The 61,426-nt window shown below is 48.5% G+C and overlaps 2 protein-coding genes and 1 non-coding gene across 3 annotated transcripts; all 3 read left to right on the top strand.

Moving 5' to 3' along the window:
• The first annotated feature begins 6,334 nt into the window (after positions 1–6,334).
• On the top strand, positions 6,335–18,634 carry LOC132582541 (C-signal-like). The gene is made up of 6 exons (XM_060254161.1): positions 6,335–6,504; positions 10,540–10,591; positions 11,277–11,464; positions 14,386–14,544; positions 15,555–15,665; positions 18,362–18,634. Exons 1-6 carry the CDS (start codon positions 6,358–6,360, stop codon positions 18,473–18,475), a joined length of 771 nt encoding a protein of 256 aa, XP_060110144.1. The 5' UTR covers positions 6,335–6,357; the 3' UTR covers positions 18,476–18,634.
• A 12,977-nt stretch (positions 18,635–31,611) lies between these two features.
• On the top strand, positions 31,612–31,699 carry LOC132582828 (small nucleolar RNA SNORA49). The gene has a single exon (XR_009556208.1). It is a non-coding gene; the product is annotated as a small nucleolar RNA SNORA49 (small nucleolar RNA).
• A 6,981-nt stretch (positions 31,700–38,680) lies between these two features.
• On the top strand, positions 38,681–50,624 carry LOC132582542 (C-signal-like). The gene is made up of 6 exons (XM_060254162.1): positions 38,681–38,838; positions 40,594–40,645; positions 42,996–43,183; positions 44,547–44,705; positions 48,159–48,269; positions 50,084–50,624. The coding sequence occupies exons 1-6, from the start codon at positions 38,692–38,694 to the stop codon at positions 50,195–50,197; spliced, it is 771 nt and encodes a 256-aa protein (XP_060110145.1). The 5' UTR covers positions 38,681–38,691; the 3' UTR covers positions 50,198–50,624.
• Positions 50,625–61,426: the final 10,802 nt, after the last annotated feature.

Genomic DNA, 61,426 nt, shown 5'->3' with positions numbered 1-61,426 from the left:
AAATAAAACCAGGTTAGGGTTGCCAGCCTCCAGGTGGACCCTGGAGATTGCTGGCTTTTACAGCTGATCTCCAGCAGACAGGGGTCAGCTCCCCTGGAGAAAATGGCTGCATTGAAGGCTGATTGCTGGAAATCTCTATGGCATTGTGCTATGCTGAGGCCCCACCCCTCCCCAAACCTCACCCTCTCCTGGATTCAACCCCAAAGTTTCCAGGTATTTTCCAGCACAGACCTGGCAACCCTACAGACATGCTCCATTGACAGGCATAGGAATGCACAGCAGCCGAGTTGCCTTTGCAGCTTTGTGCTGAATAAAGAAACAGGAATTGCTACTTGGCCCTGTTCACACAGCATGTTGAGTCCATGTTAAATTGACCCGGTTCTGTTCCGAATATCTTTGTTCTGGATATTATCGTTCAGACTGCCATACTACAATTTGAATTACTCCGTGGTGAAACCGTCTTCTGCCGTCCACAAGACGGCACTATGCAGTTCTCTTTTTTTTTGTTTCCCCACTATTATGCACATATTTGCATAATGTGCATATGTCAGACAACATTATGTGGTTATGCGCATATTGCTAAGTAGTAAAAAAAAATGGCAGCCATAAACCAGATGTCTGAGGCTCCTTTTGCTCTGGGACAGCCTTCAGACATCCGGAAATTGGTTAATCTCACAGCAGAACTATCCAGACGGAGAAGACTACGAGGTAAAACGAAAAACACTGCAAAGGAGCAGGTAACAAAATAATCTGGTTTGGAGAAGGATTGGGAGGGGGTGACAACAATTGACTCCCAGGAGACAGATGTTGCTGTCTGTTTAGCCACTTTTAATCTGGTAGGAAACAGCAGTGACAACTGATTAAACTGTGTGTCTGAACAGGCCCAATGTATCTCAAATTACTTCAGAAGAGTCCTGGCTGCTGGATCAGATTAAAGGTCCATCTAGTCCAGCATTCCATGTCCGACCAGATACCTTTAGGGTTGCCAGGTTTGGAGATACCTGGAGATTTTGAGGTTGGAGCCTGTGGAGGGTGGGGTTTGGGAGAGGGAAAGACTTCAGTGTGGTATAATGCCATAGAGCCCTCCTTCCATTGAGGCCATTTCCTTCAGGGGAACTGATCTCTGTTGTCTGGAGATCAGTTGTAATCCCAGGAAGTCTCCAGTCATCACCTGGAAGTTGGCCGCCTGTCATGAGCCCTGAGGAGGAGGAGCTGAAAGGGTTAACAGACCTGGAAGAGTTGCCAGCCAGTTCCTCAGCTGAACAAACAGCAGCTGGCCCATCAATCACTCTCCAGGCACCAGTGTCAGCTGTTGATGATCAATCTCCTCCAAGCTCTCCTCCTCCCATCTCAAGAGTTCAAAGCAGGCTCTGGAAAGAACTTTCAGAGCGAAGACATGAGGCACGCCGATGCTTCAGATCTCTCAGCCCTGAGTTCTAGCAGAGTCACTGCCACCCAGGGAGCAGGCTGATTGAGACTCCCATATACCTCCCACCCAGGACCTGGTAACCTTGTGGAAGCAACAAGTCTATTCTCTGGCTTGCACCCATGCTCCTTCCTCATCCTGACCTGCTTGATTTCCTTGGCACCCTGACCTTTTGGCTTTTGGACATTGACTTCTGATTCCGGTTTGTGATTCTGCATTGGTGACTTGGCTCCTGCTTGACTTCCTGGACTTTGACCTTGGACTGGCTTTGGACTCCTGCCTGCCTGCACCCTGAGAATGTAACACTGCCCTAGTTGTCCTGGCGGCCCAACAACAGGACACAGAGGCCAAGGCCTTTCCCAGATGCTGCCTCCTGGCTCTGGTATTCACAGATTTACTGCCTCTGGATGTGGAGGCTCCCTTTAGTCCCATGGCTAGTAGCTAGGGTTGCCAACCTCCAGTTGGTAGCTGGAGATCTCCTGCTGTTACATCTGGTCTCCAGGGGACAGAGATCAGTGCACCTGGAGAAAATGGCCAGTTTGGAAGGTGAACTCCATAGCATTATTCCCCACTGAAGTCCCTCATCTCCTGAAACCCCATTCTCCTTAGGTTCCACACCCCTAACTCTCCAGCAGAGTTCCCTCTAAGCTGAGTTAGTGTGAGGTAGCTCACAGATTTTTAGCCTCCAGCTCACACATTTTTGTCTTAGCTCAGGAAGGATGATCCCAGAGCACACTAATTTATGCAGTAGCTCACAGCTTTAATGCCAATAGCTCACAAAGTAGAATTTTTGCTCACAAGACTCTGCAGCTTAGAGGGAACATTGCTCTCCAGGTATTTCCAAACCAGGAGTTGGTAACCTGACTAGTAGTCACTTCCTATGCCTTCCTTCCAAAGGCAGACTGTGGAGCTCTGAACTAAATGGGGTTTGCTGTGTGCAATCAGGAGGCGAGAGTTTAAACTTTAACAGAAGCTGTACGTAAGTGGTTTCTTCTAATTCATTTTACATTGAGCTATAAACATCATATCAGAAGTGGGTTAAGGAGCTAGAGAACCAGTTTTTTAAGCCAGGGCCTTTAATCTCCCTTCCAATTCTGAATGCTCTGCTTCAGAACCCCAACACATTCCATATTTCAATATTTGCACAAACTGTTGGTTGGTGATTATAATGGTGTTGCTATGGCCACAGGTGCTGTATTAGGTTTTTGGGCGCGTACAGGAGTCAACAATAGGTTTGATAAAGCACTCCTTGTTTCTAGCTGTATCTGAATAAGTGAGCAGTGATTCATGCCACAAAAGTTCCTACCCTGCCACAAATTTTGTTAGTCTTTAAGGGGCTACTGGACTCTTGCTCTTTTCTACTGCGACAAACACAGCTACCCATCGTCTTTGATAAAGGTTTAGCTTGTTGTGAGATTATTCCTAGTTCCCTACCTTTCACCACTGTATTCAGTTCTATTGTAAAGCTTGATTAAAATTCCAAAACAAAGAGCTACTCTGTGGTCCGTTTTGAAAGAACATGTTGAAATAAGAATGGTATCCCTTAAAACAGAGATCTTTAATAATAATAATAATAATTTTTAATTTATATCCTGTCCTCCCTGCCAAAGCAGGGCTCTAAAACCAAACAATTTTCTTAAGAAAAGAAAAGGTTTTAGAGAGTCATTATCAGAACAGGAATCCTCAACCTTTTTGAGCCTGTGTGTGTTATTGTAACCCATGTCATTTTCACTTTAGCATATTATTTTATTTCTATTAAAAGATTTAGAACAGGGGTGTCGAACTCATTTGTTATGAGGGCTGGATCTGACATAAATGAGACCTTGTCGGGCCGGGTCATGTGTGTACCTATTTAAGATTAGGTAACAGATATACATTTTTTAAAGGGTGCAGACAAACATGACTAATGTTGGGTTTTAAGAAAACCCAACACCTTAAAATAAAACATTAGCACTTGTTGGTTTTAAAGGTGCTTTATTTGTATTTCTCCCATGGGATCCAGGGAACTGGGCAAAGGAAGCTCTGGCTCTTTCCTTCCTTTCCCCAGGGGACCAGGAGGGGGAGGAGCCTCAGCCAATGGAGAAAACAGGTTTTGTTCCTTAGCTCCTGTTCGATTGAGCAAGCCTTGCAAAGCAAGCTGAGATGCAGAAGGAAGGAAGCAGACAAGATGCTTGGGTTTCTGATAGGAGCCCTCTGGGGGCTGATTCAGCCCCCAGGGCCACATATTTGACACCCCTGATTTAGAATATAGGGCCCAGGGAGCAAAAGGTCACAGAGCACAGGCAGTTAGTCAAGTTGTTGTAGGGCTGCAAGGACCCTCCATTCTCTGTAGACTGGAGATGAGCTGTAATTCCTGAGGATCCCCAAGTCCCACCTGGAGGTTGGCACCCCTAATTGAAGGATAAAATGGAAGAGAAGATAATGATGTTAGTTGCTTCCCCCTCTCCCTTTGGGGAGAAAGCTAGCCAGGGTAAAAATGAAGTCAATAAAGGAAAAAACAAACTCTGCTTAAAACGACACTTGTTAAAACATAAAGACCAACAATAAAAATTTCTTCAAATATATTAGAAGTAGGAAACCAGCCAGGGAGGCAGTGGGGCCCTTGGATGACCATGGGGTAAAAGGATTACTGAAGGAGGATAGGGAAATGGCTGAGAAGCTAAATGAATTTTTTGCCTCCGTCTTCACTGTGGAAGACGAGAACTTTTTGCCCGCCCCAGAACCACTAATTTTGGAAGGGGTGTTGAAAGACCTGAGTCAGATTGAGGTGACAAAAGAGGAGGTCCTACAACTGACAGACAAATTAAAAACTAATAAGTCACCAGGTCCGGATGGCATACATCCGAGAGTTCTGAAAGAACTCAAAGTTGAACTTGTGGATCTTCTAACAAAAATCTGTAATCTTTCATTGAAATCTGCCTCCGTTCCTGAGGACTGGAAGGTAGCAAATGTCACCAACATCTTTAAAAAGGATTCCAGAGGAGATCCGGGAAATTACAGGCCAGTCAGTCTGACTTCAATACTGGGAAAGTTGGTAGAAACCATTATCAAGGACAGAATGAGTAGGCACATTGATGAACACGGGTTATTGAGGAAGACTCAGCATGGGTTCTGCAAGGGAAGATCTTGCCTCACTAACCTGTTACATTTTTTTGAGGGGGTGAACAAACATGTGGACAAAGGAGACCCGATAGATGTTGTTTACCTTGACTTCCAGAAAGCTTTTGATAAAGTTCCTCATCAAAGGCTCCTTAGAAAGCTTGAGAGTCATGGAGTAAAAGGACAGGTCCTCTTGTGGATCAAAAACTGGCTGAGTAATAGGAAGCAGAGAGTGAGTATAAATGGGCAGTCTTCGCAGTGGAGGACGGTAAGCAGTGGGGTGCCGCAGGGCTCGGTACTGGGTCCCATGCTCTTTAACTTGTTCATAAATGATTTAGAGTTGGGAGTGAGCAGTGAAGTGGCCAAGTTTGCGAATGACACTAAATTGTTCAGGGTGGTGAAAACCAGAGAGGATTGTGAGGAACTCCAAAGGGATCTGTTGAGGCTGGGTGAGTGGGCGTCAACGTGGCAGATGCGGTTCAATGTGGCCAAGTGCAAAGTAATGCACATCGGGGACAAGAATCCCAGCTACAAATACAAGTTGATGGGGTGTGAACTGGCAGAGATTGACCAAGAGAGAGATCTTGGGGTCGTGGTAGATAACTCACTGAAAATGTCAAGACAGTGTGCATTTGCAATAAAAAAGGCCAACGCCATGCTGGGAATTATTAGGAAGGGAATTGAAAACAAATCAGCCAGTATCATAATGCCCCTGTATAAATCGATGGTGCGGTCTCATTTGGAGTACTGTGTGCAGTTCTGGTCGCCGCACCTCAAAAAGGATATTATAGCATTGGAGAAAGTCCAGAGAAGGGCAACTAGAATGATTAAAGGGCTGGAGCACTTTCCCTATGAAGAAAGGTTGAAACGCTTGGGACTCTTTAGCTTGGAGAAACGTCGACTGCGGGGTGACATGATAGAGGTTTACAAGATAATGCATGGGATGGAGAAAGTAGAGAAAGAAGTACTTTTCTCCCTTTCTCACAATACAAGAACTCGTGGGCATTCGATGAAATTGCTGAGCAGACAGGTTAAAACGGATAAAAGGAAGTACTTCTTCACCCAAAGGGTGATTAATATGTGGAATTCACTGCCACAGGAGGTGGTGGCGGCCACAAGTATAGCCACCTTCAAGAGGGGTTTAGATAAAAATATGGAGAACAGGTCCATCAGTTGCTATTAGCCACAGTGTGTGTGTATATATAAAAGTTTTTTGCCACTGTGTGACACAGAGTGTTGGACTGGATGGGCTGTTGGCCTGATCCAACATGGCTTCTCTTATGTTCTTATGTTCTTAAAACGACACTGCTTAAGAATCACGCACTTCTTTTTTCATTCTCTTTTTAAAAATAAACTTTTTAAAAAAAACCTATATACAATTGCAGTCAAATATTCACAAAATCTTAACCCTTTAAACTCCCCCTCCCCCCAGACAATGCCATTATCCACGTTCAGATTCAGACAAATAGGTACAATATGATCAAAATAAAAAACTGCAAGATAAACTCCCTACATAGAGAATATTTACAGACATTCAAAAGAGCCTCAGCTTAAAGAATGCATGGAATGCAAAGGGTGAACAAGCTTTCCAGAAAAGGAGGGTGAAGGGGAAACGGGGGGAAACAAAGAAACAAACAAAAATATACACAATAAAGGCAAAATGCATTGAAGGAGTGTCACAGCTTTTAGAAAAATATCAGAGTACTTCTCACTTGCTCCTGGGCTTCGGAGCGCTGTCGGATTGCCGCGTGTGACCACCGGGGGGCGCCCTTTGGGTCTTCCCCGGGCAGTCCGGGTTGTCGCAGATCATTGCAGCGCCGGCAGCGGAGCGAATGGCTGTGCTGGGAGCGTGCAGCGTCCTGGTGACAGGAGCCAACCGCGGCATTGGCCTGGAGCTGGTCCGGCAACTCCTCAGCAAGCCCGACGCGCCGCGATGGATCTTCGCCTGCAGCCGGGAACCAGACGGGGAGCGCGGACAGGTGCGGGGGAGCTCGGGGGTGGGTGGCCGAGGGATTGACGACCTCTGCGTGTTTACACGGAAGGAAGCGCCCTGGGATTTGTGGGGCTTCTTCGCGCTTTCAGCACTGAAAGTTCTGACTGTGCAACCCGTGCCCTGGCCGCTATCGCGTTTGCGTTGAAATCAGTGCTCCTGGGATTTGTGCACTACAGCTGCGCACTGCGATTCTGGGCATGTTTCCTTTCAAATATAAGGCCCGCTGCTGCCTCTGGACAGATCCAGTTGGTAGCTAGCGGGACTGAAAGGAAGCAATTGAACAAAGTTTGAGCCCAGGCAGCAGCACCTTTAAGACCGCCAAAAGTTCAGTTCTGAGTATAAGCTTTCGTCTGCCTAAACACTTCTGCATCTGAAGAAGTGTGCATGCACACAAAAGTTTATACCCAGAATCAATGCCGGATTAAACCCTGCGGAGGCCCCCTAGCGACGCCAGCAACAGCCTTCCCGTGCAAGTCGGGTAAAGAGTGGCTCAGTTGCTGGCTGCAGGTGCAGGCTGGGAGGGCTGCAAGCAGCAAGGAAACGGGGCGGGGGGGGGGGGTAGCTGGTCAGGAGCCCCTAAAGGTGTAATCATGATGATGATAACGGATTTATATCCCACCCTATACTCTGAATCCCAGAGAAGTCACAATCTCCTTTATCTCCCCCCCCCCCCACAACAGACACCCTGTGAAGTAGATGGGTCTGAGAGATCTCTTACAGCAGCTGCCCTTTCAAGGACAACTCCTACAAGAGCTATGGCTGACCCAAGGCCATTCAGTCAGCCACAGGGGGAGGAGTGGGGAATCAAACCCGGCTCTCCTAGATAAGAGTCCGCACACACCAAACTGGCTCTCGGAGTGGGAGGGGGCATAGGCTAGTGCCTAGTTGGCCTAATTGTTAATCCAGCCCTGGCTCCACTGCTGTCACTGGATAGATCCAGGTGGGTAGCGGGGCTGAAAGGAAGCAATAGGACAAAGTTTGAGTCCAGGCAGTAGCATCTTTAAGACCGCCAAAAGTTTAATTCTGGGTATAAGCTTTCGTCTGCCTAAACACTTCTGTACCTGAAGAAGTGTGCATGCACACAAAAGTTTATACCCAGAATTAAACTTGGTTGGCTTTAAAGGTGCTGCTGGACTCAAAGTTTATTTTGTTGCTCCCTCTAGAGTTTATGCCGCAGCAACTTTGAAATTGTAAAGCCATTTCTGCTTTTTAAGTAATCCTAATAATATTCCTGTGGTCAGTTTTGGGAAGCCAAGGTTGGATCCAAAGGAGCCTGAACATCAAATGCAACCACACTGTACTGCAGCTTTAACTTGGAAGCGTGATTCTGAACTCAAGACGAGCGTAAAACTCAGCTCTGGATGCAGCTGGGAAGAGAGAAGGGGTATGAATTTCAGAATCCAACCCTGTTTGGGGTCAACCACAACAAAAGAATAGTAGTATTAATTACAGAACTATTAATTATGAGTTCTCTGCTTGCAAGTATTGTCGAATGAAACTATGGGACAAATTCTCTTGGTGCTGCCCCCATCCTCCTTCTTCTTGGTTGTAAACACAGAAAGGCAGGTTAATCAAATATAATCCCAAACCCGACCGCAAAACCATAATGAACTGCGAAACGTGCTTTAGGGTTTGCTCAAAGATTGCTCTGGATGACCTCCAGATGATTCTTTGGAAATGGAATATTCTTTGGAAATGGAAACATTAAACAACAGCAGGGGTCGTTTTGTAGAAAAATAGGTTGTGGAGCTCATCCAGGGATTGTTATGCAGCTGCACCTACTATTCAATGGACAAGGAGGTGGAACTCTCAGAAGGAGGAGGTGGAACTCTCAGAAAGGTTCAGGAGCTGTGCTTCTGTGAGCTCACACTGAATCTGAGGCCTGAACAACAGTATCTGAACAGCAGATATGATTCCCTCTGGTTCAAGACCAAATCACTGATTATTTCCCAGAGAAGGCGAAAAGCAGATCCTCAAACCAGTTTATGCTAAATAGTCTTGCCTGTTTAGCCTCAGTACCTAAGACAGTTGGAAATGCATCTGTGTCAAGTACATAAAACAAATCAGTCAACTGAGGATACCAGGGGGGCATTCCCTCCCCCAAGACACTCATGCCACGGTTCTGGCCCACCAAAGCTTAATACACTTGTGAGTCTTTCTGCTGTTATACAATTCTTGGTTTGTCTTGACCGTGGGTTATAACAAAGCGAAGGTACCCTGGCAACAAAGCAGATGTACATGAGAAGATTGGTTCTGTGGTGGACTGTAGATGTCAAATACAAAATAATTAAAGACATATTTGTGAAGACACAATTATTCAAAAAGCTAATTGTCCTCTAGTAATCTGTCATGTGAATGTCCATGAAAATTCTCCTCAGGTGCCAGTTCATAAGAAGCTGCTTTAAAAAAAAAAATCTGTGGAGCATCTTCCCTCCCAAGGAGACTGTGGTGATTCTCCCTTCCCTGGAAAGTAGGCTAGGCTGAGAAAGTGTGACTGGCCCAAGGTCACTCAATTATCTGTGAGGATTTGAACCCAAGTTTCCCAGGTTTTAGTCTCCAACCCAGACACTGCATTGACTCTCAGTATGCCTCTCTTTCCCAGTAAAGACTTGATTTTTAGAAATTAAGTGGGTTAGAAACAATGTTCCCTCTAAGCTGCAGTCTTGTGAGCAAAACTTCTACTTTGTGAGCTACTGCATAAATTAGTGTGCTCTGGGGCCGTTTTTCCTGAGCTAAGACAAAAATATGTGAGCTGGAAGGTAAAAATCTGTGAGCTAGCTCACGCTAACTCAGCTTAGAGGGAACACTGGTTAGGAATAATAACAAGCCGGTAACTGAGGGAGATGAAATTGATCTGGTGTGCTCAAAGCGGATATTGAGGATTGTTCCCACTAGTTCTGTGACTCAAAAGGCCCTCCCAAATGGCTGAGGGCTTTGGCTGAAATTGGAGGCAAATACAACAGATACCTTTAGAGCAAACATGAGATTAGAAATATGTTTCATCATATTAATCATTCCACTTTAACCTGCTGAAACCACCTTTGGACAGCAGAAAAATAGCTTTAAAAACCCAACCATTCTCAGTCATTTTTTTTAACTCTGCTTGGCAGTCATCAGGATTAAATTAAGAAAACGTGTTGGGGAACAGCCAAAGGAATTTTTTAAATGTGTTACCTTCTGGAGCCAGATTTCTCCTTTTTTCTCTGGGAAATAAGAGTTCTCCTACAGACCGTTTCAGCTGCTTGCCTTTCCCCATATCTTGATTTTTATGTCAGTATCCCAAAAGATACAAATATGTTTTCAATTGAATGTACACTCTAGATATATATTTAAGAAGCTTCTAACCGGGTTTGGTGGACCTCCTGATGGCAGCTGGGTTTTGGCCACTGTGTGACACAGAGTGTTGGACTGGATGAGCCACTGGCCTGATCCAACAGCTTCTCTTATGTTCTTATCCCTGGCAATAGGCTGATGAGGGGAAAGGACTTAGTGGAAGCTTAATAAAGTAATTAAAACTTGGATCTAGAAGTCCTGATTTGGAAGAAATGAATAGTCATATAGAAAAGCTCCATAACATTTTCTGTTTCCAAGGGAGGTCTGAGAAAATAACCTTATGCTCTTTTTACATTTTCGGTACTTCAAGGTTGAGAGGTTAATAGTGTAGGTTCTCTTTACAAACTGAAGATGGAGGGCTGAGATAAAGCAGAGCCAGAAGGAACAGGGGCTGAGAGAAGAAGACATAAAGCCTGTGGTTTTAAAAGTTGCAAACCACTTTGAGACTCTAATGGCCAACCAGCAGTATATAAATTTAAGCAAATATATAATTACTAGCAGGCAGGTGTTAGTTTCACAGACCTTACTGGATGGGGGTGGGGGGAAATCTTTTAGCGGAAGGGTTCTCTGTGATCTAAAAGCTTGCATATTCCACCACCAGCCCGACTTGGTCTAAACAAGGTGCAATTTTACCTTGTCATTTATCATTCTGTTATTTTTTCCTTACCTGCTGCCTCTGTCTTTTCAGGAACTCAGGAATCTGGTTTCCAAACACCCAAACCTGGTGATGGTGAAATTAGGTATGTCCTTTCTTGTTCTTTATCCTTGGACCTGAGGACTCTTCTGCCTTCACTCCTTGTTTTCTGAAAAAAAGAAATGCCGGAACTCTCAAAAGAGGAATGGAGGAGAAACACACGGGTGCGCTTCATGAACATTTAAACTTTTGTTTTTTTAGAATTTTGTTTCCACAACAAGGTTCCAAGGTTAGACGCATCAGGGCTTTTATTTCTTTACACCGACCTTTACTGTTTCTATATTCACTGTTGCACTAAATGTTTTACTACCCACTTATATAGGGCACTTATATTAAACTTCTCGTTAAACTGCCTGGATCCTCACATTTCTTTGGTCACGGTTAAAAGATTTTGCTAATAGGGAAGACGGGTTGGGTGGATGCTCTGGGCCCTCCCAAATAGATCCGTACCAGGATAATGGCAGCCAGTAATAGGCCCTCCCTGGTCCCCTGTTGTGTGACAGCACTTTCCACCACCAGTTTTGCAGGTTGATTTGAAAGGCTGGCCAGCCCAGGATGGACTCAGCTTGTCAAGGGCTGAATCCTCTCAGGCAATGATGTCTCCCCAAAGACATTCTCTTGTCACTGAAGGCCCTGGCTTGAGCAAGCGAGGTTAGAACTGTTCCCGTTGCTCCCCATGCTCCAAAACTCTTCCCCACTGTTACCCGTTGTTTCCACTTCTGTCTTTGCAGATACTACGAGTTCCACAAGCATTAAAGAAGCTGCAGTGTGTGTGGAGAATCACCTGAAAGGGTCGGGACTGAATCTGCTGATCAACAACGCCGGCATTTTTAAAGATGTGGCATTGGACGTGGTGGATGAGGAAGACATGATAAGTGGATTCCGGACCAATGTGGTTGGGCCACTGTTAGTGAGTCAGGTAAGGCAGTGTTGGGGGCAGGAGATCAGAACAGGCACGGACTGCAGAGTCCATGCAAGGAGAAACTTTGACCAGCTGAACTGTGTCACGTTCTCAGGGTGCAGGCAGGCAGGAGTCCAAAGCCAGTCCAAGGTCAAAGTCCAGGAAGTCAAGCAGGAGCCAAGTCACCAATGCAGAATCACAAACCGGAATCAGAAGTCAGTGTCCAAAAGCCAAAAGGTCAGGGTGCCAAGGAAATCAAGCAGATCAGGAATCAGGAAGGAGCGTGGATGCAAGCCAGAGAATAGACTTGTTGCTTCCACAAGGTTACCAGGTCCTGGGTGGGAGCTATATGGGAGTCTCAATCAGCCTGCTCCCTGGGTGGCAGTGACTCTGCTAGAACTCAGGGCTGAGAGATCTGAAGCATCGGTGTGCCTCATGTCTTCGCTCTGAAAGTTCTTTCCAGAGCCTGCTTCAAACTCTTGAGATGGGAGGAGGAGAGCTTGGAGGAGATTGATCATCAACAGCTGACACTGGTGCCTGGAGAGTGATTGAAGAAGAAGAAGAAGATATTGGATTTATATCCCACCCTCCACTCCGAAGAGTCTCAGAGCGGCTCACAATCTCCTTTACCTTCCTCCCCCACAACAGACACCCTGTGAGGTGGGTGGGGCTGGAGAGGGCTCTCACAGCAGCTGCCCTTTCAAGGACAACCTCTGCCAGAGGTATGGCTAACCCAAGGCCATTCCAGCAGGTGCAAGTGGAGGAGTGGGGAATCAAACCCGGTTCTCCCAGATAAGAGTCCGCACACTTAACCACTACACCAAACTGGCTCTCCAATTGATGGGCCAGCTGCTGTTTGTTCAGCTGAGGAACTGGCTGGCAACTCTTCCAGGTCTGTTAACCCTTCCAGCTCCTCCTCCTCAGGGCTCATGACAAACTGGCAGAACATCTGTGACTTCTATTTACCTGGTCACAAGTCACATGGGAAAAGAATCCTATCACAGCTATCATATTGTCCACCTTGCCAATTAAGACCACCCCAAGTTCTGCTCTCTGTACTTGCCCACTTGCAAAGATAAGGCAAGTGGTGACCAGAGACAGGGATTTTTGGGTGGGGGCACCTTACCTTTGGAATGCCCTCCCATTTGAGACTTGCCTGGTACCTGCCTTACTTTCAGGCCATAACATTTCTCTTTAGGAAGGTTTTTAACTAAGGATCTTCTTTTTAGTTGTTTCATGGTCTGCTCCTACCCTCAGACCTGTTTTATTAATATAATCTTAGATCAGGGGTGTTGAATATGCAGTTCGGGCCCCTGGAGGGCTCCTATCAGGCCCCCGAGCAGCTGGCTGTCATCTGCTTCCTTCTCCCTGTATCTTGCTTCCTTCTGCATAACAGCTTGCTTTGCAAAATTTGCTCAATTGCTCAGGAGCTACAGAGCAAAACCTCTATTTTCTCCACTGACTGAGGCTCCTCCCTTGGGAAGAAAGGGGAGGAATAGTTTGCTTTGCCAGGCTCTCTCAATCGTATAGCAGAGCTACTGAGCCAAGCCTCTCTTCCTTCTATTGGTTGAGACTCCTTCCCCACCCAGTCCCCTGGGGAAGGAAGAAAAGAACCAGAGCTTCCTTTGCCCAGTTCCCATGGGAGAAATACAAAGAAAGTATTTTTAAAACCATAAGTGCTAATGTTTTAAGCATGTTTTAAGTTTTTTAATATATAAATTTGGGGTTGTCTGTGTCCTTTATAAAGTTTATATCCCTGCTACCTAATCTTAAATAGGTGTATACACATGGTCCGGCCCAGCATCGCTCGGCCCGGCCCAACATGGCCCGGTCCAACCTGACATGGCCCGGCCCAACAAGGTCTCATTTATGTCAGATCTGGCCCTCATAGCAAATGGGTTCGACACCCCTGTCTTAGATGGCTCTGTTTGGGTTTTTTTTATTGTATGCTGTGGTCCTTTTAATTGGCTTGGCTTATTTTTGTTGGCATAGGTGTTTTATTTTTTTAATCACTACTTGTTTTCACTTTATTATCTTGGGTTGGCTGTTTGCTTGCCTTGTTTTGTTGTGTGCTTTGTTTTCCTGAAATGTTTCTGTTGTATTGACTGGTTTTAATTGTTACACATTGCCTCAGTGTTCATATTAATTCCAAACTTGGTAGCAGCTGGAAGAAGTTCAGGAAATGAGGTCTTGGACCCGTGAAAGCTGATACCCTGGGAGTTTTTCTTGTTCTTTAAGATGCTACCAGACTCTAATTCCATCAACTCACTGCAAAATAAACTCCCTACATAGAGAACACATACTGACACATTACAGAATGCATGGCATGCACAGGGTGAACTAACTTCCCAGAAAAGAAGGAGAAAGGGGGAAAACAAACAAACAAATATGCAATAAAGACAAAATGCAGTAATGGAGTGTCACTCTACTTCTTGAACTTCGCCTGTCTGAATCTGGTCCTAGGATAAGTTTAATTTAAAAAAAGACAATTTTAAAAAAACCTCGCTGCTGATGGTAACCCCCTAGGATTTTCAAGGCAAGAGAGGAACATGGGTGGTGTGTTCAGGACAACTGGAAATTGTATGGGGGTGGAAGATGCCATCAAGTTGGAGCCAGTGTACAGCAAGCCCGTAGGGTTTTCAAGGCAAGAGACACTCAGAGGTGGTTGGCCATTAGCAACCCAGGACTTCCTGGGGGCCTCCCATCCAAGGACTAACCAGGGCCAACCAACCTTGCTTAGCTTACAAGATCTGTTGTGAAGGTTGGACTGAAACATTCCGAGTTGGGTAACTTTGCCCCACTATGGAATGTCCCACTGGAAGCCATGCTGAGTTACACTGAGTTACACATTTCAGCAAACTGAAATGCCACCGGGAGCGGGTGCCCTGGCCCCTCCCCTAGCCACTCATATGATCTTTCTCTCCCCGCCCCCTTTCCAGGCTTTCCTGCCTCTGTTAAAGAGGGCAGCCCAAGGAAGCTCCGAGAAAGGGCTGAGCTGCAGACGGGCAGCCATTATCAACATTACCTCCTACTTGGGTTCCATCGAGTTAGTCCCCCTGTCATACGTTAAGCCTTCAATTCCGTACCGCTGCAACAAGGTAGGTGCCATTTTTGTCATTTCCCCACCTCCTCCCTAAGTATCATGACTTCTGTGCTACTAGTGAATAGGATTGCTAGGTCTTGGCGGGGGGGGGGTCACCTGCTCTCGAGAGCTTTGGCCCACTACTAGCCAGGTAGCTGGCAGGGGAAGCCCCACCCCCAAACAGTGACTTTATCGTGCAAAGCCCCCCCTCCCACTTCTGGGTGATGTAATCACGTTGGGGAAGTCATGCAGTGACCTTGGTTTTTGGACAAACTCATTGGTTTTGAAGCCAACCCTCCCCCCCCCCCCGCCATAGAGTTTTGCCCCCAAACCAGGACATCAGTGATGCAATGATGTCACTTCTGGATAACGTCATTGTGTTGGGGATGTCGCATGTAACATCCAGCCCTCTTATGCAACATCCAGCCCTCTTCTGGAATGCCCTTCCCCCAGTCTCCTTGCTGCTACAAAGAGAAGACCTGGCAACTCTATAAATAAACTGGCCTCCTTGGCTGTCCACACATCTAGTGGAGTAGATGGCCCTTCTCATGCAGAGGGCCTGTGGCTCAGTAGCAGAGTATCTGCTTGGCACCAGAAAGCCTTCAGCGAAAAGGGTCAAGCAGTAGGTGATGTGAAAGACCTTCACCGGGGTCCTTGGAGAGCTGCCGCTGGTCTGAGTACTGACCTTGCCGGACCAGTGGCCAGATTCGGTATCTGGCAGCTTCGTGCGTTGAATGTGGAAACTGGAAATACTCTCAGCCTGCAAGGTATGTGGCATTTTATATGATAAAAGAACACCTTGTGCCTGCAAATGTGTGTCTCATCCAGGTATAATCCTCAGGGTGGGGGGGCGGTGTTTGGATTTGCTGCTTCTCCCCCGGTGAGCACATACTGGGTTGCAAATCAAAGTTCTCCGTGTCGTGAAAAAAAACGCTTTGGACTCCATCTGCCAGGCTCGTGCAGTCCAGTGCTTTGCTCGCTTTGTGTCCCCGCTTGCTCCTTGTCGTCTCCTTTCCTTTCTTGCAGGCCGCTCTTAACATGCTGACCCGGTGCCAGGCTGTGAGTTACAAGGAGGACGGGATTCTGTGCACAGTGGTTCATCCAGGATGGGTGAAGACCGACATGGGCGGCCAAAAGGTGAGTGCTCTTTGGGGGAGAAGAAGAAGAAGAAGGCAGATTTATACCTGGCCCTTCTCTCTGAATCAGAGACTCCGAGTGGCTTACAATCTCCTATATCTTCTCCCCCCACAACAGGCACCCTGTGAGGTGGGTGGGGCTGAGAGGGCTCTCACGGCAGCTGCCCTTTCAAAGACAACCTCTGCCAGAGCTATGGCTGACCCAAGGCCATTCCAGCAGGTGCAAGTGGAGGAGTGGGGAATCAAACCCGGTTCTCCCAGATAAGAGTCCACACACTTAACCACTACACCAAACTGGAGGAGAGGGATGGATATTAATGGATAAGTTATAGAAGGGCTCCTAAATTGCTTCCCATGCAGAGGTTTGCTCCATGCTGGCTTTTTTGGGGAGGGGGGTTGTTTTTAGCACCTATGAGGCATCTTTTGTCATGCTTCTTCAGTGATTTTCCCAGGTTTCCCCCAGTGGTTTTCAAACCCGTTTTGCGCCTGTCTTTCTCAAAACATCACCATGAATGTGGGTTTCTCTCCAGTGTGGACAGAAACGTGCAGATATCCAAACCTTCTTGCCCATATCTGGCTCCGTTTTCCCTCCGTGTGGCCTTACACCTGCCATTTCCCCACTCTCCTGCTACTTGTGAGGTTTTAACTGGCTTTTTCAAAATCTGTAGTAGGTATATCGCTATAGCCCAGGGCTTTTTTTGAGCAGGAACACAGTTCCGGCTGAATTGGTGTCAGGGGGTGTGGCCTAATATGCAAATGAGTTCTGGCTAAAGCACTATAACACCATTGCAGTATACCTGCCATTGGGTTGTATCTGACTCCCAGACACCCCCCAGGACCATGGGGTTTCCAAGGCAAGAGAGAAACAGGTGCAGTTGGCCATTGCCTTCCTCTGCATAGCAGCCCTGGGCTTCCTTGGTGGTCTCCCCTCCAAGGACTAACCATGGCCAGCCCTGCTTAGCTTGCAAGCTCTGATGATGGGCTGGTTTTTTGAAAGGCAGAAAGTCTTTTGGTGGCATTAGGGGGAGGAGGGGACAGCAGGTGCAAGGACATAAGGAAAGACTGGAGAATCCCCTGGTGTGGATGCTTCATCCATGACTGTAGCAAATGCCTGGGCATCTTTTCCAGCTGCAAGAAGTCCACAGTGGGGAATTGTCTGTGTGGCAGAAGTCCTAGAAAGTTCTAGTTGACTGTGGGATTGTTGCTGCCTTCATGGAGTGAGAATTGCAACTCTGGGTGGTGGTTCTTTAGGCCAGAGGTGGACAACAGCTCTCATTCTAGAAACAAGAAGTGTTTGTTCACACAAAGTGTTTCCCTCCTGGGAAGGATTTGTGCAATAGAATTGCCATCCTCTGTCATTAAGGAGTTTCACAGTTACAAAGCACATGTTAGATATAAGCAGGACGTGAATTCAAAGAGAGATGGGCCTGGCTTGGATAGCCCCGGCAAGCCTGATCTCGTCAGATCTGAGAAGCTAAACAGGGCCAACTCTGACAAGTACCTGGATGGGAGACCTCCTTGGAATACCAGATCTGAAGGCAGGGGAAGGCTTTATTCAGTCATCTCTTTGAATATCTTCCATGCCCCCAGTAGGGTCAATCACCTGAGGTCACCACGACTTCCAGGTGCATGCACGCACACACGCATGCGCATAAAAATACAAAAATACCAAAACAAAAAAAAATCAAAGAGAGATGGAACTCTCAGTCATGGGTTGTCTTCATAAGAACATAAGAAGAGCCCTGCTGGATCGCGCCAGTGGTCCGTCTGGTCCAGCATTCTGTCTTGCATATTGGCCAACCAGGTCCTCTGGAGGGCCAGTAACAAGGTATAGAGGCTGAGGCCTTCCCCTGATGTTGCCTCCTGGCTCTGGGATTCAGTCTGCCTCTGATCATGCAAGGTGCCCATATCTTGCAACATAAAGCTGAAGTTGTCGTTCTTTTCTTAACAAATCAGGCTTTGGTTGTAGTTGTTTTGTTTTATAGTGATTTAAACTTGATAGGGTCACTGGCAGCCCATTCCTTGACTTCCAAACATTAACAATGTACCTGGTGAAGTTTCAAGACAATATCTAAATGCCTGTTCTGGCCTCCTTGGTCCTTAGGGAAGATGATTAAAGAGATTGTCCAGAGACAGACATAGTAGATCAGATTCTGTCTTTCTTGATCAGTGTGGCTACAGAAGAAGAAGACTGCAGATTTATACCCCGCTCTTCTCTCCAAATCAGAGTCTCAGAGTGGCTTATAGTCTCCTTTATCTCCTTCCCCCACAACAGACACCCTGTGAGGTGGGTTGGGCTGAGAGAGCTCTCCCAGAAGCTGCCCTTTCAAGGACAACTCCTACAAGAGCTATGGCTAACCCAAGGCCATTTCAGCAGGTGCATATGGAGCAATGGGGAATCGAACCTGGTTCTCTCAGATAAGAGTCCGCGCACATAACCACTACACCAAACTGGCTCTCTGTTGCCAGGGGTCATCAGGAAGTGTCACTCCAGTTTCACTGGGACTTGGATCTTGTAGTCCAGCCTCTGCTGAGTGCAGTTACTTGCTGGATTGGCTTTGGGCTTTATCAGAGTCCTCGGCTTCCTATCAGGATGGCACAGAGGTCAAGATAGGGGAAATGTCCCACCCAGCATGCGAATAAAGAGACGGGCATTAGCTGTGTGGCTCATACGCTGCTTCTGGTTGATTCCTGCAGGCCGACTTGACCGTGACTGAGAGCGTTCAAGGGATCCTGAATGTACTTTCCAAACTCAGTGATGAACACAGCGGCACTTTCCTTAACTGGAAGGGAAGCACGTTGCCTTGGTGACATCAGCAGGTGGAAACCGAGCTTTGTGATATCGCAGGTGGTTTCTGTGGCAGATACCTGGAATCAAGGAAGGGGCAGCGCCGTTGCTAAGATGGCCTTGCTCAGCTTGCTTGGTGGCCAGAACTTTCTGCTCTATGAATTAATAAATCCTACACTTTACAATATCTCTTGTTTATTTCTCACAACAACCCTGTGGGATAGGTGAAGTTAAGAGTGTTTGACTGACCCAAGGTCACCTCAGCCAGCTTCCATAGCAGAGAGGGGATTTGAACCTGGGTCTCCCTGGTCCGAGTCTGACACTCTAAATATTTAACTGTGCTAATTCTCTTTGCTGGAGCTTCCTGATCTAAAATTTTGTTACTACTGGAATTAATGTACAGTCACTCTTCTGGCTTTCTGCAGACTGAATTTTTCAAGAGCACTTTTTTGCACAGGTAATAGGGCTGTACTCTTAGCGAAATGGCTTGGGACTGTGGACTGCACTACTGTGAAGAGTTCATACTTTAAGTAGGATCCTGCTATGTAAATTTTGCTTCATCTCGCTATACAGGGGTGGCCAAACTGCAGCTTGGGAGCCACATGTGGCGCTTGCACACATACTGTGTGGTTCTCAAAGCCCCCACCACCCCATCGGTCAGCTTGGAGAAGGCATCTTTAAATCACTTCTCCAAGCCAAGTCAGCTGCAAGCTCCAGCAAAGTTGCGTTCTTTCCACCTCTATTTGCCTTCCTTCCCTTGATGTTCATGTCTTGTGGCTCTCAGACATCTGACGTTTAGTCTACGTGGCTCTTACATTAGGCAAGTTTGGCCACCCGTTTGCTAATGCTTATTCTGTGTCTCAACTATGTTGCTGGTCTCTGGCTGGTCCCAGATTTCTGCAATCCAAATCCTATTGCAGTTTTTATTAAATGTCCCATCCTGTTCTGTGTAATCCACCCTACATCCCAGCAAGAAAAGCAGGTTATAAATAATGTAGATAAATAAACAGCCGGTGCTAACAAAAAATACACCAATGTGGATCAGTGCCTCAGATTTCCAGGTTTTTTTTCCAGTAGCCAAAAATCCGCAGGCTGTGTTTGCATTGTGATGCACTGAATCCAAGTCCAAAACAGTGGCTTGGCAGTGGTCAGGCAGTGGGAAAATATGTATATTCATCAAGTTTCCAGTCCTTGTGGTTATGGAGACAAAACTTGAAAAAAAAACACAGTGATGACTTTTGTTGAAGGCTGACAGTAGGAGGGCATCTGCTGTAGTGGGGTCCCCAACCTTTTTGACTCTGTGGGCACCTTTGAGTGCCACCAGAAAATGGCTGCTGTGGGAGGTGGGCCACAAACAGTGCAATCCTAAAACGAGTTACTCCAGTCTAAGCCCATTCACTTCAGTGGTCTTAGACTGGAGTAACTCGCCTCTGGACTGCACTGAAAATGGCCACTGTGGGAGGAGGCACCAACCACACACACAGAGCCAAGCCCAAGGTTTGGGGGATAACGGGAGTCTTTTTAAAAAATTAATTGTGAAAGCAAATGAGGAAGAGAATAAAACCAACACTGTAGTAGCAGCTGCTGCCCAAGTAATGTTATTTGAATTGGCATAACCGGTTAGATCTCCAGCCCCTCTGGACAGGAACACCACCTGACCTCACTCACTTCCTAAAAAAGACTTGGTGGGTTTCCGGGATAGCTATCGGGTGGAATGGCACCCATGGGCACTGTGTTAAGGACCCCTGTTCCAGACACAGATTCTGAACCCTGCACCCTTCTCTCCCCCACAACAGATTCCCCCCCCCCACCAGTCCTCCCAGTCATACTTTAGAAGAAGAAGAGCACAGATTTATACCCCACCCTTCTCTCTGAATTAGAGTCTCAGAGCAGCTCACAATCTCCTTTCCCTTCCTCCCCCACAACAGACACCCTGTGAGGTGGGTGGGGCTGGAGAGGGCTCTCACAGCAGCTGCCCTTTCAAGGACAGCCTCTGCCAGAGCTATGGTTAATCCAAGGCCATGCCAGCAGGTGCAGGTGGAGGAGCGGGGAATCAAACCCGGTTCTCTCACTTAACCATTACAGCAAACTGACTCTCAAGAGGCCTACATCCTGTTTGCTCTGCTAACACTGCTAGGTGGTTTACTGAAGTTTCTGATCTCAGGCTTTACCAGTTAATTTAGGGAAGTCTGTGATAAAAAGCTTTGGATCACAGTTGAGTTCAGATGTACAGACATAACTTCAGAGCCATGCTTGTACAGAGTGAAGTACTCCATCAGCAAGCACAGCAATGCAGGGCAGGATCCCTGGGTCCTGCAACGCAATCTGCTTGTCTGCCCACAATCTTGAAATTTCAAGGTGCAATGCCAACGTTTACCACATGGTGGCACCAAAATACATGAGAGATTTATATTCCCAAAAGACAATCTGTTTTGCATGATTTGAACTGTGCGCTGGAAATAACAAAGAAATTTCTTTAGAGGGCTTTTTAAATGTTTTTTTTTGAAGAATTACAATCTTATCTGGATCCAACCACACGCACAGAGTTTCCAACGAACAAAAAGTATGTATATTACTTTCCCCAAGTACTTTGGATACAACTTTTTTTCCTTAGCCATTACAACAGTTCTGTGAAGCAGGCTAGTATCTTTTTGTGACAGGTGGGGGACAGAGTCATCCCCACTGAGAATGCCAGATCACCACCTTAACCACTATAAAGGTATGGAGCTCCATTAATTCATTCAATAAATGTCCCACCTTTTTGCAATGGAAATTCAAGATAATATGATACAGCTAGATACAAGTCCAGTAGCGCCTTACAGACAAACGGGGTGGTGGTAATAAGGTTCCAAGAGCCAAATGTCGCTGCGTCAGATACAAACTTGTATCCAGGGCTTTTTTGTAGCAGAAACTCCTTTGCATATTAGGCCACACCCCCTGATGAAGCTAATCCTCCAAGAGCTTACAGGGCTCTTAGTACAGGGCCTACTGTAAGCTCCAGGAGGATTGGCTACATCATGGGGGTGTGGCCTAATATGCAAAGGAGTCAAAGGTAACAAAGTCATTGCATTTCCTATGCCTCTTTGAATCCAGAGCAGACCTGGAAACACTGTCCTATGTAGTTAGGCTCATAGGAGAACATGCAGATGTTTTAGGGCTGCCTCTTTGAAGTTGAATGGTTTACCTTATATATTTGTGTTGTGTCTTTCTTTCACATCTGGGTAAGAAAACTGAGAAGCACACATACTGGATGAGGGATACAATTCTGGATAGCAGTGTGTGAGCAAGATCTTGTGATATGGTTGGACTACAAGCTAAGTATGAGCAGTCATTGTGATGCAGCAGCAAAAAAGGCAAATGCAGTTTTGAAGTCACAAGATGTCATAGTCCTTTGTGCAAGTCCAGAAGCCTCGCTTCACAAAGGATGTGGACAGAACAGAGCGGATGCAGACGAGAGCATTAGACTTTTTTTAGTGGGCATCAGCAAAGGTGTTGGTGGGCACTGGGGGAACCCTTGCTGCCAACTGGGGATTAGCAACCTTACTATTAACTGCCTTGCTCAGGTAATGCAAAACTGAGCGCCCTGGCTTCCTACACTGAATCAAGCCATCTCCTATTGGGGCTTCCTCTTTTCCTGCTGCCTTTGACTTTCCCAGTGTTATTGTCAGGGGTGGAATTCTAGCAGGAGCTCCTTTGCATATTAGGCCACACCCCCATGATGTAGCCAATCCTCCCAGAGCTTACAAAAAAGAGCCTTGCAAGCTCTTGGAGGATTGGCTACATCAGGGGGGTATGGCCTAATATGCAAAAGGCCTCCTGCTAGGATTCCACCCCCGGTTATTGTCTTTTCCAGGGAGTCTTGTCTTCCCATAATATGACCAAATTACAACAGCCTCAGTTTAATTATTTTGGTTTCTAGGGAGGGTTCAGACTTGATTTGTTCTAGAACCCACCCATTTGCCTTTGGCGGCAGCTCACAGTATTTGTAAAAGCCTCCTTCAGCACCACATTTCAAAGGAATAAACCTTCCTGTCAGCTTTCTTCATTGTCCATCTTTCACACCCACCCATCATAATGGGACATGCTATTGCATCAGTTATCTAGATCTTGGTCACCAATAGTGACACGTCCTAAGCAATACTCCCTCTAAGCTGTAGAGCTTTGTGAGCAAGAATTCTACTTTGTGAGCTACTGGCATTAAAGTTGTGAGCTACTGCATAAATTAGTTTGCTCTGAGCTGAGGCAAAAATGTGTGAGCTGGAGGCTAAAAACTCAGCTTAGAGGGAACACTAGTCCTAAGTGGTCTAGCTCCTTCATGGCTGCCCTTCCCAGTCTGTCTCCTTCTGGTCTCTTGCTTACAGTCTCCCTTTGCCTCCATCTTAAACAGCTTCGTAGCAGAGGGCTTCAGAATGGGTGGCCAGTTCTACTGGTTTCTTCTTCCTAGCCTGATTGGAAACTGAAGTCTAGCAACCCAGGCCTGAACTAATCCCCAAGACTGGGCCTTGAATTCAGCAGGAGCTCACAGGAGCACAGCTCCTGGACCTTTCTGATTACTTCCCCCCACCTACCTTGTCCATTGAATAGTAGGTGCAGCTGCATAACAATCCCTGGATTAGGAGAGCGGGTAGCCAGACAGCCACCAGGAGCTTTGCCACACCCCCAGCAACCCTCATTAACCCCTGGAGAAGCCCGCGCCACCCTTTCTCCACTTATTTATTTCTGTATGTGGTTTGGGGTAGCGGGTGGCTTATTGGTCTTTTGACTGTGGAGGCGGCGGTCAAGGAGAGCCCCAGGTGAGTAAAGCCTGCTTGGGCTGGCTGGATCTCTAGCCAGCTCAAGCAGGCCTCGCTCACCTGGGGCTCCTTTCTTGCGTTGGGTTGCTTTTGGCTGGGGGGGGGTATATGCTAATGAGTTATACCACCTATTTTTCTACAAAACGACCCCTGCCCAAGACACTTATTAGGAAAGAATTTTCCTGTTTGTAGACTTGGGGCAACCCCTGTCCAAATTCCACATGGTGCATCTGTAGATCACCTGACAGGGTCATGTGAGGCGTTGATCTTCTGTTGAATAAATCCCATAGTCCTCTAGGTCACTTCCCTCATGACTGCAACACAGCAGGGTTTTTGCCTAAATTTAACTGTGAAGTTATGCAAGCTGTCTTGTACTGAGTCAGGTGAATTTCACACTTGGCAATGTGCTATAGTGACCCTTTGTAGCCTCTGTGCCCGGCTGTTGGCTGCTCAGAGGAACTGGTTGGCCACTGGGCGAGACTGGATGCTGGACCCTGCTGAGGCCCCTCCCCTCTCCAAACCTTGCCTGCCCCTAAATCTCCAGGAATGAACCATGAAGCTGACGGCTTAGTTCCCCCATTAGACAGCCTGAGAGGTGCTCCCCTCCCTCATTTGTTTCACCATCCAGCCCCATTGACAAATTCAAAGGGGGTGAAACCTTGTGTAATGTGCTGGGTTATTTTGAAAGGTATGACATGTTTTTGACTTAATTTAAAAAAAATAGAATATTTTAACATTTTCCTCAGGCATACTGAAGTCTGAATCCTTTTCCATGCACTTCTGTTATTTTTCTTCTGTCAGACACTTTACTTTTAAGCTTGTCTACTGATTTTGAAGCTGCTAGCATCAACGGCATCTCTGGTACAGCATCTGCCAACAAGATGGTAGGTTTTTAAAAATATGTCTTGATTGATTGACCGATACCCCACCTTTCTCCCCAGAGAGGATCCAGAGTGGCTGACAGCATTTCCTCTCCTCTATTATAGCTTCACAATAACCCTGTGAGGTAGGATGTGACTGCATTACCAGCTCTAGGTTGTGAAATACTTGGAGATTATTTTGGGGGGGTAGGGGGTTTGGAGTCTGGAAAGGATGGAGTTTGGGGAAGGGAGGGACCTCCTCAAGTACAACGTCATAGAGTTCACCTTCCAAAGTAGCCATTTTTACCTGGAGGAGGGCAGTCCTCGTGTGACTGGCCCATGGCTACCTAGCAAGCTTCCATGGCACAAATGGGAACTGAATCCTGCTCTACCAGAAGCCAGTTCGTCACTCCAACCACTATACCACACTGCCCCCCACACCACCCAGGCCTGAGTCGGACCTTCCCTTATTAGGCCTCACTTAAGTCCCACTTTCCCCTCATTTTAAGGGGTCTTTGTCCCAACAAAGGACGTTACAAAAGAGACAATTCCAGGCAGTAAAGACCCAAGACCAAGGTGATATGGTTAAATTATGACATTTATTAGATTGCCCACAGTTTAGCTCATTTGTCAGATGCCATCAAGACAGGCCATCTGTCAAATGAAGGCAGTGCAGAGAAGGCGAAAAGCCTGGGACTACCAGGGAAAAATTCCTTCTCAGCTCCAAATAGCAGCAACTGGCAAAGCAAGCCTGCACTGTCTGGTTGGTTAAAATGGTGGGCACTGCAGTGACAACAAGGAACTTCTTGTGATGAACAGACATCATCTTCGGGATCCTGAGGGAGCATTCAGTGAGTGGAATCTTCGGCAAGGTTGCCTCTGCAGAGAGAAGCCCACGGCATCTTCTGTCTTCAGCCGCTCTCTCAGAGGTTCATAAAGTAAGGGCTCCCGTATCGGGGAGGATCGTCCCATATCTGGGAGGATCGTATTGTGCTGGAAGAGAAATTTACCTACCTTGCTTACCTTTGGCAGGTGGCCTCTCCAAATTAGAGGGTGCACCTGGATCCTGTAAGGGAATGTTACACATTTTGCCATCTTCTACCTTTGGCAGGTAACCTCTGCTAACAAGAGGGGAAAGAGAGAGGACTGAGATCAGTCCAGCAGGCCACAGGGGAAGGTAGCCTCTGAGGATAGGCCAGAGATCCTGGCTTTTTACAGAACTTGTCTCATTTCCTAAGCAACATGGAGCATTATGACATTGTAGAGGCTGTCTTGGCTTCATTGTGACTGAATTTTTTTTTTCATAGGCAGGTTTGAGGCCTGTTGGTTGGGGGATAAGTACAGTCATTATCACTGATATGACAGCTGTAACGTACTGAGACAGGAGACGTTGGTAGGGCAACATGCTTTAATGGAGGCATGTTACAAGAGAGGGAACACGCGGGCCGGGTCCCGCTTATGTACAACTCCGGGAACCTCCCTCCAGACAGGCCAGTCCAATCCTGGCCTGTTGAACTTCCCGCCACAGCTGGTGATTGGCTGGGAGTTCGTGCCCTGCGCTGAGCAGCCCGGGGACAGCTCGGTCGCTCTGCACAGGGTCGCGCTGGCTGGTTTTATGTTGTTGCGTTATTGCGTTGTATCGTTATCTAGATACACTACACCCCTCCCCCCCTAGTTGCTGTACATAGTCTCTTAGGTAGGCGGGAGGTCGGCGCTCCCGGGTGGATCGTCTAGGAGCTGCCTGTGGTGTCGGCGCTGCTTCGGCCGTGGGAGTCCCTCCGGGGGCCGAGGCTGCTGTGGGTTGCTGGTCGATCTCTGTGGGTCGCTCGGCCTCTGCTGGTCCGGGGAGTTCGATGGCGGGCAGGGTCGGTGCTGGCGCTGTGGCCTCTGGCAGACCCCTAGCCGGCTCTCTCCCTGGTACTTCCTCCTCCACGTTGATCGGCCCTTTCGGTAGAGTGCGGTGGCGCAGCTGGTCGATGTGCCGCCGAAGAGTCTGGCCCCCCTCTGTGGATACCTCGTAATGACGGGTCCCAATTACCTGCCTCACCCGACCCGCCACCCACATGGGTCCCTGGGCGTAGTTTCGTGCGAACACGGGGTCCCCCGCGAAGAACCCTCGGGCTGCCTCCCGGACCTCCGGGGCCCCTCGGATGTCCGAGGCTTGGTCGGGGTGTAGCCTGTCGAGCCTCGTGATGAGTTTGCGCCCCATGAGGAGCTCTGCCGGGCTTACCCCCATGACCGGGTTGGGGGTTACCCGGTTGTCGAACAGGAAGGCGGCTAGTCTGTGGTCCCAGTCACCCTGCACTATCCGGCCCAGGGCTTCCTTGGTCGTTCGGACCATCCGCTCCGCCTGTCCGTTGGTGGCCGGGTGGAACGGGGCAGACCTTATGTGTCTAATCAGGTACCTCTGCAGGAATGCCTGAAATTCCCCAGAGGTGAAAGCCGCCCCATTGTCTGTGACAATAGTGTCCGGAATACCATGGGTGCTAAGGACCCGGCGCAGTGCCCATATTGCGGCTGCTGATGAAGTGGACGCTACTGGAATGACCTCCAGCCATTTGGTGTAGGCGTCCACCATGATCAGAAAGATCTGTCCCTGGAAGGGCCCCGCAAAGTCTAAGTGGAGCCTGGACCAAGGTTTCCTAGTGGTTTCCCACCGTGTGACCGGGGCGCTTGGTGGCTCGGGGCGTGACTCCTGACATGCGCTGCACCTCCGCACCCAGTTCTCGATCTCCTCATCCATCCCCGGCCACCAGATGTAGCTCCTGGCTAGAGCCTTCATCCTGACTATGCCGGGGTGGGTCTCGTGGAGTGACTCCAGAACTCGCTTCTGCAGTGGGGGGGGGGGGGAACCACCACCCTGCTTCCCCATAAGATGCACCCTTTGTGGGCTGCTAGCTCCTCTCTCCTCATTTTGTAGGGCTTAAACTCTTCCCCCATGTTCCCTTCTGGCCACCCCCTCACCACCCAGTCGAGAACCCTTGCCAGTGTTTTGTTCCTCCCTGTAGCCTTTGCGACCTCCGCGGCGTGGAGGGGCTGTTCCGGGAGGGATTTGACCAACATGACCAGGTGTGCGGGTGTTGGGTCAGGTTCTGTGACGGGTAGAGGCAAGCGGTTGAGCGCGTCCGCGTGGCCCATAGCCTTGCCGGCCCGGTGGACCAGTGTGTACGTGTATGAGTTGAGGAATTGGTTCCACCTCAACACGCGCTGTGAAAGTATTTGGGGGGTTTGGCGGTCTGGGGCCAACAGACCTAAGAGCGGCTTATGGTCCGTAGCTATTGTGCACCTCCGCCCATACAGATAATCATGGAACTTGCGGACCCCCGCCACGATTGCCAGAGCCTCCTTGTCTATCTGCGCGTAATTGCGCTCGGCCGGTGTGAGTGTGCGGGAGTAGTACGCTACCGGTACCTCCCTCCCGTCCAGGAGTTGGTGCCCCAGGACTGCTCCCAACCCATAAGGCGACGCATCGCAAGCCAGGATGACGGGGAGGCCCTCGTCAAAATGGTGGAGCACCGCATTGGACACCAGGACGTCCTTGACCGTCTGAAACGCAGCGGCTTGTTGTTTGCCCCAAACCCAAGGGGCTTTTTTGTCCAGCAACCGGTGTAGGGGTTCTGCTAGGGCTGCCTTGTGGAGGAGGAATGAATGGTAAAAATTAAGCACCCCCAAGAAGCTTTGTAGCTCCGCTTTGCAGGTGGGGGCCGGGGCTTGCACGATGCCTCGGGTCTTTTCCTCCGTTGGGTGGATTCTCGCTGCGTCTATGGCGAAACCCAGGAACTCCACCGTGGTACCCCCAGCAAGCATTTCTCCCTTGAGACCCGCTGCCTGGAACCGGCGGAGCATCTCTCTTAGGCGGTTGCTGAATTCTTCGGAGTCTGGGGCGGCGATTAAAACGTCATCGAAGAACGGTTGGACTCCGGGGATCCCTTTAAGGAGAGCGTCCATTATACGTTGGAAAATCCCCGGAGCAACGCTAACCCCGAACTGTAGCCTCCGCACTCGGAAGGCCCCCCTGTGTGTCACAATAGTTTGGGCCTCCGCTGTCTTAGTATCTACCGGGAGCTGTTGGTAGGCCTGTGCCAGGTCCAGCTTCCCGAAGATCTTCAACCCCGCTAGGGCAGCCAAGACGTGGCTCACCACCGGCACTGGGTAGGGGTTATCCTACAGTGCCTTATTTATTGTGCACTTATAGTCGGCACAGATCCGCACCTCCCCATTTGGCTTGATCGGGGTTACGATGGGAGTCTCCCAGGTGGCGTAGTCCACCGGCTCCAGGACCCCTTGGGCAGTGAGGTGGTCTAGTTCAGCCTCTATCTTTGGTTTCAAGGCGAACGGGACCCGCCTCGCCTTGAGCCGGATCGGCCTGACCGTCGGGTCTAGTGGTAGGGAGATGGCCGGCCCTTTGTAGCTCCCCAGGGAGCCGTCAAACATGTCTGGGAACTCTTGGCATATCTCCCCGAACCCCCTGGGTGTTAAGGTTTGCCCCACCCCCTCCAAGCGGATCCCCAAGGGCTTGAACCACGCCAGTCCTAGCAGGGTGGTAAGCTGGCGCTTTACCACCAGGATGTCCAGCGGGCCGTAGAAGGACCCCCGCTCGACTTGCACCCGGGCCCACCCCACGATTTGCACCGGGTTCTTCTGAAAGTCCCGGAGTATGAAGTCCGCCGGCCTTAGTTGAAGCCGCTGGCGGGGGCACAGTTTCCTCAGGGTCTCCTCTGCTATAATGGAAATGGAGGAACCTGAGTCCACCTCCATTTGGCAGGGGTTCCCTTCGATGAGGACCGCCATTTTGATCTTGTCGGGGGTGGCGAGGGGCAAGTTCAGTACCTGTAGGGTTCTGGAGGCTGTGGAGTGGAACTCCGCCGACTCGTGGTGCGTGGTCGGCCTCCGGCGGTTGGACTTGGCTCGGCAAGCCCTTGCAATGTGGCCGGTCTTTCCGCAGCTCCGGCAGTCCCAGGTCCGGTACTGGCAGTCCCTTCTGTCGTGGGGGTCGCCGCAGCTGGCGCATTTGGTGGCCGGCGGTCTCTCCGTCGCTGGGGATCGTTCGGGCGCTCGGGGTTGTTGCGGCGCGCGGTTGGTTGCCCCTGTTGGGCGGCGCAGCTGGAACGCTTCTCCCTCGTCCTGCCGGTCGGGGTCCAGCTCCTCGTGGTGGACTGCGTCGGTCCTCGCTCTGGGGAAGGTCTTCGAGGTTCTCTCGAACGCCACGGCTTCGCTGAAGGCGCTCTGGAGGGTGAGGTCTTCCTTCGCGAAGAGCCGCTGCTGGAGCCTTTCGTCGCGAAGGCCCCAGGTGAACCGATCGGCCAGGGTCTCCTCCAGGTGGGGGAAGTTGCAGTTGCCTGCGATCTGGCGTAGGGCTGCCAGGTAGTCGGCGGCCGATTCTCCCGTGGCTTGGTCCCTCCTGTGGAAGAGGAACCGGCGGGCCACCCGCGAAGGTTGGGGCAAGAAATGGCCCGTGAGGAGCCTGACGACCTCCTCGTAGGACTTCTCCGTGAGTCGGGCGGGGGCCGAGAGACCTTTAGCGATCTCGGTGGCCGCCCCGCAGACGCTCAGGAGAACGTCCCTCTTCATGCTGTCCTCTGTGATCCGGTTGGCCCTCAAGTAGCATTCAACCCATTCCGAGTAGGACTCCCAGGCCTCGGGATTCGCGGGGTTGAATGTCTCGATGTGACCGGCGGTACCGCTTTGGTGAGCCATGCTGATGGCGGCGGCGGTCGTGGCCTGTGGCTTGCCCTGTCTCCGATGTAGCCGACGTGGCTAGAATCCCACCTTCGTCGCCACTGTAACGTACTGAGACAGGAGACGTTGGTAGGGCAACATGCTTTAATGGAGGCACGTTACAAGAGAGGGAACACGCGGGCCGGGTCCCGCTTATGTACAACTCCGGGAACCTCCCTCCAGACAGGCCAGTCCAATCCTGGCCTGTTGAACTTCCCGCCACAGCTGGTGATTGGCTGGGAGTTCGTGCCCTGCGCTGAGCAGCCCGGGGACAGCCCAGTCGCTCCGTGCAGGGTCGCGCTGGCTGGTTTTATGTTGTTGCGTTATTGCGTTGTATCGTTATCTCGATACACTACACCAGCAATATAAAGAAATTATTATAGACATTGTTGGTTGCATACAGATTTATAGCAGGTATATTAGTACAGTTTACACGGTGGTTATTTCCACTCAATGGAATTGCTGAGCAGTCAGGTTAGAATGGATAAAAGGAGGTACTTCACCCAAAGGGTGATTAACACATGCCACAGGAGGTGGTGGTGGCTGGCTACAAGCATAGACAGCTTCAAGAGGGGATTGGATAAACATGTGGAACAGAGGTCCATCAGTGGCCATTAGCCACAGCGTATTGTTGGAACTCTCTATCTGGGGCTGTGATGCTCTGTATTCTTGGTGCTTGGGGGGGGCAACAGTGGGAGGGCTTCTAGTGTTCTGGTTCCCCTGATGGACCGCCTGATGGCACCTGGGTTTTTTTGGCCACTGTGTGACACAGAGTGTTGGACTGGATGGGTCATTGGCCTGATCCAACATGGCCTCTCTTATGTTCTTATTACTAGTCTGATTCCCATGTTTCCGTCAGGTGGTTTGTTTCCCATCTTAGAAACATGACAGACAAACTATTTTTTTTTTTTGCAATTACTAATTTTTTGCATTTACACCGAAACAGAGCCAGTAACCAGTCACCTGCTACCTGTATGTAGGTATTTATTTTGTGTGATTTGCTAAGCCACTCTTCCCTGCAGGCAGGGCTCAAGCGGCTTACATCAAGGGCATATAATACATAGTAAAATTAACACATCTTTAAAATACATTAAAACAATTAGTCAGAAAAATCAATACTGTTTCCAAGATGAGTGATAATTGCAGTGTTCCACCTCCCCCCACCCCCGATGGAAGGAATATGGAAGGAAGGGTGAGGGAGGAGTATGACAGTTCCAGATCACTGCTGTCCTCAACCGAATGGTCGGTGACTCTGCTTCACTGCATCCGAAGACTTGTGCTTGCACACAACAGCTTATACCCCGAATAAAACTTGGTTGGTCTTCAAGATGCCACGGGACACAGACTTTGTTCCAATGCTAGGAAAAGGGGGAGGCCCAACATAAGAAGGGTGGACTCCATCCAAGAAGCCTCAGACCGATTTCCCACTAGCCTTATGCCACTCTCCCTCTCCTCCACAAGGCTTCTGTCGGATTTCACACTGTCTGACCCTGGGTTGCAACTCGCTCTGCCTCTTTTGCACAGCAAACAAGATTCTCTAAAAACCGGTTTCTGTTTGCCGTGCAAAAAAGGCGAAGCTAGTTGAAGCCCTGGGGCAGATGGTGTGAAATCCAACGGAAGCCCTGCTGAGAAGAGCGTGAGAGTGGCATAAGGAGAGTGGAGAATTGGTCTCAGTTTGCAAGACCTGAGCAACGCTGTTAACTGCTTTTAAGAAAATCCGAAAGAAATGGCTGTTGACTGGTTTGCCATGGTCTTCCTCTGCAAAAATGACTTGTTAACAAGCCTTAATTTCTTCAGCCTTACTCCAGGGACACTCTGGCTGATAGTGTGCCTTGGCATTGCCTGAGGATATATCTGGCTCTTATGTTAAGTAAGTTTGGCCATCCCTGCTTCAGACCAACATGGCTACCCACCTGCATTGAACAACATGGTAAAATATCAGCTCTTGTTGGGACAGTTTTCTTGCCTGTTGATCACTGCAGCCACTATTAGAGATGGTGCCAGAAAAAGGCAGTAGTAGGGTGCCCGTTTTCCTGCAATCCAGAGCCACTGCTGTCTTATGAAAGAAGAAGACTGTAGATTTATACCCTTCCCTTCTCTCTGAATCAGAGTCTCAGAGCAGTTTATAATCTCCTGTATCTTCTCCCACAACAGACATCCTGTGAGGTGGGTGGGGCTGAGAGGGCTCTCACAGCAGCTGCCCTTTCAAGGACAACCTATGCCAGAGCTATGGCTGACCCAAGACCATTCCAGCAGGTGCAAGTGGAGGAGTGGGGAATGAAACCCGGTTCTCCCAGATAAGAGTCCACATACTTAACCACTACACCAAACTGAAACTATCATAATCCTTTGGAATTAGAATCTGTGAATTTTTCTGCTGGTAAAAAAAAAAGAAGCAAGGGTCCCTCTTTGACCAACAGAAAAAGGCTATGCTGTGGATCATGGGAGCTGCATGGACGAAAACAGCCATGAGAGATGAAAGCTATAGTAAGGAGATAGAATGGGGTGGGGATTTGCATGAGGAGAGAGGAGGCAACATGATAGTGTGAGCCACACCCTAAATTTAATAAACATTAAGGACCAATAATACTCAGGTCCTAAAATTACAGGCTAAAGTTTAAAGTCTAAAAGACAGGCCTTCACCTGTAGAGTAGTTCCTTTTTTAATATTGTCAACAAGAACCCACAGGATTGGCACATATTGTGGCTAGTTTTGCTTGGGAAACCAGAGATGCCAGGGGTGACCTCCAACGAAGGCCGAGGAGAAGTACCTGAAGGCTATGTTAGGACATCACATAATTGTTATAGATAATCAGATGCTAAAGAGGCTGGGTCCAAGTAGGTATGCTGATCTATTCATACGTAAGAGTGGTGGTATGATGCTAAATGACCAATCAGTGTTTGCTAATGTTGTGATGTCTATGTATGGAAGAATGAGGAAGTTCTGTAATGTATATACATACAGTTTCATGCCCTCCCACTTCAGAGGGTTTGTTGCTTTTTCTATCAACTCTTTTGCTTCATTGCAATAAAGCTTAAATTCCTTTTGCCACTGACCTGTCCTCAGGGCCGGCACATAGAAGTAGGCCAGATGCTAGGGTTGCCAATCCCCAGGTGGGGGCAGGGGATCTCTCGGTTTGGAGGCCCTCCCCCTGCTTCAGGGACATCAGAAAGCAGGGGGGGAGGAATGTCTGCTGGGCACTCCTTTATTCCCCATGGAGACTGATTCCCATAGGGTATAATGGAGAATTGATCCATAGGGCTCTGTCGGGGGGGGGGCTGGTTTTTTTTTAGGTAGAGGCAGCAAATTTTCAGTATAGCATCCAGTGCCTCTCCCCAAAATACCCTCCAAGTTTCAAAAGGATTGTACCAGGGGGTCCAATTCTATGAGCCCCCAAAGAAGGTGCCCCTATCCTCCATTATTTCCAATGGAAGGAAGGCATTTAGGAGGTGTGCAGTCCCTTTAAATGTGATGGCCAGAACTCCATTTGGAGTTCAATTATGCTTGTCACAGCCTTGCTCCTGGCTCCATCAATGTCTCCTGACTCCACCCCCAAAGTCCCCAGATATTTCTTGAATATGACTTGGCAACCCTACCAGATGCAGACCCAAGAAGCTGAGAGCAGCATGGGCTCTCCTCTGAGCCCGTCTTCCCTTGCAAGGGAAGACGGGCTCAGAGGAGAGCATGCCCCGCTGCTCTCGGCTTCCCAGGTCTGTGCAGACCCAGAAAGGTGAGGGTGCAGCGGTGGCCTGTGCGCTCCTCGGAGCCTGCCTTTGGGGGGGGGGTCCAAAGAGTACACAGGCCCTCGCCCTGCCCTCACTGTCCTGGGTCTGCTGGGTGCAAGGCCTAGGGTGCCAGGAGCTCTGGCACTGGCCCTGCCTGTCCTGTGTGGGTTATCTTGGCTGAACCCCATAGGGAGAGCCCTCATGGCTAACAGTAGGGAATCTGCTCCACGTCTCCCTGAGGCTGCAATGTCACCCCCCCACACACACACACACCCCTCAACCACTTGAACGCTGGCTTCCTCCCAGCCTGCGGTGCAGGGATGCTTTTCATGTTCTGGGGCCTTGGGGAGAAGCCTGGGACTGAGCCCCTGGCATTGCTCTCTCCCTATGGGGAAACTGGCCACCTTTGCCCTGTGTGAGACAGGCAGGAGCTCTTGCTGGAATCCAGCTGCCTGAAGCACATAGAAAAAACTGCTGCTAAACCAGCTGCTTGAGTCCTGGATGTAGGGTTGCCAAACCTCCAGGTGCTGGCTGGAGACACCCCCCCCCCCAGATTTACTACTGTGCTCAAGACGACAGAGTTCAGTTCCCTTGGAGAAAAATGGCTGCTTTGGTAGGTGGGCTTTATATCCCCCTTCCGTCCCCAAACCAAGTCCTTCTCTGTCCCTGATTTCCCAACCCAGAATTGGTCCTTCCATCTGGAGGCAGGGCCGGCCCTGCCAGTGGGCAAACTAGGCAATAGCCTAGGGCGCTGGCCTTCTGGGTGCTCCCATGTGGCTCAGTGATGTTATCAGTGCAGGGATGGGGGCACCAGAAGTTAGCCTTGCCTAGGGTGCCAGACAGTCTAGGGCTGGCCCTGCCTGGATGAAAGGCTACAAGTGACAGAGATAAACACTTGCTCTTTTTCTTCTTTTCTCCCCCTCCCCATCCTAGAGCAGCTGCCCCCTTTGCCTGCTAAGAGTGTCTCATTCCTAGCAGCTGTTTTTTTTTTTTAAAAGCGTCTTATTGGGTTTATTACAATATATATTCAAAACGATATCATAGCAGTATAGTACAATCTTGTGATAAGCAAGATACTGAACGTATCAGATGCATTGTCATGCAAAAATACTTCTCAATGATGTTGCATTAAAGAAGTGGGTCATAATGACATATTTTAAACAACCAACATCCAAACCATCTTTCTTTTTGGAGCATATACAACCTTTTTAATGGCAGATATCAAGTAGGTTCATATGAACAAATTTTTTAGGAACCACATTGTGAGAAGACAAATAACCTAATACAGGAAACCACTTTTCTACACATTAGGAGCATATATCCATATTGCTTTTTAAAGAGATTTGAACAGTGATTTGTTTTTTTCAGTGACCATTCAAATCAACTTTTCCACCTTTATTGGTGGGTTACTTTCCTTGGAAAGCAGTCCAAGCCCTCAATCCAGCAGGGAGAGAAGAAGATGAAGAAGATATTGGATTTATATCCCTCCTTCCATTCCGAATCTCAGAGTCTCAGAGCAGCTTGCAGTCTCCTTTATTTTCCTCCCCCACAACTGACACCCTGTGAGGTGGGTGGGGCTGAGAGGGCTCTCACATCAGCTGCCCTTTCAAGGACAGCTCTGTGAGAGCTATGGCTGACCCAAGGCCATTCCAGCAGCTGCAAGTGGAGGAGTGGGGAATCAAACCTGGTTCTCCCAGATAAGAATCTGCTACACCAAACTGGTCCCCTGCCTGCCCATTTCTCCATCTTAGTCCCCACCTACAGAAGTCGGTAGTATACATCGCCGTATGTACTACTCAGGGAATGTATGCAAATGCTAAGACAATAAAGATTAGGTCTTGGCATCACTTAAGGGCCCAAAAGAAACAAAACCAGAGCCCTCTTCAGAGGAAGCAGGAAGGGAAGCTACGTGGGGAAATTCCCACCAAGAAATTCTGATCAGGAAGAAGCGAGGCCAGCAACAATGAAAAGTGAATCAGAACCAAACTCAATAAGACTAAAGGGTGGGGGAGGGGGAATGCCTTGACTCAGTCTCTACCCATTGGGAAATGCTGCCAGCTGAAAGAAAGGCAGATGGGAAATGCCCGTAGTCCATTCCAGAGGTATCCACATCCTTCTGGTGCTGTCTTCTTCTGTAGGTGGCAGGGAAAAAAGCCTGAGTGGGAAACAAGGAACCTCATTTACTTCAGGACCTTCCACAAACAACTAAGAAATCACACCTAGCATTTGTAGAGTGTTTCAAAAACACTTCACCTCTTGAGGTGGAGTTTTTACAAAAACTCTGTGAAGTACATGACAGTTCCCATGTTATTGATCTGAAGCTGAGCGTGTGGCTTATGTCACAACCTAAGCATGCTGTGACACAACCAGACTCTTCCACAACATACGCATGCTGTGACACAACCAAACTCTTCCATAGCATTTTGAAGAATTTGGTTGTGTAACAGCATGCCTATACTTCCTTTAGTTTGCAGTCTCCTACTGACTAGCCGCCTTGCCGATGTGGGGATTCAGGGATCTGCCTTACAGTGGCTGACCTCCTTTCTCCAAGATCGGGGACAAAGGGTGGCGATAGGGGAGGAAGCATCCCAGAGGCACTCTCTTAGTTGTGGGGTGCCGCAGGGAGCGGTCCTATCCCCGATGCTATTTAATATCTATATGCGCCCCCTTGCCCAGATTGTCAGGAGGTACGGTCTGGGTTGCCATCAATATGCGGATGACACCCAGCTCTATCTATTGATGGGTGGCCAGTCTGACTGTACCCTGGAAAATCTAGACCTGGCGCTACAAGCCGTGGCTTCTTGGCTCAGACTGAGTCGGCTGAAATTGAATCCGACGAAGACCGAGGTTCTCTACCTGGGTCGAGGCGGTCCGGGGGGAGAGATCCAGCTGCCGGCCCTTGACGGGGTACCACTAAGGTACCCCGTCAGCTTAGGCGTGCTTCTTGTCCTCCCTTGCAAGTAGCAGCCACTGTTAGATCTGCCTTTTTTCATCTTCGGCAGGCGCAGCAGCTGGCCCCTTACCTGGAGCGCAACGACTTAGCGACGGTAATCCATGCTACGGTCACCTCAAGAATAGATCACTGTAATGCTCTCTACATGGGGCTACCCTCGATGCTAACCCGGAGACTACAACTAGTGCAGAATGCTGCGGCATGGCTGTTAATGGGGCTGCCGCGATGGGAGCTCATTCAGCCAGTGCTGAGGGAGCTGCACTGGTTGCCTGCCATGTTCCGAGTTCGCTTCAAGGTGTTGGTATTAACCTTCAAAGCCCTTTATGGTCAGGGACCTGTCTATCTACGGGACCGCCTTTCCCCATATATCCCCCAGAAAACACTGCGATCAGGGACAAAAAATCTGTTGTCTGCCCCTGGCCCAAAAGAAGCCAGGCTGTGTGTGACAAGATCCAGGGCTTTTTCGGTGGCAGCACCAGAACTTTGGAACACCCTTCCAGAAGCCAGAAGGGCCCTGCGGGATTTGTCTGCGTTCCGCAGGGCCTATGAGACCGAACTGTTTAAACAGGCTTTTGCTGTTTGACTGAAAAAGGGCTGCCACCGGACATCTTATAGAATGCTGGCGATCACAGTCGAGAATTCAGTACCGCCTATACTGTAATGAAACAGCACCATAGAATGGTTTTAAAACTGATATAAGTAAATTATGGTTTTATATGTTTTATTGGATTGATTGTATTTTATGATGTTGTAAGCCGCCCTGAGTCCGCTTGCGGAGAGGGCGGGATATAAATTGAAAGTAATAAATAAATAAAAATAAATTTGCATACCAGCTCTGAATTAAGATTTCTGTAAAACGTTGAGAAAGTTGCACTGAAACCACCTGCCTATACCGGGAAAGCATGTCAGTTTCTTTAAAGTGAATTTCAGTCTTCATTTGTACATCTGGAAGTGACTTACCCATTGAATGGATGTTATCAGTACCAGGCCTCATTTTGATCAGAAGCTCACAGGAGCAGAGCAGTGGAACCTCTAAATTTTATTGTGCTCTTTCTTTCTCTCCCCGCCCCCACCGACCGCCCCAATACTTGCTTCTGGGCTCCATTGTTCAAACCCCTGTGAGAATTTGGCTGAACTCTAAGATTTGACAAACTTTCTAATATTTTCCCCCACAAAAAAATGGGAAAATAACCAACACACATAAAGCAGACAAAAGGAAATCTTTATCATGCCTCTGTGGCCACATAGGAGAAAGAAATTTTAAAAATATGATGGGAGTAAGGTTTTATTATGACAATTGTAATTTAAGAAGCATTTTAGGATAGATGTTGAGCTGATATAATTTAGCACACCTTCTGGTGATGTCAGGAGTGTGCGGTATATGCAAATGTTATGAAAACAAAATAAGTTATGAAGTGCTAATGAGCTCCAGCACCTCTTTTTCTACAAAATGACCCGTCGGTACTTATGAGACCACTCAGTTGCAAAAAGAAAACTGAACCAAGGGGGAAATGCACCTATGCACCTTCTCTGAATGAAAACGGAGTAGTTGAAGTGTATAGGTTTTGGTATGTATGCATAAAAATAGTCCCCTGTGCAAGCACCAGTCGTTTCCGACTCTGGGGTGACGTCACATCACGACGTTTTCGCAGCAGACTTTTGACGGGGTGGTTTGCCATTGCCTTCCCCAGTCATCTACACTTTCCCACCAGCAAAGCTGGGTACTCATTTTACCGACCTCGGAAGGATGGAAGGCTGAGTCAACCTGGAGCCGGCTACCTGAACCCAGCTTCCGCTGCGATCGAATTCAGGTCGTGAGCAGAGAGTTTGACTGCAGTACTGCAGCTTTACCACTCTGCGGCCAAGGGGCTCTTATAGGGTCCCATTATTTCAGCCGTTTGCTTGTTAGTTTCACCTTAAGGCTGAAACCCTCCTATGTATTTTCACCAGGGGAGCTGATGCCCCTCCCCAAACCCCGCCCTCTACCGGACAAATCCCCAAAATCTCCAGGGATTCTCCAACACAAGCCTGGCAACCCAATTAAAATGACGCTTGTTAGCTACACTGCGTAAAACTACACGCTTCTTTCTAGAGCCCTATGGCCGCGCGTGGCCACCGGGGGGCGCCCTTTGGGTCTTCCCCGGGCAGTCCGGGTTGTCGCGGTTCATTGCAGCGCCGGCGGCGGAGCGAATGGCTGTGCTGGGAGCGTGCAGCGTCCTGGTGACGGGAGCCAACCGCGGCATCGGCCTGGAGCTGGTCCGGCAACTCCTCAGCAAGCCCGACGCGCCGCGATGGATCTTCGCCTGCAGCCGGGAACCAGACGGGGAGCGCGGACAGGTGCGGGGGAGCTCGGGGGTGGGTGGCCGAGGGATTGACGACCTCTGCGTGTTTAGTCGGAAGGAAGCGTCCCTGGGATCTGTGGGGCTTCACTCTCAACTGAAAGTCCTGTGCAGCCCGAGCCCTGGCCCCTGTCGCGTTGACTTAGAGAGAAGTGCCCCTAGATCCATGGACTGTAGCTGCGCAGTGCGACTCTGTGCATATTTGCTTGCAAATGTAAGTCCCGTGTTGTCTCCCGATAGATCCAGGTGGGTAGATCCAGGTGCGGAAGCAGTAGAACAAAGTTTCTAAGTCCAGTGGGCACCTTTAAGACCAACACAGTTTTTATTCTGGGTATAAGATGTGGTGTGCAAGCCCACTTCTGTATATGAAGAGGTGTCCATGCACACCTTACCCAGTAAACTTTGTTGGTCTTAAAGGTGCCACTGGACTCAAATTTTGTTCTGTTTCTATCTCTGGATTTTATGCTCAAGTAACTTTGTACTGACATATACTATAAAGCCGTTTCTGCTTTTTAATTAATCCTAATTGTATTGTGGTCAGTTTTGGGAAGCCAATGTCAGCTCCAAAGCAGCCTGAATATAAAATACAACCACACTTCGTTGCAGCCTTAACTGTGTGATTCTCAATTCCAGAGTATAAAACTGAGCTGTGGATACAGCTGAGAAAGGAAGAGAGAAGGGGGATTAATTTCAGGATTTTACCCTGCTTGGAGTCAACCACCATCAAAGAATAGTACTATTAATGACAAAACTATTAATTATTTCTCCATGTAGGCATTATCGAATGAAACCATGGGACAAAGCCTCTTAGAGCCGCCCCCGCCCTTCTCCTTCCTGGTTGTTGATACAGAAAGGCAGGTTAATCTGGAACAGAGGTGGCCAAATTGCAGCTCGGGAGCCGCATGTGGCTCTTACACCCATATTGTGTGGCCCTTGAAGCCCCACCCCCCCACCCCATTAGTTGGCTTGGAGAAGGCGTTTCTCTCTTTAAATTACTTAACCAAGCCAAGCCAGCAGATGGTTTGGAGAATGCGTTTAAAGTTAAAGTTGCTTTCTTTCCACCTCTCCCTCCACATCTATTTTCCTTCCCTCCAAGGGAGGTCTGAGAAAAGAGTCCTATGCTCTTCTTTACATTTTCAGTGCTTCAAAGTTGAGAGGTTAATAGTGTAGGTTCTCTTTGCAAGCTGATGTCGGAGGGGTGGGATAAAACAGAACCAGAAGGAACAGGGGCTGGGAGAAGGAAACAGGATGCCTGTGGTTTTAAAAGTCGCAAACCACTTTGAGACTCTACTGGCCAACCAGCAGTATATAAATTTAACCAAATACATAATTGCTAGCAGGTAGTTACTTTCACGGACCTTACTGGATGGGTGTGGGGGAAATCTTTTAACTGAAAAGTTCTCTGTGACCTAAAACCTTGCATTTTCCACCACCAGCCTGACTTGGTCTAAACATATGGATATATGAAGCTGCCTTATACTCAATCAGACCCTGGGTCCATCAAAGTCAGTATTGTCTACTCAGACTGGCAGCGGCTCTCCAGGGTCTCAAGCTGAGGTTTTTCACACATTTGCCTGGACCCTTTTTTGGAGATGCCAGGGATTGAACCTGGGACCTTCTGCTTCCCAAGCAGATGCTCTGCCACTGAGCCACCATCCCTCCCAAGGTGTAGTTTTAGTTTACCAAGGTTTAGTTTTACCTTGTCGTTTATCATTCTGTTATTCTTTCTTACCTGCTGGCTGTGTCTTTTCAGGAACTCAGGAATCTGGCTTCCAAGCACCCATACCTTGTGATGGTGAAGTTAGGTATGTCCTTTCTTGTTCTTTTTCCTTCGTGCCATGGACCTTAGAACTTTTCTGCCTTCACTCCTTTTCAGGGGTCATTTTGTAGAAAAACAGGTGGTGGAGCTCATCCAGGAATTGTTATGCAGCTGCACCTACTATTCAATGGACAAGGTGGGGAGAGGGAACCCTCAGATAGGTTCAGGAGCTGTGCTCCTGTGAGCTCCTGCTGAATCTGAGGCCTGCTCCTTTTGTTGTAAACTCTCCCCTTCAGGGCTTTTTTTCTGGAAAAATGGGCACCGGAACTCTCAAAAGAAAAGAGATTGGGTTTATACCCTGCCTTTCACTACTCAAAGGAGTCTCAGAGCTGCTTACAATTTCCTTTCCCTTCTCCTCCCCACAGCAGACACCCTGTGAGGTAGAAGGGGTTGAGAGAGTTCTGGCAGAAACTGCTCTTGAGAGAACAGCTCTGAGAGAACTTGTGACAGACAAGGTCACTCCAGCAGGCACATGTGGGGAATCAAACCCGGTTCTCCCAGATAAGAGTCCATGCTCTTAACCACTACACCAAACTGACTCTCAAAAGAGGAATGAAAGAGAAAAACACAGGTGCCCCTCATGAGCTTTTAAAACCTTTTTTTTTTTAGATTTTAGTTTCCACGAAGAGGTTCTGGGATTCCATTCCACCACGTTCCCCCAGGGAAAAAAGCCCTGCTCCCCTCCATTCCATTTGCTTCCCAAAGACTGGACTGAAACAGACTGCAGGGGTGGCCAACGGTAGCTCTCCAGATGTTTTTTTGCCTACAACTCCCATCAGCCCCAGCCAGCATGGCCAATGGCTGGGGCTGATGGGAGTTGTAGGCAAAAAACATCTGGAGAGTTACCATTGGCCACTCCTGGACTAGAGGGGGTTTTTTTACTTCTAAGGCATTTGCCTTGTTCTGCAGTCTTTTCCATTTCGGCTAGGACACTGCCTTTGCCATATTGCAGTGGAGTTTCTTCATACAAAGGCCATTCAGATATGACCTTTTTCCACCTCTGGTCTGAACTTGGTCCAGCCTTCAGGTGCTGCTGGTGTGTGTGACCACTGTTTTGCAGAGCTGTCTATACTGCCAAGGTCACATGTCAATTGGGACCTAAAGGTCGGGGTGGGGTTGGCAGAATAAAATAGGAATGAAGTCTACCAGATTTGTACTGTGTGGCCCTCTGCTTGTGATAACCAGGTTTCTTTGTGTACCTGAAGGCATCTGCCTCCTAAAATGATGGCAACAGCCCTAAGTTAGAGACCATTGTTTGTAAATGACTAATAATTAATTATAATAATTATCATACGGCAGTCTGTCTGTGTAGTATAACCAGGAGATTCTAAGATTGTCTGGCAGCCAGAAGTTCTAGCTCTTTTAGCATTATGCACCACTAGGTGGCGAGCTAGACTTTTTTTTTTAAGGCAAGAGGCATTTCAAAAGTGGTTTGGCATTACACAGGAACATAACAGAAGCCATGTTGGATCAGGCCAGTGGCCCATCCCATCCAACACTCTGTCACACAGTGGTCAAAAACCCCAAGTGCCATCAGGAGGTCCACCAGTGGGACTAGAAGCCCTCCCATTGTGGCCCCCCCAAGCACCAAGAATACAGAGCATCACTGCCTTAGACAGAGAGTTCCAAGAATATGCTGTGGCTAATGGCCACTGATGGATCTCTGTTCCGTATGCTTATCCAATCCCCTCTTGAAGCTGGCTATGCTTGTAGAGGGGATTGGATAAGCATATGGAGCAGAGGTCTATCATTGCCTGCATTTGTGCCACAACCCCGGTATTTCTTGGAAGTCTCCCATCCAAATAGTTGTCGGGGCTGACCCTGCAGAGCTTCCAAGATCTGGGCAATGACTAACTTGGATACATCTGAGCATTTTGGTTTAATAGCATTTTTAAGGGCTGCTAACTTTGCAGGCCCTACCTTGGGTCTTGTCATATCTCTGAAGCTAATTAGAGTGAGCCCTGGTTAGTCCTTGGATGGGAGAACACGCAGGAAGTTTCCTATGCAGAGGCAGGCAACGGCAAACCACCTCTGAACATCTCTTGCCTTGAAAGCCCGACAGGGTCACCATTAGTTGGCTGTGACATGGTGGTACTTTCCACCACTAATTTTGCAGATTGGTTTGAAAGGCTGTCCTGCTGTAATCCTGGCCAGCCCAGGATGGACTCAGCTTTTCATGGGCTGAATCCTCTCAGGGAATGATGTCTCCCAAAGGACATTCTGTTGTCACTGAAGGCCCTGGCTTGAGCAAGCGAGCTCAGAACAGTCCCAGTTGCTCCCCGTGGCCCAAAACTCTTCCCCGCTGTTACCTGTTTCTCCCACTGCTGTCTTTGCAGATGTTACGAGTTCCGCAAGCATTAAAGATGCTGCAGTGTGTGTGGAGAATCACCTGAAAGGGTCGGGACTGAATCTGCTGATCAACAACGCCGGCATTTATAAAAATGTGGCACTGGACGTGGTGGATGAGGAAGATATGATAAGTGAATACCGAACCAACACGATTGGGCCACTGTTAGTGAGTCAGGTGAGGCTGCATTGGGCACAAGAGATCAGAACGAGCGTGGACTGCAGTACCTCCATGCAAAGAGAACTGGCAGAATGTCTCCTACTTCTGCTTACCTGGCCACAAGTGACATGGGAAATTCTTCCCTTGCAGCATCAGGCTATGCAGTGGGAGACACTTTATGCCAGTGGCAAATACCTGTACTTTATGGAGGATTTGGATTAGGAGGACAGGAAGATGAAACCATATAATTCTTCACCTTGTTTCCTCATTCTTCTCAGTTTTCATATTAATCTCAAACTTGAGAGCAACTGGAAGAAGTTCAGGGAATGTGGTCTTTGATATATGAAAGCTTATACCCTAGAAATTTTTTGTTGGTCTTTAAGGTGCTAAACGTAAAGGTAAAAGCAGGTCTTTTTTTGTAGCAGGAACTCCTTTGCATATTAGGCCGCGCATCCCTGATGTAGCCAATCTTCCTGGGGCTTACAGTAGACCCTGTAAGAAGAGCCCTGTAAGCTGTTGGAGGATTGGCTACATAAGACAGGTGTGGCCTAATATGCAAAGGAGTTCCTTCTACAAAAAAAGCCCTGGGTAAAAGTAATCCCCTGTGCAAGCACCAGTTGTTTCCCACCCTGGGGTGCTGTTGCTTTCACAACATGGCAGACTTTTTACGGGGTGGTTTGCCATTGCCTTCCCCAGTCATTTACACTTTACCCCCAGACAAGCTGGGTACTCATTTTATCGACCCACCAGATTCTCATTTTGTTCTCCAGCTACAGGCTGGTGGGGAATGCTGTCAAAGTCGCTGCTGATTTATGGAAACCCCGTAGGATTTTCAGGGCAAGAGAGAAACATGGATGGTTTGTTCAGGACAATCAGTAATTATATAGTAGTGGAAAGTGCCATCAAACTGTAGCTAATGTGCAGTAAGCCTGTAGGAGTTCCAAGGCAAGAGATGTTCAGGGGTGGTTTGCCGTTGCCTGTCTCTGTGTAGCAACCCTGGGCTTCCTCGGGAGCCTCCCATCCAAGGACTAACCGGGGCCAACCCCCCTTGCTTAGCTTACAAGACCTGTTGTGATGGTTGGACTGAAACATTTGCTGCGATCACAACACACTAAACAATGCACTTTCGATCCACTTTCAATGCACTTTCCAATTGGGTTTTGCCAGCTCACAAAGTAAAGTCCAATTGGAAAGTGCATTGAAAGTGGATCGAAAGTGCATTGTTTAGTGTGTGTGTAATTTTGCCCCAGGATGGAATGTCCCACTGGGAGCCACGCTGAGTTAAACTGTGGTGGCAGCAGACTGAAGTGCCAGCAGGAACAGGTTTCCTGGCCCCTCTCCTAGCCACTTTTGTGATCTTTCTCTACCCCCTCCCTTCCAGGCTTTCCTGCCTCTGTTGAAGAGGGCAGCCCAAGGAAGCTCAGAGAAAGGGCTGAGCTGCAGCCGGGCAGCCATTATCAACATTGCCTCCATCTTGTGTTCCTTTGATTTATTCCCCGTGTTATATGATAAACCTGCAGTTTCGTATCGTTGCAGCAAGGTAGGTGCCGCTTTTATCATGTCCTCACCCCCTTCCAAAGTATCCTCCCTTCCCAGCAGGGGTTCCCCGCTCTTGAGAGCTTTAGCCCACCAGCTGGCCAGCAGGGGAAATCCCACCACCAAACAGTGATTTCATTGGCAAAGCCCCACCTAGGGTGACCATAATGTCTGAAGGCCAGCCAGGGACACCTTGGGGGGGGGAGGGGTGGAAGGTAGGGGCGCACGCCGCCGGAAACAGGAAGTGACGTCACTTCCGGCGACGTCACTTCCGGTGACGTCATGCCACCACCGGAAACAGGAAGTGACACCACTTCCTGTGACATCATTTCCCCGCATCACCTGCCGGAAACGGGAAGTGACATCACTTCCTGTGACATCACTTCCCCCAAATGACATCATTTCCCCCAAATGCCACTGCCGGAAACAGGAAGTGACTTCACAGCACTTCCTGTGACGTCCCCAAAAATCCCCCAAATATCACCGCCGGAAACAATTTTGTTCTCAAATCCTGTATATACTTCATCAGTATATGGGATAAGGCACTTTCTCAACTGTGCTGCATAATGCAGCCTATTTATTTTGTCCTGTTTGCTCTGTTGGCTCTATCTGCGCCACCTTCATCACTTTCGGGGTGTGGATCCCCTGACACAATGATGATGTCACGTCTGGGTGATGTCATTGGACTGTGTGGTGATGCTCAGGTTTTTGGGCAAACTCTATGGTTTTGTTTTGTTTTTTTTTTAAAATTTTAAAGTTTATTAAAGAAATCAAACAGTCCAACAAACACAAAAAAGAAGAAAAAAAAATACAAACACCCCATCCACCGTGTCCACCCACCACCCACCACCACATATAAAAGGAGCCTTAAGAGTATATAACATAAGAATACTAATGTCTCATCTCGAATCCCAAACTTTTTGCCCATACATATACAGGTTCCCAGGTTTTTATACATTCTTGCCAGTTTCCGTCTCTCAATCTTATTGTCAAAATATCCATTTCAGCAGATTCTAGTAACTTAAATAAAAATTCTTGCTTATTCGGGATCTGAGGGGATTTCCAATATTTCGCATAAAGAATTCTAGCAGTTGTGATCATATATATCAACAATTTTTTTTCCTTTCGCCCTAAGTTTTCTCTACATACACTTAGTAGATACAATTCAGGTAGATGTCTAATCGTTATCTTTAAGACCTTTTGGATCCATATATTTATCTGTGCCCAAAACTTCTTGGCAAGTTCACACTTCCACCAAATATGGTAAAATGACCCTTCAACTTTTTTACATTTCCAACACTTATTATTATAGGTTGGGTTCATTTTAGCTAGCCTTGCGGGGGTAAGATGCCATCTATACATCATTTTGTACAGGTTTTCTTTGAACGCTGTCGATTTAGTCATTTTAATATTATACTTCCAATTTTTTTCCCATTCTTCCAAATCTATTGCATAGCCAAAGTCCTGTAACCATCTTACCCAGCTCTCTTTAACCGTTTCCGTTTGCATCTCATATCCTAGTAGCCAGCTATAAATTTTAGAGATTAGTTTTTGGGGCTCATGTATCATGGTATCCAATTCATTTGCCTCTGGAGGCCTCCAGGGACCAGCGCCGGCCTCTCCGGACCCCGCGCGCGGGCGGGGAAGGCGGGGAGTGAGGCAGCCAGCGTCCCTGCGCGTGCGCACACCGCTGTGGTCTCGCGACTCCCTCTGCCGGCTGTTTCTGATAGCCCTGCGCCCCCTCTTTCATTTGATATGTGTCCCGTGCGGATGCCACCCTCCCGCCGGGAGATGCCGCAAAATGAGCCCCCTTGAGGCTTATGGCGGCAGGGCTCGGGGGAAGCGAGCTAGACTGCTGTTCTTTTGAGGGGTTATAGAGTGTTTCGAGCCCGTCCCTGTGGCATCGGTCCCATCGTTGTGGGACCCAGGGGGCCGGCGCAGCAGCACGCCGAAGCAGCCTGTCACAGGTCGAGATGCAGGACAGGAACCCGGAAGTGACCGACAGGCTGCCTCACTCCCCGCCTTCCCGGCCCGCGCGCGCGGCCCGCCGGCTCCCCGCTGGCTATACCGGGACTTTGTAATGGTCCCGGTATAGGCAGCCCGGGAGCCGGGAATTGGTGGCCAGAACCGGAATTGGTGGCCAGTGGAAAGTCCCGGGACGGTCTGGCCACCCTAGCCCCACCCCTGACACAATGATGACGTCACGTCTGGGTGATGTCATTGGACTGTGTGGTGATGCTCAGGTTTTTGGGCAAACTCTATGGTTTTGAAGGGAAAAAAACCCCAAACAAACCATAGAGTTTTGCCCAAAAGCCAGAACATCACCGATGTGATGACAGCTCTTCTGGGTGAGGTCATCATGTTGGGGATGTCACATGTGACATCCCGCCCACTTCTGGAACGCCCCTCCCTCCAAATCCCCCTGCTGTGATGAAGAGAGGACCTGACAACCCTATAAATAAACTGGCCTTCCTTGTGGAGCAGATGGGCCCGTGTCAGGAGAGGGCATGTGGGACTCAGCGGTGGACTTTCTGGAGACTTTCAGCTTGGCATGCAGAAAGTCCCCAGCAAAAAGATTCAGGCAGTAGGTGATATGAAAGATCTCCAACCTGGGACCCTGGAGAGCCGCTACCAGGCTGCGTACTGACCTCCATGGTCAGATTTGGAATATGGCTACAGTTGCCAGGTACTTACCATGGCCTGGCGGGGGGTGGGAGGGAGCCTTCCAGGAAACGAGGACGGCACAACGTGACATCCCCAATGCGATGACATCATGCCAAAGCGACGTCATCACGTCAGGGATATTGCAAGACAGCGCTCTGGTCTGGGGGTGAAACTCTATGGTAAGATTGCCCTCAAACCAGAGTGTCACAGCACAATGTCCCTGATCTGATGACATCATTTCCTCATGACATCACTGATATCAGGGATTATGCTGTTGGGGGGGCGGGGTCGGGAAGACCAGGGAATCTGCCAATGCTTGTCTCATCCAGGCATAATCCTCGGGGAGGGGAATTTGGATTTGCTGCTTCAGCAACTGGCTGAGCCAGTTTGGTGTAGTGGTTAAATGTACGGACTCTTATCTGGGAGAACCAGGTTTGATTCCCCCCTCCTCCACTTGCAGCTGCTGGAATGGCCTTGGGTCAGCCATAGCTCTCGTAGGAGTTGTCCTTGAAAGGGCAGCTGCTTTGAGAGCCCTCTCAGCTCCACCCACCTCACAGGGTGTTTTGTGAGGGGAGAAGATACAGGAGATTGTAAGCTGCTCTGAGTCTCTAAGGGTAGGATATAAATACAATATCATCATCTTCTTCTTCTCCTCCCCCAGCAAATGCATACTGAGTTGCAAATGGAGGTTCTCCACTGTGTTTGGACTCCGTCCGCCAGGCTTGCATCATCCAGTGCTTTGCTCGCTTTGTGTCCCTGCTTGCTCCTTGTCGTCTGCTTTCCTTTCTTGCAGGCTGCTCTTAACATGCTGACCCTGTGCCAGGCTCTGGGTTACAAGGAAGACGGCATTCTGTGCACAGCGATTTATCCAGGATGGGTGAAGACCGACATGGGCGGCCAGGAGGTGGGTGCTATTTCATGGGTAGAAATGTTAATGGATAAGTTACAGAAAGGCTCCTTCGTCCCTTCCCAGGCAGAGGGTTTGCTGCCTCCTGGCTTTCAAACTGCAGTGGGTTTCATTGTTTTTGGGGGGGGTGACTTTTGGAGCATCTATGAGACACCTTCCTGTCATGCTCCGTCAGTGCTTTCCCCAGGTTTCTCCCAGTGTTTCACAAACCTATTTTGCTCCTATCTTTCCCAAAAGATCAACATTAATGTGGGTTTCCCTCCAGTGTGCAGGGTACTGTGCAGATTTCAAAAATGTCTTTCCCTCCCTATGGCCTTGTGCCTGCTATTTGCCACTTTCTAGCTTCTCGTAGGGTTTTTAACCATTTTTTTAAATTCATAGTAGCCATAGTGGAACCTTGGGGAGGGACAGTGGCTCAGTGGTAGATCATCTGCTTGGTAAGCAGAAGGTTGAAGGTTCAATCCCCAGCATCTCCAGTTAAAAAGGGTCCAGGCAAATAGGCGTGAAAAACCTCAGCTTGAGACCCTGGAGAGCTGCTGCTAGTCTGTGTAGCAGACTTTGATGGACTGAGGGTTGGATTCAGCATAAGGCAGCTTCATATGTTCATATTGCTATAGCACTACAATACCATTGCAGTACACCTGCCATTGGGTTGCAGCTGACACACAGTGACACCCCCCTCCACCCCCACCCCCAATGATGGGGTTTGCAAGGCAAGAGACAAAAAAGTGGTGCCCCCCTGTGGTCATGTGCAACAGCCTTGCAGACACTGTTAAAAGTGCACCTATCTATTTCATAGTTCGGAAACTGTGCAATGCTGAGCTATTGAGGTTGGCTTCTGGAGGCAGTGGACAATGATCCTGTGTTTCTCCACTGTTTTTAGACGCTTATCTGATGTTAGCTTTTATTCTTTGATCCTGCCATTTTATTCTCGACAATCAGTTTGAATCTAGTTATTATTGTACCCCACTTGGTTCCTTTCGGAGAGGAGGAAAAGAGGCTAAACTATTGGATATTATTTATAAATTAATTTCACAAATTACCAGGGCTTCTGGGGTAGAAAAGGCCCAGCAGGAACTCATTTGCATATTAGGCCACACCCACGTACATCACCATTGTTTCATACGGGGCTTTTTTGTAGAAAAAGCCCAGCAGGGGTTCATTTGCATATTAGGCCACACCCCCTGCCACCAAGCCAGCCGGAACGATGTTCCTGTGCATTCTGCTAAAAAAAAAGCCCTGCAGATTACTATTAATTAATTCAAATTCAGTGTTACTTATAAATGAATGTCAGTGTGTGCCTGTTGGAAATGAGCTTGCTTTCCAGGGAAGCTGATTGTAAGGAGTAACCTCTCCCTGGCTTTGATGGAAAGTTGGAAGGTACTTCATGGAGACAATGACCAGCCCGTAGAGCACCAGAATAAGGTGACAAAAGGCCCTCTATTCTGGTTTCCTTTCTGCTGTTTGGGTGGCAGCAGAAGGATGAAGAAAGGGCTGGATGTTCTACTTCCCTGTTATCTCTGTGGAGCAAGTCCTCTTTGTGGTGATCACCGCTTTAATGGCCACATTCTATTGGACACAGGAAGTGCCACTCCAGTCGCACTGGAACTTGGATCTTGTAGTCCAGCCTCTGCAGAGTACAATTACTTGCTGGATTGACTTTGGGCTTTATCAGAGTCCTTGGCTTCCTATCATGATGGCCTAGAGGTCAAGATAGGGAAAATGTCCCACCCAGCAATCAAATCTCAGTCCTCCCAAGAGATGGACATTAGTTGTGCAGCTCATACACTGCTTCTGGTTGATTCCTGCAGGGCGAGCTAACTGTGGCTGAGAGTGTTCAAGGGATCCTGGATGTAGTCTCCAAACTCAGCGATGAACACAACGGCGCTTACCTTAACTGGAAGGGAAGCAAGTTGCCTTGGTGACTTCAGCGGGCTGGACTGAGCTTTGCAATATCCCAGGTTGTTTCTGCGGCAGATACCTGGGATCAAGGAAGTGGCAGCACTGTTGCTAAGATGGCTTCATTACTAAGGGAACCAGTTTGGTGTGGGGTTAAGTGTGCGGACTCTTATCTGGGAGAACCGGGTATGATTCCCCACTCCTCTACTTGCAGCTGCTGGAATGGCCTTGGGTCAGCCATACCTCTTGCAGAGCTGTCCTTGAAACGGCAGCTTCTGTGAGAGCTCTCAGCCCCACCCATCTCTGTTGTGGGGGAGAATATGTGGGGGAGATAGTAAGCCACTCTGAGGCTTTGATTCCAAGAGAAAGGCTGGGTATAAATCTACAATCTTCTTTGCTCAGCTTGCTTGGTACACAGAACTTTCTTTTCTATGAATAAATAAATCCTACATGATACAATATCTCTTGTTTATTCCTCACAACAACCCTGTGGGATAGGTGAAGCTGAGAATGTGTGACTGGCACAAAGTCACCCCTGCGAGCTTCCATTGCAGAGAAGGCATTTGAGCCTGAGTCTTCCTGGTCTGAGTCTGACACTCTAAATGTTTCACTGTGCTAATTCTCTTTGCTGGAGCTTCCGGATCCAAAATTTTGTTATTGGAATGGATTTGGCGGCCACTCTCTTGGCTTTCTGCAAACTGTGCAAAATTGAATTTTTCAAGAGGGCTTTTTTACACAGGTAACAGGGCTGTGCTCCTAATAGCTAGAGCAGGGGTGTCAAACTAATTTCTTATGAGGGCTGGATCTGACATATAAGAGAACTTGTCGGGCTGGGCCATGTGTGTACCTATTTAAGATTAGGTAGCAGAGATATAAACTTTTTAAAGGACACAGACAAGCATGACTAAAGATATTTTTAATACAAAAAAATTGCTTAAAACATTAGCACTTGTTGATCTTAAAGGTGCTTTCTTTGTATTTCTCCCATGAGATCCAGGGAACTGGGCAAAGGAAGCTCTGGCTCTTTCCCTTCCTCTCCAAGGGACCAGGAGGGGGAGGAGCCTCAACCAATGGAGAAAATTGAGGTTTTGTTCTGTAGCTCCTGTCCTGTGCAATTGAGCAAGCCTTGCAAAGCAAGCTGAGATGCAGAAGGAAGCGAGAGAGAGGGAGAAGGAAGCAGACAAGAGCCAGTTGCTTGGGGGCCTGATAGCTCTCTGGGGGCCTGATTTGACCCCTGGGCTGCATGTTTGACGCCCCTGGGATAGAGTAAGGTATTAGGAACCATGGAATGCACTACCGTGAATGACACATACTATAAGAAGGATCCTGCTATGTAAGTTCTGCTTCATTTAACATGTCATGCTAATATTCTATGTCTCAGCTATGTTGTTGGTCTCTGGTTGGCTCCAGTTTGGCTCCAGTTTTCTGCAATCCAGATATTATTGCAGTATTGGGAACAACTGTGAGGAGTATACTGCGAGCCCACTCCAAGTGAGTGTAGATGTTGGCCCAGGGGATTCCAGTGCTCCTGGGGAGGGGAAGATATGACGGTGGGAATAGACAATTATATAAGGGAAGGAGACAGAGACAAACCAGTGCTCGGCCACCTTCCAGTCTATTGCCCATCCCAACGGTGGCAGGTAGTGGGCCTAAGAGGAAATGCTCGTCTCCGTCACTGGTGTTATGCAACGCCAGGTCCATCAATAACAAGACCTCAACCCTTAAGGAGTTCCTGCTTAGGCAGGACGTGGACCTGGCTTGCGTGACCGAGACCTGGGTGCGGGAAGGAGAGACAGTAGCTCTCTCCCAGATGACCCCCCCAGGTTACTCGGTCTTTCACCAGTCACGGAGTAACGGGCGGGGGGGAGGGGTGGCATTGCTCATACGGGAGGCTTACTCCTTTAGGGCTCTCCCGGCCCCAAAGATCGATGGCATCGAGTGTGTCGGTCTGTGGTGGGATGTTGGGGAGGGGTTGGCGATCTGGCTGGTGTACCATCCGCCTAACGCACCAGCCAGCGCCTTACCATCACTATTGGAGGCAGTGGCGGGCTGGGCATTGGAGAGCCCGGGACTTATGGTCCTGGGTGACTTCAATGTCCATGTCGACGACACGGCCTCCACTCAGGCGATGGACCTAGTGTCTTCCATGGCGACACTAGGACTCTCTCAATTTGTTACAACACCCACGCATCAGGCCGGACACACACTAGACTTGATCTTTGCGTCTGGGATTTTGGTGAACGATATCGCAGATGAAGCGGTCCCATGGTCGGATCACCTAGCCCTTAAGGCCCGTATGGAGATGCCGCCCCAACCCTGTATGGGCGGAGAGCCTATTTTGGCTCGCCCTCGGGGCCTGATGGACCCGGAACGGTTCCAAACGGCCCTGAGGGACCCTTGGCCCACTGGCGATTCCCTCGATGACCTGGTGGAAGTCTGGCAAGATCAGCTATCCAGGGTCATCGACGAAATCGCACCCCGGCGCCCTCTGCGCCCTCGTATGAAGCTGGCTCCATGGTATACCTTGGAGCTACGCCAGCTGAAGCAAGGGCTCAGACGACTAGAGAGGCGGTGGAGGCATACTCGGGACGAAGTGACGAGAACATCCTATAGAACGTTTATGAAGTCATATGAGATGGCAGTCAAGGCTGCAAAGAAACAATACTTTGCAGCCAAGATTGCATCTGCAAATTCGCGCCCAGCACAATTGTTTAGGGTAATTGGCGATCTTATAACACTGCCACAAGGCAAACCAAACGTTAGAGAATTGGAGATAGGCTGTGAGGCATTTGCGAAATATTTTGCAGATAAAATCTCATCACTCCGCCAAGACCTACCTATCACATTAGATACAGTAAGTCAGACTGAGGCTCCGCGCCTGTCTTCGGATTTACTGCTGGACCACTTCGACCCACTCAGCCTGGAAGAAGTTGATGGAATTCTCTCCGCTGCTCGCCCAACAACATGTGATCTGGACCCTTGCCCCTCCTGGCTGATTAAATCTTGCCAGAGGGAGCTTAGATGTCCTCTACGGGACATCATAAATAGATCCCTCTTAGAGGGGCGTTTTCCAACGCCTCTGAAAGAGGCCTTGGTCCGCCCCCTCTTGAAAAAATCAACAGCAGACCCGGCCGAATTGGCGAACTATCGACCGGTGTCTAACTTACCATTTTTAGGTAAAATCATCGAGAGGGCAGTGGCGTTGCAGCTACAGAGATTTCTAGATGACGCTTCTGTCCTAGACCCGTGCCAGTCTGGCTTCCGACCGGGCCACGGGACGGAGACGGTCTTGGTCGCCTTGGCAGATGACCTCCAACGGCAACTGGATCGAGGCGGTGTAGCAGTGCTGATGTTATTAGATCTGTCGGCTGCATTTGATACGGTCGACCATCGGCTACTGATCCACCGCCTCGCCGACATTGGGGTTAAGGGGTCTGCTTTACAATGGCTCTCCTCTTTCCTCATGGGTCGGGGACAAAGGGTGGCGATCGGGGGTGAACGATCCCAGAGGCGCACACTAGATTGTGGGGTGCCTCAGGGAGCAGTCCTCTCCCCGATGTTATTCAACATCTATATGCGCCCCCTTGCCCAGATTGCCAGGAGGTTTGGGCTGGGCTGCCACCAATATGCGGATGACACCCAGCTCTATCTGCTAATGGACGGACGGCCCGCCTCCCCCCCGGAAGACCTGGATCGGGCGTTACAGGCTATTGCAACGTGGCTTAGACTGAGTGGGCTGAAGCTGAATCCGGCAAAGACAGAGGTTCTCTGTGTGGGTCGCGGCGCTCCAGGGAGGGAAATATCCCTCCCGACCTTCGATGGTGTGCAGCTAAAGGCGGCGCAGCAGGTGAAGAGTCTGGGTGTTTTACTGGAGCCTTCATTATCAATGGAGGCCCAGATAACAGCCACTGCCAAGTCAGCTTTCTTCCATCTGAGGCGGGCAAAGCAGTTGGCCCCTTTCCTGGAGCGTCGGGACCTAGCAACGGTGATCCATGCGACGGTCACCTCACGATTGGACTACTGTAACGCCCTCTACATGGGGCTGCCTCTGTGCCGGACCCGGAAGTTACAGCTAGTGCAGAACGCGGCGGCCAGGCTGTTACTTGGTCTCCCAAGATGGGAACATGTGCGGCCGGGGCTACGCGAACTGCACTGGTTACCGATTGTATACCGGGTCCAGTACAAAGTGCTGGTTATCACCTTTAAAGCCCTATATGGCCGAGGACCAGCCTACCTGAGGGACCGTCTCTCCCCGTATGAACCCCAGAGAGCACTGAGGTCAGTAGGAAAGAACAGACTGACTACCCCTGGGCCAAGACAAATTAAACTACAAAATACTCGCTCTCGGGCCTTTTCGGCCGCAGCCCCACATCTCTGGAACCAACTCCCAGAGGAGGTGCGGGCCCTGTGGAACCTTGATCAGTTCCGCAGGGCCTGCAAGACCACCCTTTTTAAATTAGCTTATGAATAACTGAAAATCCGCCATCAGCATCAACTAGAAGAGTGTCAAGGATAGCGTCATAAAATGTTTTAGTTAATTGTTTTAATTCAGGCTTTTAAGGTTAGTTTAATGTTAATTTAATGTTTCTAGTGTAACTGTTTTATTGTTGGTGCACCATTGGTCACCGTATTGTTAGCCGCCCTGAGCCTGCTTCGGCGGGGGAGGGCGGGGTACAAATAAAATTTATTATTATTATTATTATTATTATTATTATTTACTGGATGTCCCATCCTGTCCTGTGTAATCCACCCCACCTCCCAGCAAGAAAGGCAGGCTATAAATAATGTGGTTAAATAAACAGTTGGCGCTAACGGAAATATACCAATGTGGATCAAAGCCTCAAATTCCCAGGTTTTTTTCCCCAGTAGCCAAAAAAACGCAGGCTGTGTTTGCATTGTAATATGCTGAGTCTAAGTGCAAAACATTGGATTTACACCAGTCAGACAATGGCAAAATATGGACAATCTTAAAATTTTCCAGTCCTCACAGTCAACATTCCTTCTAAGCTGAGTTAGCATGAGCCAGCTCACAAATTTTTAGCCTCCAGCTCACACACTTTTGTCTTAGCTCAGGAAGGATGACTCCAGAGCACTATAATTTATGCAGTAGTTCACAACTTTAATGCCAGTAGCTCACAAAGTAGAATTTGGCTCACAAGACTGCAGCTTAGAGGGAACATTGCTCACGGTTGTGGAGACAAAACTTGGGGCGGGGGGGCGGGGAATTGATCATTTCTGTTGGAGGCTGATAGGCAGGAGGGCATCTGTTATAGTGGGTACCTTTGGAATTCTGACACAGGCACACTAGTGCAGACAGAAATACCTACCAGCAAGCACAGATATCCAGGGCAGGATTCCTGGGTCCTGCAACCCGACTTGTCTGCCTGCAGACCTTGAAGTTTCAAGGTGCAATGCCCCCGTTTACCACATGATGGCACCAAAATATACAGAGATATTATTGATAACCCCAAAAGGCAATTGTTTTTGCATGATCTGAACAGTGCACTGGAAATAATGATGAAGAAATTTCTTTAGACGGCTTTCCTGTCTAGTTTGAAGAATTACAATCTTATCTGGATCCAGTCACACAGATAATTTCCAACCAACATAAAGTATTTATACTACTTTCCCAAGTGTTTTAGATACATTTTTTTCTTAGCTATTACAACAGTTCTGAGAAGCACACAGGCCCAGATTAACAATTAAGCCAGGTAGGCACTGGCTTATGGGCCCCCACGCCTTTAGGTGCCCTGGGCCAGCTTTTCCTCCCATTTCCCCCCTGCTTGCAGCCCTCCCAGCCTGCACGCACAGCCAGCAACTGAGCCGCTCTTTGCCCAACTTACCTGGTGCGGCTGCTGCTGGTGTCGTTGCCAAGTTTGCCTCTCTCTGCCTCTCCCCCGCAGTTTTGTCAAAGGAACTTTTGGGAAAGTGCCTGCAGGCTGCAGTGGGGCCACAGGTGGTGGAGCGGGTGCTCCAACTCTAATTTGCAAGGGTGCCCCCCCGAGATTTTGACTGCCTAGGGGCCTCCTCAGGGTTTAATATGGCACTGGTTCAAGCAGACCAGTATTATCTTTTCGTGACAGGTGAGGGACAGAGTCATCTCCACTGAGAGTGCCACATCACCTTCTTAGTCACTGTAGTGATCCATTCATTCATCCAAACTTTTACAATGGAAATTCAATGTAGCAACATGATACAGCTAGATACGAGTCCAATACAACCTTACAGACCAACAAGATGTGGGGGGAGGGGGGGATAAGATTCCAAGAGCCAAAGCTCCCTTCCTCAGATACAAGCCTGTATCTCACAAGGGAGCATTGACTCTCAAAGCTTATACCCTGGAAATCTCAAATCTAGCTGTTCTAGTGCACAGGACCAAATCTACATGTTTTTTTGAGGGAGGGGAATTAAAAAATGATGCCCCCTTATGGGCCCATTCGATCTTATGGACCCATAGAATAGAATGGGCTCCATACTCAATTGGGCACCCCCCACCCCTCTGGCAGCGCCCGGGACAAGCGCCCCCCTCTGCTCCCCTCTAGATCTAGCCCTGCTGCAGGCCATTTCAGGCTTATTTACTTGCTCATCTTCTAATATTGTATATGCCATTAAATGCCAAAAAGGCCCATCACTTCTCTGCACTGAGCACATAGGTCAAAACCTAAGCCAAAGGATAAATGGACACAAATCTGACATCAAGAATCACAAAACTAAGAAGTCTGTAGGAGAACATTTTGACCTTCCAGGGCACTGAATGGGGGAGCTCAAAGTAGCTGTTTTACTGCAAAGGAATTTCAGAAACAGACTGGGAGTGTACTGAATTACAACACTCAAGACAATGGAATCCCCAGGGCTTAACAGAGATAATGGCTTCTTATCTCACTACATCTGCTAAATCATTCAGTTCTCACATACCCAGAATTAAACTTTTCTGATCCTAAAGGTGCCACTGGACTCAAATTTTCAGTTTCCTTGGTTTGCCTGTTGGTCATTGCAGTCACCATTAGAGACACTGCCAGAAAGAGGCAGTAGGGTGCCCATTTTCCTACAATCCAGAGCTACTGTTGTCTTGCGAAAGGTGAAGAATCTCTTTCATTCCTCCCCATGATCTGTTCGCAGAGCTGGATTAACAATTAGGCCAAATAGGCACTTGCCTATGGGCCACCATACCTATGGGGCCCCAGGCTGGCTCCCCTTGCCCCAGTTTTCCTTCTGCTTAGTCTTTCTAGCCTGCACCTGAGCCACTCTTTGCCCAACTTGCCTGGTGCGGCTGCTGCTGGTGTTGTCACCAAGTTTGCCTCTCTCTGCCTCTCCCCTGCAGCTTTGTCAAAGGAGCTTTTGAGAAGGTGCCTGCAGGCTGCAGCGGGAGCCATGGGCAGCAGGGCAGGCATTCCGACTCTGAGATAATTTGCAAGGGCGGCCCTGAGCTATTGACTGCCTAGGGGCCTCCACAGGGTTTAATCCGGCACTGCCTGTAGGAAACTATCATGATCCTTTGGAGCTGGAATCTTTTTCTGCTGATAATAGAAAAGCAGCAGCAGCAAGGTTTCCCTTTGACCAACAAAAATGGCTATGCTGTGGATCATGGGAGCTGCACAGATGAAAACAGCCATGTGAGATGAGGGCTATAGTAAGGAGGTAGAATGGGGACGGGATTTGCATGCGGAGGGAGTGGGCATCATGATTGGGAATCTGCTCCACTGTCTCCCTGAAGCTGCAATGTCACTCCCCTACTGGAATGCTAGCTTCTTCCCAGCCTGCAGTGCAGGGATAGTCTTCGTGTTTCTGGGCCCTGGGAAGAAGCCTGAGCCCCTGGAACTGCTCTCTCCCCACTGCCAGGACCAAGCAAACTGTGTGTGAGTGAGGTATAGAGGAGAACACTCTGTGAGAGCTTTAACTAATATATATTGAAAACAATATTTTAAATCACAATCTTTCCACATTAATTTGAAATTATTTCACCATCCATTTTACAATATACAATGTTTTTCTTCGTTTGTAGGACTTCCTGAAGTCCAATTTCACCAATGCAGGTGTGATTGTAGTACCCAAACTGGTGTGGCTGCAACTGGATTGCTGCTTCTATCCACTTTCAGAGAATCCTTCAGGCAGCTCACCAAGGGATACAGTTTCAACTTGGCTCTGCTCTGCTTATCTCCAGGGTTCAAGCACGGCTCCACATTTCTCTTTGTCCTTAGCTTCTTTTGAAAGAGCAAGCAAACTGGCAGCCTTTGCCCCTGTGTGAGACAGGTGGAAGCTGTGGCTGGAATTCAGCTACCTGAGCCTCAGCTGGAGCACATAGAAATAGCTGCTGCTAAACCAGCAGCTCAAGTCCTGGATGTAGGGTTGCCATCCTCCAGGCGATGGCTGGAGGCCTCCCGGAATTACTACTGAACTCAAGATTACAGAGATGGGTTCCCCTGGAGGAAACATGGTTGCTTCAGAAGGTGGGTTTTATGGCTTTATGTCCCCCTTCCATCCCCAAACCAAGTCCTCCCCAGGCTCTGCCCCCAGTTTCCCAACCCAGAATTGGCAATTCCATCTGGATGGAATGACTAACAGTGACAAGAGATGGAAATCTGCTCTTTTTCTTCTTCTCTCCCCCTCCATTGGGGTGGTCATTCAACACCCCCCGCCAACCTAGGAGAACTCCTTTGCCCAGTAACTAAGAATCTCATTCTTAGCAGCTTTTTCCTTTCTCTTTTTAATTTTTTTGGGAAGCTATTACAATATATATTCAAAACAGGGGCACAGCAGTATTGTACAACCTTGTGATAAGTAAGCTTTTGAACATATAAGATGAATAGAGCGTCATATGAAAATTCTTCTCAATTATGTTGCCTTAAAGAAGTGGGTCATAATGACATGTTTTAAACAATTAACATCATGTTTTTGGAACATATATAACCTTTTGAATGTCAGAAATTAAGCAAGTTCATACGAACCAATTTTTGAGCATTGTGAGAAGACAAATAACCTAATACAAGGAACCACTTTCTATACATTTAGAGTATTTATTATTTATTTATTATTTATTACATTTGACTTACATATTACGCCCTCTCCGCAAGCAGACTCAGAGCGGCTCACAGTACGTATCCATATTGCTTTTTAAAGATATTTGATCAGTGATTTTTTTTTAACCACTCAGGTAACCACTCAGGTCAACTTTTCCACTTCCTGGTTCAGTCCACCTTCTTTGGGGGGGTCACATTCCTTGGGGAGAGCAGCCCCCTGCTTGCCCATTTCTCCGTCTCAATCCCTGCAGTAGTATACCTCACCATATGTGTTAAAGGAATGTACATGGATGTTAAGATAATAAGGATTAGCTGAGTCCTGGCATCATTTCAGGGGCCAAAAGAAACAAAACCAGAGCCCTCTTCAGAGGAAACAGGAAGGGAAGCTACATGGGGAAATTCCCAGCAAAAAAATTCAGATCAGGAAGAAGTAAGGACAGCAACAATGAAAAGTGAATCAGAACCAAGCACAATAAGGTTGAAGGGTGGGGGAGAAATACCTTGGCTCAGTCTCTACCCACTGAGCAGTGGTGCCAGCTGAAAAGAAAGGCAGATGGGAAATGCCCAAAGTCCCCCATATCCTTCTGGTGCTGTCTTCTTCCATAGGTGGCAGGCAGAAAAGCCTGAGCGGAAAACAAGGAAGCTTGTCTATCCAAAGACCTTGGACTTTCCACCAACAATTAAGAAGTCACACCTAGCATTTGTAGAGTGTTTCAAAAACACTTCACCTCTTGGGGTGCAGTTTTCACAACAACTCTGAGAGGTACATGATGTGACTGTCCCCATGTTATAGATCTAGCTGAGAATGTGGCTTACATACCCAAGGAGTTCATCACAGAGATTCAAAAGCTTTCAAGTCAGTTGCGCTACACCCAGCTCCAGTGTTCCCCCCTCCTTTCTGTCAAGGACAGAGGCATTTCCGTAATAATGGGCTGGAATCCTCCCTTTGTCAGCAACTGAAACTCTGTTGTTTATGATGGAACTTCTCTCTTGCAAGTTTCTGCTAACAATCGCCTCCTTTTTTCACTGTCCCGTGGCTAAGTTCAGCCTTAGAATTCCCTTTTATCATTTGCCTTTCCAAATACAACATGCCACATAGCAACACTAATTTTTCCCCAAAAAAGAGTGTTAGGACAGTACAAGATGGAGGCCTACAATAACTTGCAGAGGTCATCTAATTTTCCCCTTCCTCGCTATTTACCCTTTCCCTTCCCTGGAGGTCCCCTTAAGATCTCCCCTTCACCTGCTTTCTTTTCTCCTTCCCACCCACCAGCCAACGGACCTTCTGTCCCCTCTCCTTAGCTTTCCCCCCTTCCTTTCCCCTGGCACTCTACCTATCTAACTAAGAAAATTATGGCCAGTCCCAGTTGCATAGGAGGGAATCCCCAAGTACTTAGAGGAACACTTCATTTCCCCTTCATCCATTTCCTCACACTATTTCCTCTTCCCTCCTGGCAACCCCCATATCCTCACCTTTCCCTGCTTATCTCCCCCTCATCCACCAACCTACCTACCTTTTATATGCTCCCCTATCTTCAGAAACTGTTATGATTTCATTCACACCCCACTTTTCTCCACAAAGGGGACCTAAAGCAGCTTACATCATTCTCTCCTTTTTAATCCTCACAACAACCCTATGAGGTAAATTAGGCCTAGGTGTAACTGGCCTAAGTTCACCCAATAAGCTTCCATGGCAAAGAGGTGATTCAAACTTGCTAGTAACCATTATACCACACAGGCTCTGCTTATATATTAATTGTGAGGTGGCTGCTTTAGAACAGTGGGGAAGAACAGCTGGGCCTGGTGAGTCATGCAAGTCAAATGGTAGCCCGTTGCCCTGTGGTTGCTGCTTGACCCAGGCCTGATGAGTTTTCCTTCAAAGGTCAAAACAGCCCTGGAAAGAGCCCTGCCCCCTCCCCATGCCTTTTACTGACAAACCAAGGCTTGAAAGCTGGCAAAACTGTTTGTTGCGTAGCAATGGTCACTGAGGATATTTGGTTTTTTTAAAGCTACAGGTGCTGCTTAAATTAATTGGGGGGATCTTTCTTTCTTTCTTTCTTTCTTTCTTTCTTTCTTTCTTTCTTTCTTTCTTTCTTTCTTTCTTTCTTTCTTTCTTTCTTTCTTTCTTTCTTTCTTTCTTTCTTTCTTTCTTTCTTTCTTTCTTTCTTTCTTTCTTTTTCTGAAATACTGGGGCATTTTTCAGGTGTGTATGAAGATCTATCTTGTCTGTTTGTGGCT

This window comes from Heteronotia binoei, chromosome 14 (assembly GCF_032191835.1).
Source record: "Heteronotia binoei isolate CCM8104 ecotype False Entrance Well chromosome 14, APGP_CSIRO_Hbin_v1, whole genome shotgun sequence".
Taxonomy (NCBI): Eukaryota; Metazoa; Chordata; class Lepidosauria; order Squamata; family Gekkonidae; genus Heteronotia; species Heteronotia binoei.
The sequence above is the reverse complement of the archived record's forward strand: the minus strand, read 5'-3'. Positions and strand labels throughout refer to the sequence as shown.

What these genes read in the sequence shown, in the direction of transcription:
- LOC132582541 (XM_060254161.1), top strand. Translation starts at nt 6,358, where the DNA reads ATGGCTGTGCTGGGAGCGTGCAGCGTCCTGGTGACAGGAGCCAACCGC. An exon ending in CCTGGTGATGGTGAAATTAG is followed by an intron (nt 10,592 to 11,276) that starts GTATGTCCTTTC and finishes CTGTCTTTGCAG; the next exon opens with ATACTACGAGTTCCACAAGC. An exon ending in TTCCGTACCGCTGCAACAAG is followed by an intron (nt 14,545 to 15,554) that starts GTAGGTGCCATT and finishes CCTTTCTTGCAG; the next exon opens with GCCGCTCTTAACATGCTGAC.
- LOC132582542 (XM_060254162.1), top strand. Translation starts at nt 38,692, where the DNA reads ATGGCTGTGCTGGGAGCGTGCAGCGTCCTGGTGACGGGAGCCAACCGC. An exon ending in CCTTGTGATGGTGAAGTTAG is followed by an intron (nt 40,646 to 42,995) that starts GTATGTCCTTTC and finishes CTGTCTTTGCAG; the next exon opens with ATGTTACGAGTTCCGCAAGC. An exon ending in GGCCACTGTTAGTGAGTCAG is followed by an intron (nt 43,184 to 44,546) that starts GTGAGGCTGCAT and finishes CCTCCCTTCCAG; the next exon opens with GCTTTCCTGCCTCTGTTGAA.